A 69,839-nucleotide genomic window follows, 5' to 3' on the forward strand; every position below is an offset into this window, starting at 1 on the left:
TTCTTTACCTACCGAACATCAGGTGTGTAAATTCATCATCATTTACTTGTTGTTAGTTATATTATGATGTAACTCAGCAAATATCATTTGTACATGTATATTAGACCCCTCCACTACCTTGCTGACGCATGAACCAGAAGACATGTTAGACTTTGTCGAAACCCTCTTCGCTAGTGGAGGTATCGACCATCACTCGTCACAGTACCCCGATGGCGGTCGGCGATCGTGAGCTTCCATGTTATGTATTGTGATACTTGAGACTTTCATTATGACTATATATGAGATATTGTCTCTTATTAGTACTGGATGAGATGTGTCTTATTATGACTATGGATGAGACTTTTATGATGTAATTGATGAGACTATGGATTCAAATATTGTTATGTGATTGTGTGTGAGATGTTTTATGTGAAAATATGTTGTGCTATATAGTATTGATATATTTGTTATGTTGTGGAATGTGGTGTAAAATAAAAATAAACAACATTTGTAATGCTGGTCAAATTAACTTCCTAGATGCCAACTGGGTCGTAGGAAGTTAGCCAGCTAACTTCCTAGGGGCTACAGTCAGCCGTAGGAAGTTAGTCATAGGAAGTTAGTGAGCTGACGGCGCTGACAGCGTGAAGCTACTAACTTCCGAGAACCTACTAACTTCCGAGAGGCTCATTTGGCTGTAGGAAGTTAGCTAACTTCCTAGAGGGCTCTAGGAAGTTAAGCTAACTTCCGACAAAAAAAATTTCGAGAGCCAAACTTTCGACGGGATGGCTTTACTTCCGAGAGTTTAGCTAACTTCCTAGAGTTTAGGGCTAACTTCCTAGGGTTTAGGCTCTAGGAAGTTCACTATTTTGGTGTAGTGGGATAGATATCCCCTAGGTCCACTAAAGGAATAAAAGACCTCACGAAAGGCCCAAGGGCCCAATAACTCGTAAGGTCATTCTTTCGTGGGCCTGGGGTGGAACAACCAGCAAGGGGGAACGACATGAGGCCGATTGGTGCAAACCCGAGCGGCCCACATCGTCGAGCGAATGATCGCAACAGAGACCCGATTTTCCCGCGCGGGAGCCCCCATGCAGCGGAGCCGTGCGAGGATAAGTCGGCGAGGATCACGCAGGATAAACTCGAGAGGTTCACTATCTTTTAGTTACTTGTTGTTATCATACCCACATGTGTTGCCCCACGGTCGAATATATAAGGCCTAGGGGGCACCCCTTCAGAACGATCGACCCTATCTTACTTAGCCACCCACGTAAACTCTCTGTGCCTTCAATCCAGAGAGCCCTCTTGTAACCACGCTCGTATACTCACCAGGACGTAGGGTGTTACGCATCTCTAAGCGGCCCGAACCTGTAAATCTTGTCCACTGTCTCTCGTGCGATCGGCACGAACCATTTTGCTACAGTCGTTGACACCGTCCTACTCCTAAAAACACCTTGAGGGGCAACCCCGGGTGTGCGGTCGGACCCAAAACACCGACACCGGGCCCAAGGGCCGGACCGTCCGCTCATTTTGGTGTCCAACAGGTCGCCTTTTAATATATTGATCAGGTAGCTATGACCGAAGAAAATGCACGCCCTCTATATACTACCTACATTCACAAATATATGACACAATTGAACTTTTTCGAAAACTTTGACCACTCGTTTTATTCAAAATATTTACTCAATAATGTAAAACTTCAAGTAAGCACAAATTATCTTAAGTGATAAAACAAATCACAAAAAATGATAACTTATTATTTTTTGAATAAGATGAGTGATCAAAGTTTTTTTAAAAAGTCAACGACGTCATATTGAACAGAGGGAGTATTAGAGTTCTATTAAATATTTATATTATTTCATTATAAAAGTCGGTGGCTAAAGTTCGTATTTTGGGAACAAATCAAGTTAATTAATTTATTATTTTTCCGAAAGAAGCGGGTAGGACACGAACCAAAAGCAGGTAGCTACGGGACCCCGCGATTTTAGCAGATCGCAGCACCGGCCCGCGCACACCCACCAAACCCGGCCCGCTACTGAAGTGACGTCACTCAAGTGTCCACGGCCCGGCCCACCCAGTCATAGCTAACTACACGACACCCACCTGTCTTCCTCGGCTCCTCCACCCCGGTCCTCTCCTGCCGCGTCGCGTTCGCCCCTCGCAGCGGGCAACTCCCACCGCCGCCGCTTCGCATCCGCCCATCTGCTTCCATCGTCTCACGGAGGTCGCTCACTTCGCCGCCGCCCGCCCCGCCTCTCCCGGTGCCACGGGGCCCTCGGCCGCGCCGTGGCGCTTAAACCCTAGATCTGTGCCTCCGCGCTGGCCGCGGCCGCGTCCCGACGCCGGCACGCCGCCGATCGCCGCACGTCGCTCGATCCCAGGTGACGATCGATTGCTGATTGCTGCGGATCGCGTACCGTGGTCACGCTGCTTAGTTCAGCTCTAACAACTGATCGCTCCTCCTCCACTGTTACCGATTAATGGCTTGATCGGTGCCGAGTCTGTTTTAGGTCGTGCCCGGCTCTCTGCTCGGGCGGCACGTGTGGTCCGGTGTTGCAGCGGATGTAGAATTTTGACCTTGTTCTCTAGCTGTGAATGACAGTATTATAGGCACAGACTTATAGATTGATGTGCGTTTTGCGTTGAACTGCTCATCGAACAGATGCTCCCAATTCGGTAGTTTATGGCTTGTTTGGATACATGCGTGAAGTTTTCAGCTGATAAGATTTTAGGAAATGTTGTTTTTGGCATTAAGTGTTTTTATAATGTATGGGTCTAAGGGAGGCCCAGAGTGTCTACCTTCCGTTATTTTGATCTCTGAATTGCCGCCTTTCACACGAAGGGCGGTCACGCGTGTCACGTGAAGGGTGGTCACATGATCTGCAGCATAGCACTACTAGATGTTGGACCTTAGTGTATCTATGCACAAATTTTCTGATTAGATACTTGCTGAAAGCTATTTCTTCTTGCGCTATGATGGACCATACTAGCTATTTTGTGATTCTAGCGCCCTTACAAAATATTTATCACTGCTTTGCAGGTTTTGCCGCTCGAGTTTAGATAAGTTCCTTCAATGCATCGTGTTGGGAGTGCTGGTAACACAGCTGGCTCGACTCGACCGAGAAAAGAGAAGCGCTTCACATATGTACTCAATGATGCTGATGATAAAAAGGTATGTTTATATTAAATAAGCTAGCTCTTTCAGTTTTTCCCTTTAGATCTAGCTTTTCCTAGGTACTCTATATACATTCGAAACAATTCATATTCCACTCAATGGCGATGATAATGCATTCATTTCTGTTTGTTTTTCAGCATTGTGCGGGGATCAATTGCTTGGCTTATCTAGATGGTTCCATATTTAGTACAAGTGATCATCTTTTTAGCGGGAGCCGTGATGGTACCTTGAAAAGATGGGAATTAAATAATGGGGATGCAAGCTTCTCAGGAACTTTCGAGTCTCATGTTGATTGGGTATGCTTTTTTCTGTTTTTAATAATTAGGCTTACTGTTTCATCAATCAGTGCTTTAAATATCCATTATGTTTATAAATTAGTTATGTTTATGTTTAACATGGTGTCTGTGGTCTATTATTTGGATCCAAAGCTTAGCACATTTCTAGTGTCCATATATTTTAGCATCAACATTCTAATTGACATTTTGAGTTCATTATGTTAACAGACGTTTAGAATTTTAGATTGATATATTCAAGTTGGTTTCCATTATTTTCAGCCCCTTCTTTCTTTTTTCTTTTTCGTGTTCTTAGCTGCAATGTTTAAATCAGAGCACCACAGTTTCATATTCGACAAAAGTGGACAGAAGGGTAATGTTAAAGAAAGACTTCAGATTCTATTCTTCTTTGGCCTATTTGTTTGATGCTGTGTTATACTGTTATTTTTTTAGAAAAAAACAACGTGAGCTGGAAAGAATACTAATCACATGCTTTAGCATTAGTAGTTATCTGTGTCCTAATATGCCTTAGCAGTTATCTGTTTCCCAATATGCTTTGAAGTTTGGAAAGCTGGTGGCATTATATTTATTATTTGGAGATAACTTTTGTTTGAAACTAACATTTAGTTTCTGTCTGTAAGTGGAATACTGAATAGTAGTACCATTGATTGTTTTATGTTGTTTAAGCTTTTTCTTTATTGTGCAGGTTAATGATGCCATTATAGTTGGAGACAAGCTTGTTTCCTGCTCCTCAGACACTACAATAAAGGTTTGTTGTCTAACACTTTCTCTTCTTAAATATTATTTTGCTGAACATGCATGTGTTTCATTTCCCTAACTACACAGGTGTGGAATTGCTTCTCTGATGGTGCCTGTACCAGGACTCTCCGCCGGCATTCTGATTACGTGATTTGTCTTGCTGCTGCTGAGAATAATGTAATATTATCCACACTTGTGCTTTTCTGTGGTATTTTTAGCCTTTTCATTTTTTACAGTTTTTTTGCCTTTGAATTGTAGAGCAATATTGTAGCCTCTGGTGGTCTTGGTGGTGAGGTTTTCATTTGGGACCTTGATGCTGCTCTTGCTCCTGTAGCCAAATCTGTGGATGCAAAAGAGGATGAGGTTCCTAATGGAAACTCCGGGCCTGCTTTGACAACACTGTGCAGCATAAATTCTAGTAGCAATATTGCTTCCTCTAATGGTCAATCACATGGGTACAGTCCAATAGCTGCCAAAGGTCACAAAGATTCAGTTTACGCACTGGCGATGAATGATACAGGAACCCTTCTTCTCTCTGGTGGCACTGAGAAGGTATTGCACTCTTCACGTAACATAATAAGAATGACATTTTGTGATGATTACAAGACTAGTCAACAGCCAGTTTCAGTACACATTTTCCCCTAAAGACCTTTTTTGCTTTATTTGAAGGTTGTCCGAGTGTGGGATCCGAGGACAGGATCGAAAAACATGAAATTGAGAGGGCACACTGACAATATCAGAGCCTTGCTTGTTGATTCTACAGGGAGGTTGGTGTCTAGGCATTTTTCAAATGAGTTCTTGTAGATTCATCTAGGCTATGCTGCTCTAGTTCCTTGGCATTGCTTAAAAATTGATCTTCATCTTCCTTATTCTCGCTGCATGCATCACTTTCATTCTAAATGCTGCCATGATTATGTATCAGTAATGTTTGAGTTTACATATGTATGTATGAGTTTTCACATTGATTGCTGTAATACCAAGACATTTGTGTTTCCTCGTTCTTTACAATCTAGAGTTCTAGACCCCATTTGGATGCAAAGTATTTTTAGGGTTTTAGAAAAAAATGCAATGGTTTTTTGTGAAACACTTTAGTTTTGGAGCGCCCTGTAGCAACAAATTTATGGTTTTGAAAACCATATCATTTCTAAAACTGTAGTGTTTTTTGGAGTTTTGAGAACCCCACTCTTTACCTCTCTTTTCTGGGTTTCTTAATGCTACAGCACTCAAACAGGCACTTACTCTTCATTCATAAAGGTTTTAGACTTATATTATTTGTGCCTGAAAGAGAAGTTGTTTATGGATGGCTTTACATATGTTGGCTTCTGTAATACTAAGGCATCTGTGTTTTCTTGTTTACCATGCTAGTACTCAGCTGGAGTGTATTTGAAACTTTTAAATACTGTCTGTTTTCATCAAACCATTTGCTAATAGTTTTTTACAATGTTTTCAGGTATTGCCTATCGGGATCATCTGATTCAATGATAAGGTAAACACACAGCTCTAACATCTCAACCATCTCCCTCTCTCATGTTAGCATAAATGCTGTGGTAAGTTTGACATCATAGATACATATTTTTATTTACTTTGCAGACTATGGGATCTAGGACAGCAGCGTTGTGTTCATTCTTATGCTGTGCATACTGATTCTGTTTGGGCACTTGCAAGCACTCCTGCATTTGGTCATGTCTACAGTGGTGGAAGAGATCAATCTGTGAGTTAAATTATCTTGTGTATATTATTGAATAGTCACTGTACTTCGTCGTTTTGAACTTTTATGTATTCCCTGTGTTCCAGGTATACCTAACAGATTTGTCCACAAGAGAGAGTCTTTTACTCTGCACAAATGAATACCCTGTTCTACAGTTGTCTCTGCAAGATGACACAATATGGGTGGCAACAACTGATTCTTCTGTTTATGGATGGCCAGCTGAAGGGCGCACACCCCAAAAAGTCTTCGAAAAGGGTGCCTCATTCTTAGCTGGGAATTTGTCATTCTCAAGGGCAAGAGCATCTTTAGAAGGATCGGCACCTGTAAGCATGAGGGTTATCTTGTTTTGTTGAATTATATTTCTTTTTTGAAGACACTGCACCACATGCCATGATTTTGTGTTCCTGCAGAGACACCATAAAGTTAGTCTGTTTTACCAGTTATGAAATATACGGACCATAATATGGGTGTCTTTTGTGCTGCACAGCGGACACCTTACTTGCAGACATAGAAGTTAACTTTAACTTGTCTAAGTGCAATTTTTGGAAGTATTAATTGCATATGATCTAAAAAGTTCTGTAACAGAAATTAGCTGAAGCTTGATATCTTTCCCAAGTGTTCCCACTAGATCTTTCTTCTGAGTCTAGTATTCTGGTGATTAACTGTTTTAATTTTTAACCTAGCCTACTTGTATACCATTAGGTTGTTGTCCTCTAGTGTAATTTTAACTAATGGTATTTGATAAGGGCTTGTGATCTATTTCATTTTAGGTCCCTGTATACAAAGAGCCATCTTTTGTTATCCCAGGAGTTCCAGCAATAATTCAACATGAAATAATGAATAATAGAAGACATGTACTGACAAAGGTGGAATTTCTTTTATCTATCCTTTTATTACTAAACCACAAGGAGTGGCATCATGATTTGTGCACTCAACTCTTTTAATGCAGGATACCACTGGTTCAGTCAAATTGTGGGAGATCACTCGGGGTGCTGTTATTGAAGATTTTGGCAAGGTTCTTGTTTCTCTTCAATTTCTTGGATGTTTTTTCTTGTATATTTTCCGCATTGTTAAGAACTAAAATCTACTTATTTGTACCCATTTTGTACTCACCCCAGTTCTTACTTGATGGCCTTTTGAGCTAACAAGGATTTTGTAGAATGCTAAACTGTTTTTTTTTTGTTATGCAGGTTTCTTTCGAAGACAAGAAAAAAGAGTTGTTTGAGATGGTATTACTGAAATATGTCATGATTTCTATGTTTTATTAAAAAGTTTGGTACCTACTACTGTGTAATTTGTTAATTGATTATTAGGTAAGCATACCTGCTTGGTTCACCATGGATGCTCGATTAGGGTGCTTGTCTGTCCACCTGGATACTCCACAATGCTTTTCTGCAGAAATATATGCGGTTGACCTAAATGTTGCTGGAGCACAAGAAGATCTCAAGGTTTGTACAGCAACATATTATGTGTACTAGTCACATCTGTTTTTACACTTCAATCTTTAGAATTTTGTTGACCCTTTGAACTCTATTGTTAAGAGCTTAGGAATGATCCGTTTCTTCATTCATGGATTTTTAATTCTTAATTGCTGAAGAGTATTTATGATACATCAATAACATGCATTTTGGCAAAACTCTGATTGCTGCTAGCTACAGTTGAGTGAAATGAGATACTGAATCTATCCAATCTCATCTTCTGAATGGTTATACATATAATTGTGCAGATTAATTTGGCTCAAGAGACCCTTCGTGGTTTGCTAATTCATTGGAGTAAAAGAAAGCAGAAATCTAGTTCACACAGCTTGTGTAATGGTGATAGTTCAATAGGGAAAGATGTTCCGTCGAAAGACTCGCCCCGGTCAAGACCTGAGGTCGACGATGCCACTCAAAACCATGCAACTCATGTGCTTCCATCATTTGAGTTTTCTACAGTTTCACCTCCATCAATTATCACGGAAGGTTCTAGTGGAGGGCCATGGAGAAAGAGAATTACCGATTTGGATGTAACTGAGGGTGATCTTCCATGGTGGTGTGTGGACTGCATTACTCTCAATCGATATCCAAAGGAGAATACAAAGTAAACGCTCATTACAATTCCCTATTTTATCCTCAGAGATGCTATTTTCCCTTGATATATGATATATCTTATATTGTCTTGGTTTTTGATCAACTACCCCCCCCCCCCCACCCCCAAAAAAAAAATATTTTAAGCTAATGTGGTTGTTCATGGTGATTGATATGCCTTCAAAATAGTTCAGTTGGGGTAGTGGTTTCATAATATTTGTATCACCACGATGATGTGCTACTTAAAAGATGGTAACTCAAATACATTAAACTTCATTTTTCAATGAATTATTCATCCTTGAGTTCTGGTAAATATATATTACTTCATTCAGTCCTGTTAATTTTTTCCTGCGCTTTATATGAACAATCACATGCAGAATTGCAGATTGGCACTAGAGCTTTGTGTAGCTGATTGGCCCTAGAGCTTTGTGGGAATAACTTGTGTTCAAGTACATGCATCAGCATCCAATATTGTTCTTGTTTGTGTCCTACTGGAAAGGAGGAAGATTTGAGATACTGAAGATTAATGATGCCCCCTGCTATATAAATCTGACACAGGGTGCTTTGTAACCATTGCTTTCATAAGTTATTTTTTCTGATGCTTATTTTCTTTATATAATGCAGATGCGGGTTTTATTTACACCCTGCTGAAGGCTCGCCTGCACCAAACATAACTCAAGGGAAGCTTAGTGCTCCACGGATATTGCGAATTCACAAGGTAAGATGTTTTCAGAAATCAATGATACACAGCAATGCAAGATACCATCAAACGGTGAATCCTCTAGCACACAACCATCTCAGTGGGTGGGGATTTTGTGTGTTAGTAGTCCAGTAGTCAACTAGTTTCATGCGTGCATTTGCAACGTGAAAATAACTAACTGCCTACATGTTTGTGTTGAACTAGCGAAGCATATAATATTTTGCATGTAACCTTAAAATAGTGATGCTTCAGCCTCGAGCACCCTGGATTTGAATCATTCAGATATTTATCGGATGTCTGAATAGCATGGAGTAATTTATGATCATTATAAGGAACTTCTGTTATTGTACAAGCACCTTATTTATTCCCTGAAAGTTTACAGCTATTTCATTTCATTGTACAGGTAGCTAACTATGTGGTTGAGAAACTCGTTCTTGACAAACCATTGGATGGAGGCTCTGATGCGTTTGTTATGGGATTGAGTTCTGCTCAATCACAGCTCTCAGTTCTAGATAGTTCTTCGCGGCTTGGACTAAAGCCATGGCAAAAAACAAAGCCATGTATTGAGATATTGTGCAATAACCAGGTAAGTTCTCAAAATATAGCTGCATTCTATATTTAGACACATGCTTTCCTACATTACGAATAAATGTAAGAATACCATTGCAGGGGGGAAAAGTGTCTTAAGGCTCAATTGATGCCTTTTTCCATTTATTTTCCAGCTTCGTTAGGGGGTATTTTGTTTCTAGAGACTAATTTTTAGTTCCTCCATTTTATTCCATCTTAGTCCCCTAAATTACCAAATACGGAAACTAAAACTCTAATTTAATCTTATTCTTATTTCATGTTCTTCCCCCATTTTTCTCGATCTATTCATGTGGCCTGCATTATATTATAAAGCAATTCTCTGCATAGTCTGTCTTTTGCTGTTGCGCTCACGTGTTCTCTGTGGCTCAGGTTCTATCACCAGAGATGAGTTTGGCTACTGTGCGAACATATATATGGAAAAAGCCAGAAGATTTGATTCTTCATTACAGAGTGGTCCAACCGAGATGATCACGGCTTCAGATCACATGGTTCTCAGCATGCCTGCACCATAAACGGTGTGGTTGAAGACACCCTTGGCTTAGCGAGGAAACCGTCAGAAATATTTTGCTCTTGGGCTCCGGTAGCCTTTCTCCTAGAATCCCGACTTCGTTTGCTTCTTTGTAAAGTTCCTTCCTGATCTTGCCCTGGTAGTAAGATGTATCATAGCACAGGTATAAGGCCCTCTGCTTGTACATGTAGAAGATTTGGGTGCTTAATAAAGGTCAAATGGATTTTTTTCGTTTTTCTTTGATAAAGTTTGTAAGAAAACGGGCTGGTTCTCGGCTCAGACCGTGACGTTCCGACGTCGATTATTGGATTTAACCCTGTCGCATCCTCTTGGTTCTGTTAGCGTAAGAGGTGGACGGGATGTCGGGAGCAATAAAGCTGTTTTTTTATATATGTTGCTGTCTTTCGACTGTGCTGTTCAGCTGCGACGAATTACAAAGGCTGTAGACTCGGAGATCTTGTGAACATTTGCAATAAAGCTGTTCTTTTATATGTACTTTCTCCTCATAATAGTAAACTCAAGATCGTACACTGTACGGAACTACGGACCATGGGAGTTGCTGAATGTTTTATATCATACAACTTATCTGGAACCACTAATATTCGTGTTTTCTTCTATAGATATAATTAGATATACAAAAATACTCTTTCCGTTTCAATTTAGAATTCATGTGAATTTTTAACTCAAGTTTAATCGGCTTGTCTTATTTAAAAAAATTATAAATCGTTGTTAAATTTTACTATGATATCTTCAACTCTATAACATACTTTGAGTATAGCTTTAAATTTTTCATTTTTTCGAAAAAAGTTAAATAAAACGAGCCAGTTAAACTTGACAAAAAAAATATAAATTGGGAGATAGGTAGTAAATTACTGCTGGAGTATAAGTAATGAATTGACTATCTCTGCCCGTCAATTTGTTACCCACCGTGAATCCTGATCGGCTGTGTTTGCAGCGCCCGCAAGAGACAGCAGAAACGAGCGGATCTTGGACCTGCCGTGCCGGGCGCTGCAGCGTCAAACAGTCTCGGTCACGCGGACAGTACCGGCTGGGGGCTGGCATATTCCGGCCCGTGGCCTGGCTCCTGGAAGAAGGAAAAATGGAATGCAGAGCACACAGTCACTCTCACGGCCTCACCACGCGCGCCCCGCTGGCCGTGCCCGGAGCATGTGTCGCGTCATGTGCCTGGCCCCGAGGCGGTGTCCGGTAAAGCGCCGGCCGCCACCAACCGGACGCGATCATCACCGCGGCGGATCCATCCGACCGCCCGCGTCCGGATCCATCTCGGCTCCACCGGCGCGGCGCCTCCCGAGTCCCGAGTCCCGACACCAGGACCTCCTTTTCCATTGCATGCGTCGTCGCCTCGCAGCCGCGTGGGCCCAGCGTGCGGTGTCCTGGACCTGGAGGTACCGTACGTATAAGTAGGATTATTGAGGACACCGTACGGGTACTCTCCGGTGCGCCCTTCCCAGCCAGCAATCGGCTAGAACACAGGAACCGGGGGCCAGCCAGCCAGCTAGCCGGGACCGGCCAGCCAACCTAGGACGGCAAGTAGCCGGCCACGATCAACGGTAGGGCGTAGCCAGGCAGGGGCAGCCCAGGAGCGGCTAGCGGCCTGCTGTGGCTACACGCGGCCAACGATAATCAAGTTCCTTCTGTCCTTCCGCCGGTGGCTGAGGACATTCAGTCAAGCTGGTTCCAATGCACCATTCCCCTTTCGCCCCTGTAACCTTAGACTATAGTAGTGACATCATCTTTTCTATTTTAAAATCAAGTAATTTACCAACACTTATTTCGATATTTGCGCTGTGGTTTGAGATGAAATGGTGTAGTATGAAATAGTGCTCCATCTCGTAGGGGTATTTATAGTGGGATTGAGGATGACATTTATGATTTTAGTTTTTTTTTAAATTTTCTTGCAACGGCAATCATGATGGACCAATCAAAAGCCGTCACGTCGCCTCTCGTTCGTGTCAGCGCGTTGCCCGCTTCTCGTCTCTCTCTCACCCTTCTTTTCGCTTGAACGCGTGCTCCGTATTATACGGGCGAGAGCGAGAGATAGCCATGCTATCGTCGTCGCCCGCAGCTGACCTCAAGTCGTGCGCAAGTCTTTTTGAGCGTGTTGGGAGCAAGTTTTTTAAAGCGTCAAAAGATCATCAAAAGATTGGAAGGAGTCGTTATATAATGCTGCAGTTTTTTTTTTATTAAATACTAGCCGGTTGTCCTTGTTTTGCTACGTTTTTATATATCATATAAATATGTACTGAGATATTTATTTAAATACAAGTACTGTTTATTTCTAAACACTAATATACGTGCGGCCTGACGGTTAGCCACAAATTTATGGAGAGAGAGAGAGAGACGTGGATTCGAGTGCTTGCCCTGTAATATATTTTTTTATATAATTATTGTTTCTTTTTCAACACTAAGTTATGCGTGGCCTGATGGTAGCGCGGCGGGGTCGAGTGCTATACAAGCGCAATAACTAGCTATGGAGTCGCTAGGTCAATAGGGCAGTAGCTGAGAGACCGCTGGGCAAGTGGGGGCGTGGGGCGGGTCTAGAATGTCAACGTCGAGGATGAAGTTATGGTAGCACCAGATACCAAAATTAGGTTCTTAACAGATTACTAGACATGTACCCGTTGCCACGAGATGCGCGCGAGGGGGCGACACCTAGACGGGGAACAACACTAAGGCGGGGCGTGTGGAGCATGTCTAAAGTGTCAACACGGAGGGTGAAGCCGTTGTAGTGCCAGATGCTCATATTAGATTTTTAATAGAGCAGTATAGTACAGATTTAGATTAAAAAACATCAAGAATCGAGATAATATTATGGGAAGAGGTTTCAGTGGGTAGGGTCGCGCCCGCCGTCTCTGGGGCCACGGGCCCACGGACGGATACTGACCGTAGACCATCGACCATCACCGCCGCTCTCACTCCAGGGCCCGCCACCGGGCCTGAGCCCGGAAAGCGAAAGCGTCATCCTACGGAGCCCGCTTTCGGGTGAAGGATACCGTGACGACACGGAGCGGGTAGAGACATGAGCTTTCCAGGAATCCGGAGCGGTAGGTCTTGGGCTTTGGCTCCCGCTGACAGCTGGGCCCGCGCCCGCGGGACCCTGCCCCCGCCCTAATCCACCCACCTGTCCCTGTCCGTGTACAGCTGCGGCCATCATCGCGCTCGCGCCCCCTCATTAATGCCCGTCCACTCACGAGCCTTGCGACGACCTCACGTAGCTGACCGGTGGGTCCATGTCGCGCCGAAAGATTCTGCTCCCGGGCCCCGCGGCGCCACCTGGGAGTGAGGGCGACCCGGTCATTAAAATCCCCGCACCCACCTGTCGCCTTCCTCCTTTCTCTCCTCGCCTGCTCCACCACCACACCGCTTGCCCTCCCCGATCTCCGCACGCTCCGGCCAGCGGGACCCAACGGACAGCCAGCCGAACATATCCCCCCTACGCTGGCGCCGTCGCACGCGCCGCCACTAGGTGTCACCCGTCCTTGCGCCGCCGCCGCATCCTTCGACTTTCGATCTGCGAGCTAGCGATTCTCCGCTGAGGAGTGGGGCCCATCCCTCCGGAGCCCAACCCCAGGGCATCCGCCCGCCCCCGCCGCCGTGGCTCAGGCCCCACGCGTCATCCCCGCGACGGACAACGTAGTCACGCAGGTGGAGCGCGGTCCACTCCCCCCCCCCCCCCCCCCCCCCCCCCCCCCCCCCCCCCCCCCCGCGCTTCGCCTCCGCTGAGACCGCGCCCTGCTGGTGCGAGTACCCGGGAGCTTCCAAACCCTAGGGCCGGGCATCGAGCGAGCGAGGGGGTGAGCGCGGAGCCCAGGCATGCCTTGCCGCCCGCGGGGATCCAGGCAGTGATGCGCGGATCGGCGCGGCGGGGGCGGCCCGGAAGCTCGGCCGCATGAGGTGCCTCGTCGGCGGCGGCGTCCAGGACAGCCCGCGCGCAGCGGCCAAAAGAGTATCGCCGGCGTCGTGGCGGCTGGACGCCGCCACAGCGGAGGCGGACGCGGGGAGAGCTGAGGCCAAGGGGGTCAGGTTCTGCGTCAGGCCGCCGGACGTCATGGAGACGGTGCACGAGGTGGCCATTTACATCCACCGCTTCCACAACCTCGATCTGTTTCAGCAAGGGTGAGAATTGCTCGTTTTGTCCGCAATCCCGATCTTGTTTCAGCCACGGCGTGAATTTTTCGTTCTTCTCTATTTGTGCGTGTCTTATTTCTCGCAAAACGTTTTCTCGGGTTTACTTTCTTTACTGCCTTTTAGGGAGAACATGTTTTTAGATAGAACATATAAAGGTCCGAGCTATATGTTTGTATTTTCTCGAGGTGTTTCTGTCCTTGCCTTTCTCGTTCGGTCGGTTGTTTCCAGGCATTTCTTCTCGCAGCTGGGGAATTCCGATTTTCCTCATGATTATGTTCCCCTCAGGCCCTCACTGTAACTTATGTGCGACAGTTGTAATTGATGCCGCGTGTGGAACCTTTCTGGCACTTATCTGTCGAGTGTAAACATTTGCCATTTATTTTTGTTTCTTATGATATGTTTTTTTGGATTATGCGCAGATGGTATCAGATGAAGATTAGTGCAATGTGGGAGGAAGGTGGCAACAAAACACCGGCTTCACCTGCCAGGGTCGTGCAATATGAAGGTGTGCATCTCTATGGGCACTGAATAGCGTGATCCAGTCTTCTGGTCCCATATCCATCATTTCAAGATGTGCTTACATTGAAAGCGAATATTTAGTTTCGTACATGTGCTAGCATTCAGCTGGTAACTGCTTGATTGTTGTCTGCAGTAGTACCAGATCCTATCAGGACTATAGGATACTGAGAACAGAAACTTACATATTTATATGGGAGGAAACGTTATGATTTTTCACTTTTCAGGTTTCAGAAGTACCTTGTGTCCAGAGACTACTGTACCATCTTTGTTGTTTCCATCTAATTCTACTTTGGTAACATTAACATCAAGAAATTTGTTGCGTAGCTGGATATGGAACATAACTGTGCAAGCGTGTCATGAATAATATCTCCTTGTTCCTATACTTGCCATGTATTACTTAGAGCATATCTAACAATGTATGTATAATTGTCTGTATTCCTTTCAATGTTACCTCAATAGTAGTCAAAATGTGCAAGCCCAAGGATACATTTCCATTTTGTGATAAAGTGGTGATGATGAACTACGGAAAAGTGAAAACACAACTAAAGTATGATCATGAGGGAGCTCCTGTCAAACCTTTTGTAGTGCTTATGGTGAATGTGAACATATTTGCACTGGATCATCTCGTTAACTTCTATGACAGTGCTGTAGTGTTTATCTTTCAGCCCTCCCCATATGTGTTTATATATATTGCTTTGTTGTAAATTAAATAAGTATCTCAAGGAATTTTGGTTGCTGCTGATCATGGGATTCTTTTTTAAGTCCTCTGTAGCTGTCAATCTTTTAGCTAATAGATAATGACATGGTAGGTGGATTGTGCAGCTTCTGATGTTGGTGCGGATGATGCATTAGGCATTTGGAAAATAGATGACGTCGACAATAGCTTCCACACACAGCCGTTTCGGATCAAGTATGCCAGACAAGATATCTATCTGTCAGTTATGGTGTCGTTCAACATATTCAACATTGAAGAGGAGGTTGGCATTTTGACATATCACCTTTGATTTGAATTAACATTACTATAGCTTTATTAAAGCCTGCTATATTTGTTCAAGGGTCCAGCAGCCTCGGCGGTGATGTTGAAGTTTGAGCTGATGTATGCCCCAACACTAGAGAACGGGTGAGTAGACATTTTACCACATGTGCTGTCTTCTCCAAGACCTTTTGCGTGCTTCAGTGCATGTGTATGTACAAATTTCATTTTGCAATACTGACTACGCTTTTGCTTTTCTGAGTTCTAGGTCTGAGCTTCAAGCTTCTAGTGTCACATCTTCAGCAGCTGTGCATGAATTTAGGATCCCCCACAGAGCACTCCTGGGTCTACACTCCTACTGTCCAGTTCATTTTGATGCGTTCCACTCTGTGCTTGTTGATCTGACATTACACATAGTGTACCTGAAAGCTGGTGCAACTAAACCATCATTGAAGGTACACAGGTTTGTGAAGCTTTAGCTTTAATATTCTTTGAAAACGGCGGTCCAACGCATGCTTGTTTGATGTTTTAACTACTTACTAACAACTTGGATATTGTGAATAACTTGTCATGTCCGTATAAAACTGTACATTGGGATGCTTGCCTTGCCTAAAATCTAGTGCTATTCTACATCTAGGCACTTGGAGTTTGAATGCACAAATAAAAATATTAGTTTTTTAACACTCCCGGGACAACTCTTGTCGGCTGGTCTGGAAACATGTACTAACAGCAGAGATGGAACTCTGAACCTTTTTAAGAATCTTGCAATGCCCAGGAGTTGTTTGAATTAAATGTCTGAGATCATACTCTACAAGGTCAAATTTACCTAAGATGGGAGTCATCAGTCAGAAATTTTATTGGGTCATTCTCAATGGATAGTTTCATTGCACTGTTTCCAAGTCTACTATGTCAACATTTGTCTAGGAAATAGTGTATCTTGGTTTTCATCCCCATGAAACTCTCTCATGTCTTTCTAGACACATGGCATATACTCTAACACTTTCTTCATTAAATTGCATGTCATGTCATCCTGTTTGCTTAGGTGACATGTCATTTTATGAGAATGAAACTCCCACTGAAAATGGCCTTAGCATGTTTGCTAGTGTAGCTAATTTGTTGTGCATCAGCAATCATGTATTCTCTCCTTTTTCCATGTTGTAAATTGTTTTAGATTTTGTTCTAAGTGAAACTTGTCTAACTTTGACCACGTTTATAGAAAAATCTATTAACATATACAATATCAAGTAAATGCACTATCAAAATATATTTTGCGGCGTATCTAAAATCTCATGAATCTAGTGTTATGTTGTAGATGCTTGTGCTTTTATGTATACACTTGGTCAAAGTTAGAGAAGTTTGACTTAGACAAAGCAAAAATGACTTAGAGTTTAGAATGTAGGGACATTGATTCCCCAATAATTAGATCATATAGTGGTTGATTGTTATGTTTTTATTCTCTTTTGTTGAACGTTTGAGTAAAGCACATTTTATTTGCAGGTACCGGACCAAGGTTTAGGTCCTACATCATATCATATTGTCAAGGCATTATTAACTTCTAGAAAGTTGTTGCTGGAAGAACTGAAGAAAATCAGTGGTGCTATTGGTAAGACAGTAGAGGAATTAGATGTTGCTGACTTGAATCTTGGTAGATATGAGTCATTTAATCCATCAAAATCTGGATTACCAAATTCTAGTAAAGTGTTCCCTGCAACTGGCAAGGGTGTGGGACAGTTGACTGGAGTTTTACATGATTTCTTGGAGGTATGCTTCATTTTATGCTTATGATCATCTTGGAATGTATTGGCGATTGTGGATTTAAACTCTGTTATGTTTGGCTTTTGCAGAAAAACAACGATATGGTTAATGGTACAGATGATTCTATGCTGTATACTCTTCCCCAGGAAGAGTTGTTTGAACTATTTCTAACTCTGAGCGGACAACTTTCACTTCTATGGAATGCATTTTTGAAATTTCATAGGCAAGTGTTCTATTGATTTTATCATGTACTTACAGTGACCATACATGCTATGTTTGCTATGTCCAACAATGTTCTCTTGATCTATTTAGGGTAAATAAAACAAAGATATTGGAGTACTTGCACGATGCTTGGGCTATTGACAGGAAGGCAGAATGGTCAATATGGACTGTTCACTCAAAAATTGAGATCCCTCATCGCTATTTGCGGAGTATGAATGATGAATCATCTCACCGTCATTCACTTCTTAGAGTTTCTGGATCAAGGAAGTTCCATGACGATGTAATTGCCCTCGCCAAGTTCTATTCATAACTAGTGTTATCACTCCTATTTCTATTTAACAATCACTATATGTGTGCAGCCTGCACAGAACTCTGCTTCACGGGCTGAACTACACCGGAAAAGCATAGCACAAATGAAGGTTTGACACTGCTCTGTTCTGTAAGCATAGTTGAGTGCAAAGCTTGCCTCTGAAACATTTACTGATTTGAAGCATTTTGCAGATCAATACACAATCTGTTCAAGATATGCATATATATGCTGATCCTTCACATGTTCCTGTTGTTCTTATAGAACAACATGTCATGGTTGTTCCACAGCATAGTTCCAGCAAGGATTTGGCTTCGAATGCTTCTGAACAAAAGGATACTATTGTGCTACCTAAACTACAAGGAGAGCCTCTGGTACCCAAAAGTAGTGTTGGTAAAAAAAGTGGGCGCATCTTGCGAGCTGTCATTTTTGTGCATGGTTTTCAGGCAAGTTACATTCGTCTCTTTTATGTTTGACCTGATTTAAACGTAATACTTATCTGAACCTTACTCTGATTTAAATAAACAGGGCCACCATTTGGATTTACGTCTTGTTAGAAACCAATGGCTTCTATTGGACCCTGGAGCTGATTGCCTAATGTCTGAGGCTAATGAAGATAAAACATCTGGAGACTTCAAAGAAATGGGTAGCAGGTTGGCCGGGGAGGTAATTGCCTTCCTGAAGAAGAAAATGGATAAGCTTTCTAGATATGGAGGCTGCAAAGAGCTGAAGTTAAGTTTTGTCGGCCATTCCATCGGGAACATCATCATTAGAAGTGCCCTGGCAGGTCTCTTCCAACTTTCCTAACAAATCTTTTCAGGAATCTGATAGATATTTTGCTGATTTTTCTCCCCGTCTTAACAGAACCTGCATTGCAGCCATACTTGAAGAACCTCTACACTTACATGTCAATATCAGGGCCTCACTTGGGTTACTGGTACAGTTCAAATTCTTTGTTCAATTCTGGACTCTGGCTGCTGAAAAAGCTCAAGAATGCTCAATGCATCCATCAACTCACTTTCAGTGATGATCAAGACCCCCACAATACATACTTCTATAAGCTTTGCAAGGTACCAAGTCTCTCTGGAGTAACTCAGACCGTTCAACTCGTTGCTGATTTTGCCATATTCTATTTACATCAAGATGAATTTACATTTAACTATTGCACTTTTTGTTCATACAGTTGAAAACATTGGAGAACTTCAAAAATATCATATTGTTATCATCACCACAGGTTATTCCCTTTTCTCATCTCAAATAGTAATTTACTTGTGTACACGGAATTTGTTTTGCTGCACTAAATGATTTGGCCCCAATCCCTATATAGTCCTTATTGCATGTCATGACTTGCGAGCAATGCACATGTTTTTCTTTCTTTCAAGGATGGCTATGTACCATATCACTCAGCGAGAATGGAGCTCTGCCCAGCCGCATCATCGGACACCTCAAAGAAGGGTCAAGTCTTCACAGAAATGCTCAACAATTGCTTGGATCAGATCCGTGCGCCCTCATCTGACACCCGGACGTTCATGCGCTGCGATGTGAATTTTGACCAGTCCAACCACGGACGGAGCCTGAACACCATGATTGGCAGGGCAGCCCACATCGAGTTCCTTGAGACCGACATCTACGCCAAGTTCATCATGTGGTCCTTCCCTGACCTGTTCCGATGACAGACAACGCCGCTCGTCTCTGTAATGTCTCTGTAATACTGCTGCATACCAAACCTACAAACCGATAGCGCACACTACTGAGTACTGACCAGGCAAGGAAAAGTAAGCTTGCATAAAGGCTCCCCCAGAATCCAACACCGCCACAGGCAGAGTAGCGCTGTAAAGATCCTAGAAGCAACGGTTTTTCCAGCTTGCTAGATCTGATTCTGTATAAATAGTTGATTCTTTCGTCATTCCATTCATAGTGCTGTAGATGTGCACCTTTGCTGTGAATTTATAATCCTTTGTCGGCTTGTGTATCTAACGCTTCGGTTTAGGATGTGCTGACAATCAGTGAGCTTATGTCCAAATAAGCCCCCTTTCTTAATGTTTGGTTTTAGTCACCTTGGTCTTTGTGCTGCTGTAAATCCAGGGTGTTGTTTCTGTTTGGTGAAATGACTGCTACATGAATATCTGGTTCTGGCATCTTGCCATAGCCGGATCTTGCTTCTGCTAAGGTTATTCCTATCAGGGATATATAGGATTGGAAAAAAATATGAAAGATTTTGATTTATTTGGGATTTAAACTCATGGATTGGGTGGTGTTGAGAGATTTTTAAATCCATAGCAAATTAAAATATATTCCAATTCATTCTAATCTAGATGGAATTGAAATAACTGAACAATCCTACCTAATACACGTCCACGTGGATTGAGAGCACAACACGAACAAGTCCTTGTCAGTTACGCTCGCGTCAGTGCTCCGTATGTGCGTGACATGCTGGCTTTTCCGGTGGCAGCCGAGACCAGAACGGCCTGGAGTCTGGTGCTGATGTAGGCTGCACGTCTGAACCCTTGTCCAGAAGAGAACAACAGCGATTCTGGTATGCAGAGTTGACTGTTGAAAAAGCAGAGGCGGTTGGTCCTCTCAGCACCGGGTCACGGCGGGAGACTCCGCATGCGCATCCGAACCCGGTCGTCGTGCCGACCTCCGGTGACTGGTGCTGTGAGAGTGAGTTGTGCTGTGCTGGGCGGAGGGCCCCTGCTCTGCCCTGTCTGTCGCCGCCGACGGAAACGTGACGCGAGGGGACCAGACCGACGGTAGCAGCCGGCCTGCCGACGGGTCCGTCCGGGGACGGGGAGAGCGACGGCATGTTGCTGTTGCTGCAGCACCAGCTGGGCGAGAGAGCCTACCGCTGCTGAACAGAGCTCTGACCGAGAACGGTTCTGCAAGGGTCGCCGGAGGACAGACAGCTCACGGCCGCGACGGGGCGTCACAGGTTCGCAGACTGGTGGGTGCTGAATTGGCTGATGCCCAAACGAAACAGAAGCTTCTCCCATGCCATTCTTGATCACCCGTTGTGCTTGTGCATGCATGGCCCACGACGCTGCTGCCGGGTAAACAGTAATAAATAAAAGCATAAAAAATGTGAGATTCCAGCAGATGATGACGGTGGTGGATTCCGGCTGCATTTCCTAGGTTTCTGCTAACTACATGTGTCAAATCTTAGCAGAAACAAGATTACCAGCCCACAAAACGCCACGATTAGCGAACGTGATCGGAGTGCCCAAAGAAAGGAAAATGACGGCTGCATCTGCATTTAAAAGTTCAGCGAGAAATGGCGGGCGCTGTGCTGGTTCACCGCTTATTCTTGAGGACATATTCAATCAAAGATAATTTTTCCAAGTGTACGTTCACCGCAACCTTTTTCGAATTCAAATCACTCAGGACGTGTGTGACAGCGTGTAATTCAAATCACAAGCTCGATCCCCCCCCCCCACCCCCACATTTCCATAACTCCTGGAGCATACCGAAGATCACATGTCTCGAAGTGATCACGGACAAATGTCGCATTTGCCATTTCCGTAACTCCTGGAGTATATTCTATTATCGTCTCCATCTCAACTGTATCAAATGTCACATTTCTGAACGATCTTGCAGAACTATAGAACACAAAAATGTGATGACAAAATGCAGCATCAAAAACATGGGAGCTAAGCAGCCATCTTACATCGCGATGGCCACATCCAAATCCCTTCTTTACAAGAAGATACCTACGGTCGCCGCATCGCGCAATTGAAGGCAGAACTCGGATCGGCGAGTCAGTCGGCATTGTGCATGGATGAATCTAGGCCATCGACGCGGCTGCGCACGATGCGGTGGAACACCTCGCGCACCATCCTTTCCAGCGGCTCCAGGCCGTCCCTCATGGCTTCACACACGGCGGCAAGCTCCGCGGCAGCATCCCGCACGTCGGCCTCCCGGTCGCCGAAGAGCGGGATGGGGGCCGCGTCGATCGCCTCGGCGAGCTTCTGCGTGGACTTCTCGAGCGAGTGGATCTCCTTGAGCAGGCCGCACGAGTGGCGCCTGTCCTTGCGCTTGCCCTCCTCGGCGAGGCGTTCTTGTAAGGCGAGGAGGGGCGGCGCCCACGGGAACGCGGCGCGCGGCGGCGCGGCCGGCAGGTGGTGCGCCTGCAGCGCGTTGCCGCGGTCCGGGCACGGGACGGCGGCCACGAGCGCCCACGCGGTGAGGTGGAGCACGCAGCCCATGGCGTAGACGGGGGCGGCGAGGCCCGCCTCGTGGGCGCGCGGCGCCGCGAGGCCGGCCCCGATGGCCAGCAGCTGCCGCGAGGCGGACCAGGTGCGGGACACGCTCCAGGAGAGGGAGCGGAAGTGGGACGCGGAGGCGGAGGCGAGGGTGCCGGCGCCGGCGCCGGCCGTGCGCGACGGGGAGGCGCGCGCGCGGCCGAAGGAGCGGTTGCGGTGGGAGGAGAGGAAGGAGGCGACGCCGCCGGCGCCGGACGCGGCGGCGGCGGCGGCGGCGTCGTCGTCGACGAGGAGCGCGGAGAGGTCGGTGAGCGCCCGGCGCGCGCGGCGGAGCTGGCCCTCGTGGACCTCCCCGGGCGCGCGCAGCGCGGACGCGGCGACGTCGGCGAGACGCTCCCAGCGGCGCACCTGGTCCACGCCGTCGCGCGCCGCGTTGCAGACGTCGAGGACCTTGACGGCGCGCTCGTGGAACTCGGCGACCAGCCTCTCGGCGGCGGGCGGCAGGGCCCCGGCGCGGCGCCGCGCCTGGGCGACCACGACGCGGAACTCCTCCTGGCACAGCACGAACGCCTCGAGCAGGCGGCGGGTCCACGCGGCGCAGAGGAACTCCTCGCCCGCCCCCTCCGCCGCGGCGTCGCCACCGGCCCCGGCCTCAGCCGCGGGCAGCAGCTCCGCGAGAGCCGACGCCACGTGGCGTTGGAACGCCTCGAGGTCGGCCTCCTCGCCTGACGGCATGGCGGCGGGGTGCCTACGCAGCGAGAGCAGCGAGCGGCCGAAGGAGAAGGGCGAGGAGGATGGTCCCTGGTAGTCCGTCAGACCGTCACCGATCCCTCTCTCTCTCGCCGCCGGCCCGGGGCCGGATCTCGCCTCTCTCTCGTTTGCGCGAGCGGGCGGGCGGGCGGGCGGGCTTCGCGGACTCTGTCGGGTGCGCGAGGGCGATGCGAGGGGTTCGTGATGGGCCGATTTTATACGAGCCCGCGAGATCAGGGGAGGTGATTAGTTAAATTAAGCGAGATTATTAGTTGATTTTAGGAGAATAGAGAGGCCTGGTGCTTGCGAATGGAAGGGGACTGCTGCTGCTTGTTTATTTATAGCCTGGTTTACTGCTGAAAATTCTTCGATCTGGGCTTGAGAGGAATGTTTACGTTCATGGGGGCACACGTGGCTTATCCTTCACGTTTCGTGTGTTAGTTTTGCTATTCGGTCCTTGCAAAAGGTTTCTAATTGAAAATAGCTCCTTTGACAACGCGCAGCACTCCTGTGGCATGTAGTTTAGAGCATCTCCAAGAGTTTCTTAGGGCTAGTTTGGGAGTCCAAATACCGAAGGGGATTGGAGGGGCTAAAATCCCCTCCTTATTCAAAATTGAATAACGAGGGGATTTTAGTCCCTCAAATCCCCTCCGGTTTTGTGGCTCCCAAACTAGCCCTTAGGCCGTCTCCAGCAACGTCCCCTAAATTTCATCTCCTAAAAAAATATTCTATGTCCTTTACAACACTCTCTAAAAGATTCTGTACTTTATATCTTCTTCATCTCCAGCAATATCCCCTAAATTTCATCCTCTATATCAACAGTGTTACCATATTTGACATTTTATATTATTTTTTACCGCTTGTCAGCACGTGCACATAAATTAGTACAGTGTATAGAGCAGCACCGTAAATCCTCTATACATAGCGCATGCATGTCATCCTCTAAATTTTAGAGGACCTTTTAGAGTCTCTTGTTGGAGGGATAAAGGATCTGACAAACCTCTATTTAGAGGACAGGAGCTTTTACAGGATCCTGCTGGAGCCAGCCTTAGAAAATAACTCCTGAAAATCAGTTTTAAGTGACATCTAAAAAAATAGTAGAAGTAGATTTTAATTCTTTCTCCAACAGATCTCTTAAAGCGACAGATTGTTTCTAGAGCCTAAAACCCTCCTCATTTATAGCTACAATGAGATAGTTTTATCTCCTATAAAAAATTAGGAACATTTTAGGAGAACTGTTGGAGACACTTTTGTGTTTTTTTTTCTAAAAAACTTGATTTAGGAGCTCTTGGAAATGTTCTTATTTGGTTTCATTATTATAGCTGTATATCTTTGTGAGAGCACCTAGAGGGGGGTGAATAGGTGATCCTGTAAAACTTGAACTTAATGCCACAAAAACTTGGTTAAGCGTTAGCACAGTATTGCCAAGTGGCTAGAGAAGAGTCTTAGCGAAACACAATAACCATAAGAGAATCAACACAGGTAGACACAGTGGTTTATCCCGTGGTTCGGCCAAGTACAACACTTGCCTACTTCCACGTTGTGGCGTCCCAGCGGACGAGGGTTACAATCAACCCCTCTCAAGCGGTCCAAAGACCCACTTGAATACCACGGTGTTTGCTTTTCTTTTCTATATCCCGTTCGCGAGGAATCTCCACAACTTGGAGTCTCTCGCCCTTACAAAGATGTTCACAAAGAAGCACGGAGTAAGAGAGGGATTAGCAACTCACACAAGACACAAAGATCACAGCAAATACGCACACACAAGACCCAGACTTAAGCTCAAAAGACTAGCACACTAGAACAGAGCTCAAATCACTAGAATGTCGAACAAGTGCGCAAGAATGGAGTGTGAGTGATCAAGAGTGCTCAAGGAATGCTTGGTGTACTCCTCCATGCGCCTGGGGGTCCCTTTTATAGCCCCAAGGCAGCTAGGAGCCGTTGAGAGCAATCAGGGAAGGCAATTCTTGCCTTCTGTCGCCTGGTGCACCGGACAGTACGGTGCACCACTGGACACTGTCCGGTGCGGATTTCTTTCCTTCTCTGGCGAAGCCGACCGTTGGCGCCTTGGAGCCATTGGCGCACCGGACACTGTCCGGTGCACACCGGACACTGTCCGGTGCACACCGGACAGTCCAGTGCCCCCTCCCGACCGTTGGCTTGGCCACGTGTCTCGCGCGCAGCCGACCATTGGCCCGGCTGACCGTTGGTTCACCGGACAGTCCGGTGTACACCGGACAGTCCGGTGTACACCGGACAGTCCGGTGAATTATAGTCGTACGCCGTTAATTCCTTCCCGAGAGCGGCAAGTTCGCCTGAGCCAGCCTGGCACACCGGACACTGTCCGGTGCACCCAGACCGAGCTGACTTTGGCTGAACAGAGCCATCTCATTTCCAATTCAATCTTTCATGTTTCCAGTACTTAGACACAATACATTAGTCCATAAAACAATGTACTAAGTCTGGAAACATACCTTTTGACATGATTTGCACTTTGTCCACCATATTGCATAGATCAACACAAAAGCACTTGCGTTGGCATTCAATCACCAAAATACTTAGAAATGGCCCAAGGGCACATTTCCCTTTCAATCTCCCCCTTTTTGGTGATTTATGCCAACACAACATAAAGCAAGTAGAACAAGTACAAAATCAATTCAAATAAGAACTCAAATTTGTTTTGAATCAAATTTGGCATATATGGATCATTCTTTGCCACCACTTGGTTTGTTTTTGCAAATCAACCTCAAATTCCTATCTCTAACTCAAAAACACTTGTTGAGACATAACAAGAGTTGTTTTAAGAGAATTGATCAAGGATTTCAAAAACTCCCCCTTTTTCCCACAATTAAGCCTTCTCCCCACAAGAGACTAACTTATGACAATAAGAGGCAAACAAGAGTATTTTGTCAAACAAAAACTCTAACTCTACTTTTTCAAAATTCTCAAGTGGTAGCTGATCCATTATTGCTTTGGCCTTATTTTCTCCCCCTTTGGCATTAAGCACCAAAACGGGATCAATTTTGGCCCTTTAACACCATTGCCTCACCAAAATCTTCAACTAAGAGTAAAAAGGCAATAAGAGTACATAGATGGACTTGGAGTGGGTTACTCTCTCATCGGAGTGCAGTGGAAGTCTTGCATGGTCCAAGTCCACCTTTTCCCTTTCAATCCACCTTCGAGACTAAATCAAGCAAACTCAAGCACATGGTTAGTCTCAAAGGGTCAAGTTGTAGCACATCTCCCCCTAAATGTGTGCATCACTTGCAAAAGGACTTGTAAGGTCCGGGGAGTGCTTGTACAACTTGAGCACCATAAATAAACAACAAAATGCATAAGGAACATGATCAAAGGCATAAATACATGTATGTTATAAATCAATCCAGGTTCCGCGAATCTAAGACATTTAGCTCACTACGCAACTTGCAAAAGTGAAAGTCGCCTAGAGGGGGGGTGAATAGGGCGAAACTGAAATTCTCAAAAATAATCACAACTACAAGCCGGGTTAGCGTTAGAAATATAAACGAGTCCGCGAGAGAGGGAGCAAAACAAATCGCAAGCAAATGAAGAGTGTGACACGCGGATTTGTTTTACCGAGGTTCGGTTCTTGCAAACCTACTCCCCGTTGAGGAGGCCACAAAGGCCGGGTCTCTTTCAACCCTTCCCTCTCTCAAACGATCCCTCGGACCGAGTGAGCTTCTCTTCTCAAATCACTTGGGAATCAAACTTCCCGCAAGGGCCACCACACAATTGGTGCCTCTTGCCTCAATTACAAGTGAGTGTTTGATCACAAGAAAGAATCAAGAAAGAAGGAAGCAATCCAAGCGCAAGAGCTCGAAAGAACACAAGCAAATCACTCTCTCTAGTCACTATGGCGTTGTGTGGAATTTGGAGAGGATTTGATCTCTTTGGTGTGTCTAGAATTGAATACTAGAGCTCTTGTAGTAGTTGGGAAGTAGAGAACTTGGATGCCATGAATGGTGGGGTGGTTGGGGTATTTATAGCCCCAACCACCAAACATGACCGTTGGCTGGGCTGTCTGTTCGATGGCGCACCGGACAGTCCGGTGCACACCGGACAGTCCGGTGCCCCCGCCACGTCACCAGTGCCGTTGGAAATCGACCGTTGGAGCTCTGTCTTCGGGGCCCGCCTTGATGTCCGGTGGCGCACCGGACATGTACTGTAGAGTGTCCGGTGCGCCAGCAAGGGCGTGCCTGACCTCTGCGCGCGCTGGCGCGCAATAAATGCGCTGCAGGTAGCCGTTGGCGCCTGAAGTAGCCGTTGCTCCGCAGATGCATCGGACAGTCCGGTGCACACCGGACAGTCCGGTGCACACCGGACAGTCCGGTGAATTATAGCGGAGCGGCTGGAATGAAAACCCGAGGCTGGCGAGTTCCTGAGGCCGCCCTTCCTTGGAGCACCGGACATGTCCGGTGCACACCGGACAGTCCGGTGAATTATAGCGCGAGTGCCTCTGGAAATTCCCGAAGGTGGCGAGTTCGAGTTGGAGTCCTCTGGTGCACCGGACATGTCCGGTGGTGCACCGGACACTGTCCGGTGGCACACCGGACAGTCCGGTGTGCCAGACCAGAGGTGCCTTCGGTTGCCCCTTTGCTCTTTTGTTGAACCCAACTCTTGGTCTTTTTATTGGCTAAGTGTGAACCTTTAGCACCTGCATAACTTATACACTAGAGCAAACTAGTTAGTCCAAAGATTTGTGTTGGGCAATTCAACCACCAAAAATATTTAGGAACTAGGTGTAAGCCTAATTCCCTTTCAATCTCCCCCTTTTTGGTGATTGATGCCAACACAAACCAAAGCAAATATAGAAGTGCATAATTGAACTAGTTTGCATAATGTAAGTGTAAAGGTTGCTTGGAATTGAGCCAATATAACTACTTACAAGATATGCAAGGATTGTTTCTTTCTTATTTAACATTTTGGACCACGCTTGCACCACATGTTTTGTTTTTGCAAACTCTTTTGTAAATCCTTTTAAAAGTTCTTTTGCAAATGGTCAAAGGTAAATGAATAGGATTTTGCAAAGCATTTTCAAGATTTGAAATTTTCTCCCCCTGTTTCAAATGCTCTTCCTTTGACTAAACAAAACTCCCCCTAAAGGAGATCCTCCTCTTAGTGTTCAAGAGGGTTTTGATATATCATTTTTGAAATACTACTTTCTCCCCCTTTTGAACACAATAGGATACCAATTGATAAATACTCTTGGAAAACACTAAGTTTTTGAAATTGGTGGTGGTGCGAAATTGGTGGTGGTGCGGTCCTTTTGCTTTGGGCTCATACTCTCTCCCCCTTTGGCATGAATCGCCAAAAACGGAATTATTAGAGCCCTCGAAGTAATGTCTTCCTCTTTGGTCATAAACAAGTGAGTTAAGATTATACCAAAGATGAAGTCCTTTTGTTCTCTCCCCCAAAGATGGAGAGTGGCTTGGAGTGACGGCGAAGGATGGGTTGCGGAGTGGAAGCCTTTGTCTTTGCCGAAAACTCCAATTCCCTTTCAATATACCTATGACTTGATTTGAAATAGACTTGGAAACACATTAGTCATAGCATATAAAAGAGATATGATCAAAAGTATATAAATGAGCTATGTGTGCAATCTAACAAAAGAAGTTGCGGGAATCAAGAATATTGAGCTCATGCCTAAGTTTGGTAAAAGTTTGTTCATCAAGTGGTTTGGTAAAGATATCGGCTAATTGATCTTTAGTATTAATGTAAGCAATCTCGATATCTCCCTTTTGTTGGTGATCCCTAAGAAAATGATACCGAATGGCTATGTGCTTAGTGCGGCTATGCTCGACGGGATTGTCGGCCATTTTGATTGCACTCTCATTATCACATAGCAAAGGAACTTTGGTTAATTTGTAACCGTAGTCCCGCAGGGTTTGCCTCATCCAAAGTAATTGCGCGCAACAATGACCTGCGGCAATGTACTCGGCTTCGGCGGTTGAAAGAGCGACCGAATTTTGCTTCTTTGAAGCCCAAGACACCAAGGATCTTCCCAAGAACTGGCAAGTCCCTGATGTGCTCTTCCTGTTAATCTTACACCCCGCCCAATCGGCATCCGAATAACCAATCAAACCAAATGTGGATCCCCGAGGGTACCAAAGCCCAAACTTAGGAGTATAAGCCAAATATCTCAAGATTCGTTTTACGGCCGTAAGGTGGGATTCCTTAGGGTCGGATTGGAATCTTGCACACATGCAAACGGAAAGCATAATGTCCGGTCGAGAAGCACATAAATAGAGTAAGGAACCTATCATCGACCGGTATACCTTTTGATCCACGGACTTACCTCCTGTGTCGAGGTCGAGATGCCCATTGGTTCCCATGGGTGTCTTGATGGGCTTGGCATCCTTCATCCCAAACTTGCTTAGAATATCTTGAGTATACTTCGTTTGGCTAAGGAAGGTGCCCTCTTGGAGTTGCTTTACTTGAAATCCTAAGAAATACTTCAACTCCCCCATCATAGACATCTCGAATTTCTGTGTCATGATCCTACTAAATTCCTCACAAGTAGATTTGTTAGTAGACCCAAATATGATATCATCAACATAAATTTGGCATACAAACAAATCATTGTCAAGAGTTTTAGTGAATAGAGTAGGATCGGCCTTGCCGACTTTGAAGCCATTAGCGATAAGGAAATCTCTAAGGCATTCATACCATGCTCTTGGGGCTTGCTTGAGCCCATAAAGCGCCTTAGAGAGCTTATAGACATGGTTAGGGTACTTACTATCTTCAAAGCCGAGAGGTTGCTCAACATAGACCTCTTCCTTGATTGGTCCATTGAGGAAAGCACTTTTCACGTCCATTTGATAAAGCTTAAAGCCATGGTAAGTAGCATAGGCTAATAATATGCGAATTGACTCAAGCCTAGCTACGGGTGCATAGGTTTCACCGAAATCCAAACCTTCGACTTGGGAGTATCCTTTGGCCACAAGTCGAGCTTTGTTCCTTGTCACCACACCATGCTCATCTTGCTTGTTGCGGAAGACCCATTTGGTTCCTACAACATTTTGGTTAGGACGTGGAACTAAGTGCCATACCTCGTTCCTTGTGAAATTGTTGAGCTCCTCTTGCATCGCCACCACCCAATCCGAATCTTGTAGTGCTTCCTCTACCCTGTGTGGCTCAATAGAGGAAACAAACGAGTAATGCTCACAAAAATGTGCAACACGAGATCTAGTAGTTACCCCCTTATGAATGTCGCCGAGGATAGTGTCGACGGGGTGATCTCGTTGTATTGCTTGGTGGACTCTTGGGTGTGGCGGCCTTTGCTCTTCATCCTCCTTGTCTTGATCATTTGCATCTCCCCCTTGATCATTCCTGTCATCTTGAGGTGGCTCATTTGCTTGATCTTGTACTTCATCAACTTAAGCTTCATCCTCATTTTGAGTTGATGGAGATGCTTGAGTGGAGGAGGATGGTTGATCTTGTGCATTTGGAGGCTCCTTGGATTCCTTAGGACACACATCCCCAATGGACATGTTCCTTAGCGTGACGCACGGAGCCTCTTCAATACCTATCTCATCAAGATCAACTTGCTCTACTTGAGAGCCGTTAGTTTCATCAAACACAACGTCACATGAGACTTCAACTAGTCCAGTGGACTTGTTAAAGACCCTATATGCCCTTGTGTTTGAGTCATAACCAAGTAAAAAGCCTTCTACAGTTTTAGGAGCAAATTTAGATTTTCTACCTCTTTTAACAAGAATAAAGCATTTGCTACCAAAAACTCTAAAATATGAAATGTTGGGCTTTTTACCGGTTAGGAGTTCATAGGATGTCTTCTTGAGGATTCGGTGAAGATATAACCGGTTGATGGCGTAGCAAGCGGTGTTGACTGCCTCGGCCCAAAACCGATCCGAAGTCTTGTACTCATCAAGCATGGTCCTTGCCATGTCCAATAGAGTTCGATTCTTCCTCTCCACTATACCATTTTGTTGAGGGGTGTAGGGAGAAGAGAACTCATGCTTGATGCCCTCCTCCTCAAGAAAGCCTTCAATTTGAGAGTTCTTGAACTCCGTCCCGTTGTCGCTTCTTATTTTCTTGATCCTTAAGCCGAACTCATTTTGAGCCCGTCTCAAGAATCCCTTTAAGGTCTCTTGGGTTTGAGATTTTTCCTGTAAAAAGAATACCCAAGTGAAGCGAGAATAATCATCCACAATAACTAGACAGTACTTACTCCCGCCGATGCTTATGTAGGCAATCATGATGTTCTTGTGTGGATGATGAGCTCCAACTTGTTTCCCTGCCTGGCATGCGCTACAAATCCTGTCTTTCTCAAAATGAACATTTGTTAATCCTAAAATGTGTTCTCCCTTTAGAAGCTTATGAAGATTCTTCATTCCAACATGGGCTAGTCGGCGATGCCAGAGCCAACCCATGTTAGTCTTAGCAATTAAGCAAGTGTCGAGTTCAGCTCTATCAAAATCTACTAAGTATAGCTGACCCTCTAACACTCCCTTGAATGCTATTGAATCATCACTTCTTCTAAAGACAGTGACACCTACATCAGTGAATAGACAGTTGTAGCCCATTTGACATAATTGTGAAACGGAAAGCAAATTGTAATCTAAAGAATCTACAAGAAAAACATTGGAAATAGAATGGTCAGGAGATATAGCTATTTTACCAAGACCTTTGACCAAACCTTGATTTCCATCCCCGAATGTGATCGCTCGTTGGGGATCTTGGTTTTTCTCATATGAGGAGAACATCTTCTTCTCCCCTGTCATGTGGTTTGTGCACCCGCTGTCGAGTATCCAGCTTGAGCCCCCGGATGCATAAACCTGCAAAACAATTTTAGTTCTTGATTTTAGGTACCCAAACGGTTTTGGGTCCTTTGGCATTAGAAACAAGAACTTTGGGTACCCAAACACAAGTCTTGGAACCCTTGTGTTTGCCCCCAACAAACTTGGCAACTACCTTGCCGGATTTGTTAGTAAGCACATAAGAAGCATCAAAAGTTTTAAAAGAAATGGTATGATCATTTGATGCATTAGGAGTTTTCTTTTTAGGCGACTTGGCACGGGTTGGTTGCCTAGAGCTAGATGTCTCACCCTTATACATAAAAGCATGATTAGGGCCAGAGTGAGACTTCCTAGAATGAATTTTCCTAATTTTGCTCTCAGGATAGCCGGCAGGGTACAAAATGTAGCCCTCGTTATCCTGAGGCATGGGAGCCTTGCCCTTAACAAAGTTAGACAAGTTCTTAGGAGGGGCATTAAGTTTGTCATTGTCTCCCCTTTGGAAGCCAATGCCATCCTTAATGCCAGGGCGTCTCCCATTATAAAGCATGCTACGAGCAAATTTAAATTTCTCATTTTCTAAGTTGTGCTCGGCAATTTTAGCATCTAGTTTTGCTATATGATCATTTTGTTGTTTAATTAAAGACATGTGATCATGAATAGCATTAACATCAATATCTCTACATCTATCACAAATAGACACATGCTCAATAGTAGATGTAGACGGTTTGCAAGAATTAAGTTCAACAATCTTAGCATGTAATATATTATTTTTATCTCTAAGATCGGAAATAGTGACATTGCAAACATCAAAATCTTTAGCCTTAGCAATCAAATTATCATTTTCTACTCTAAGGCTAGCAAGAGAAGTGTTTAATTCTTCAATCCTAGCAAGCAAATCATCATTATTATCTCTAGGATTGGGAATTGAAATATTACAAACATGTGAATCAACCTTAGCATTTAAACTAGCATTTTCATTCCTAAGGTTGTCAATCATCTCACGACAAGTGCTTAGCTCACTAGATAATTTTTCACATTTCTCAATTTCTAGAGCATAAGCATTTTTAACCTTAACATGCTTTTTATTTTCCTTGATTAGGAAGTCCTCTTGGGAGTCCAAGAGATCATCCTTCTCATGGATGGCACTAATTAATTCATTTAATTTTTCCTTTTGTTGCATGTTAAGGTTGGCAAAAAGAGAGCACAAGTTATCTTCCTCATCACTAGCATTATCATCACTAGAGGATTCATATTTAGTGGAGGATTTAGATTTAACCTTCTTTTTGCCGTCCTTTGCCATGAGGCACTTGTGGCCGACGTTGGGGAAGAGGAGCCCCTTGGTGACGGCGATGTTGGCGGCGTCCTCGTCGTCGGAGGAGTCGCTAGAGCTTTCGTCGGAGTCCCACTCCCGACAAACATGGGCATCGCCGCCCTTCTTCTTGTAGTACCTCTTCTTCTCCTTTCTTCTCCCCTTCTTGTCGTCGCCCCTGTCACTATCACTTGATAATGGACATTTAGCAATAAAGTGACCGGGCTTACCACACTTGTAGCAAACCTTCTTGGAGCGGGACATGTAGTCTTTCCCTCTCCTTTGCTTGAGGATTTGGCGGAAGCTCTTGATGACGAGCGCCATTTCCTCATTGTCGAGCTTGGAGGCGTCTATAGGTTGTCGACTTGGTGTAGCCTCCTCCTTCTTTTCCTCCGTCGCCTTGAATGCGACGGGTTGAGCTTCGGATGTGGATGGATCATCAAGCTCGTTGATCTTCCTCGAGCCTTCGATCATGCACTCAAAACTTACAAAATTCCCGATAACTTCCTCGGGGGTCATTTTAGTATATCTAGGATTACCACGAATTAATTGAACTTGAGTGGGGTTAAGGAAAATGAGAGATCTTAGAATAATCTTAACCATTTCGTGGTCGTCCCACTTCGTGCTCCCGAGGTTGCGCACTTGGTTCACCAAAGTCTTGAGCCGGTTGTACATGTGTTGTGGCTCCTCCCCTTTGCGAAGCCGGAACCGACCGAGCTCCCCCTCGATCGTTTCCCGCTTGGTGATCTTTGTGAGCTCATCTCCCTCGTGCGCGGTTTTGAGCACATCCCAAACCTCCTTGGCGCTCTTCAACCCTTGAACTTTGTTATACTCCTCTCTACTTAAAGATGCGAGGAGTATTGTTGTCGCTTGAGAGTTGAAGTGCTCGATTTGGGCCACCTCATCCTCATCATAGTCTTTATCCCCTACGGATGGTACCTGTGCACTAAACTCAACAACATCCCATATACTTTTGTGGAGTGAGGTTAGATGAAATCGCATTAAATCACTCCACCTAGCATAATCTTCACCATCAAAAGTTGGTGGTTTGCCTAATGGGACGGAAAGTAAAGGTGCATTTTTAGAAATGCGAGGGTAATGTAGGGGGATCTTACTAAACTTCTTACGCTCTTGGCGTTTAGAAGTTACGGAGGGCGCATCGGAGCCGGAGGTCGATGTTGATGAAGTGTCGGTCTCGTAGTAGACCACTTTCCTCATCCTTTTGTGCTTGTCCCCTCTCCGATGTGGCTTGTGGGAGGAAGATCTCTCCTTCTTCTCTTTGTGGTGCGAAGAAGATTTCTTCTCCTTCCCTTTGTTGGAGGAGCTCTTCTTCTTCTCCTTCCTCTTGGTGCGAGACTCTTCCGATGAAGTTGTAACACCCGGTTTTAAAGGACAAAGCCGGGTGCATCTCATACATGCGCCAAGAAGACAACATATATAATAACAGAGTGTATAGAGATAAATGTCATAAAACATCAGAGTATTTATTACATAGCGGAAGACTTATTACAAAATAAAGGAATAACCATAAAACGAACTAAGGATCGTCGGCGCCAATGTCGACTGAGAAACGCCACCTAGATCAGATCGAACTCCTCAGTGTTAGGCGGCTCCTCTTCGACCACCTGCTCTTCTCCTGTGGGGGGGGTGTGAGACAGCAAGAGTGAGCTCACATACGTTCATAGCTCAACAAGTCGTGGGGAATAATGTGGCATGAACTCACCAAAGGTGGGAGTTCATGAAGTGTAAGGCTGATCAATGAAATAAAGGCTGAGGCTGAGCATCGCTTTTATAAGTTGGTCAAAATTTTATTAGCAATTACTAAGTGTAAGTAAATACCAAACCTTAATAATAATAAAGAACAGTAATAGTAAAATAATCCCAAATGCGATGCAAATGTCAAATTAAATTTAAGTTCCATAGTTAATCATGTGAGGGTCCGAGCCGCTCTTGACCGTGAGCACGGCTAGTATACTAGTTTTACACTCTGCAGAGGTTGCGCATCTTTACCCACAAGCCGTGTTACCCATCTGCCAAGGGGTCATGAATTCCATACACCTCTACCAAGGAAGCGAGGCAGGGTAACACTACGAGGCCTTTACAAAGTTCCACTAGCTTCAGACTACCCGCTACAGTTTATAGGAAGCTCCAGTGCAGGGTTCTTGCCGACCGCCATCGCAGCAAAATCAAACAAGGACCTCCCTACACTGACCACTCCCCTACTGCCCTTGCCCCTTTCGGGTAAGGTAGCCCTCCACTAGCTTTCCTAGTTAATCAGCCAAGGGCGTCCCATTAAACCCTTGTGGTAGCACTGTTTTCCCGGGTGGTCGCTCCATGTTCCCATTAATTTAATGATCTTAACATGAACAGTAATAATAACAAGATAATAACAGAATAATCATAAATGGTGTATCTCCATACCCAATCCACATAAAGCAATAGCAAGTACTACCCAAAAATATTTCAGGGGTGAACAAGGTATAGAGGTAATCAAAACTGGGGTAACATAAAGGCTCCCATCAAAATTAACCTATGCAGATCATTAAAATTAATAAGAACATGGCTGGGAAAAGCAAGTGATCAAGGGCACAACTTGCCTTCAATGAGCTCCTGCTCAGCTACTTCTACTTGTTGAACCTCAGATTCCACAGTGGCTTGCTCGTCTACTCGCATCAACACAATACATACATAGTATAGCCAAAATCAACATCACACCAAACAGATGAATAAAATATACAGTAAAAATCTACACATTAAAATGAGAGCATAGGAACTGGAATCACTAAATTTGGAGTTATAGATTTCAAGTTATGAATTTCCTAAGGTTTAATGTGATTAAAATAGGATTAAATGATAAATAATTTTTCTTACTGTTTTCATGCCAAAACAGAGCCACTATATGATAGAGAACATTATTACAAAATTTTAGAAACTGGAATGGAGTGATTTGGACTAAAAATGAATTTTCTATGGATTAAATAAGTTCTAGGAATTGTTTTTATATTAAAAATCTATTTCTGAATTTATTTATTTGATTTTCATGAGCTCAGGACTGGGCGCATAATAAACAAAAGGTCAGGGGCCCTGGCGCAATAAATCCCAAGACTCAGGCTAACCCCGCAGAGGACGGCGGGTTATTTTCCATAAAACGCAGGGGCTCTTTTGTAAAACGGACGAGTGAAGGGGTATCGTGATATATCCACCATCCGATCGAACTCTGGCGGCCCAGATTAGATCGGCGCCTTCGCGAACCGGTACTGGATCGCAGCCGCTGGATCACCCATCGGCGGCCCGGATTCTATAGGCTGAAGGGATATCCCATGGACTATTCTCGACCGTCGACCCCTAGATCTACGGTTACCACCCAACCCCGGCCAAATCGATTCACTAGGTTCAATCACCACCGCTCATTCCTGATCCGACAGTGCACCTACATCGCCCCTGATGACCAAATCCCGACCGCTCCCTGCAGTATCAACGGCCCACGCCAGCACTGCTTTCCCCACCAGACACAGCAGGCAACATTCCCCACGGCGGCAGCGCCATGAACGGCGCGGTGAATCTGGCCCGACCACGTCTTCCAGCTCGATTGACGGTCGCTACGCAAAGAGAGAACGGAGGTGGACACGAGGAGCAAGTACTCACCGACGCTAGCGGCACAGAAGTCGCTGCCCACGCGCGCAGCGGAAGTCAGCGGGTCTACGACGACGGCGAGCAATTCGCGAGCAATCCAGGCCCCATCATGGAAGAACACGTCCCGTTAGCGACCGCACTATCCTTCCCAACTTCTTCCCGGCTCTAATCGACGGTAGGATTCAATAATCCGCGGCGAACCAAGCACGGTCGCGTGCTCCTCTCTCTCTCCCACGATTCTCTGTGTCTCGAGTGCTCTGATCCCCGCGGCGAGGCGAGGAGGAAAGAGGTGGTGTCATGTACTAGCGAGGTTTGAGCGCTCCGGTTGATGCGCCCAGGGTTATGGAGATCGAGGTCCGCCGATTCCGGGCGAATTGGTTGCAGGCGTCAGCGCGGAGGTCGGCGAAGTTGTTGACGAGCTAACCGACAGACCGGTCCCACACGTCAGCGGTATATGAGGCTTGCGCGCGCTGCACCAGTCACTAGCGATCGGGCCCAATCGCAAGACACACAAGAGCACACCCATGCACGGCGAGCGGCTGACTCGTGGGCCCCAGCCATAAGGGTGATGCGGCGCGGTAGAGCGCGCCCCCGATGGGCTAGTGCGGTGTGTTGTTCTGCTGGGCCAAAACGAGTAGAGGCCGGCCCATGAGGCTTTTTATCCTTTTCCTTTTATCTTTTCTTTCTATTTCCTTCATTTCTAAGGTTTAGTTTGAATTTGGATTTTGAATTTGAACATTGTGCAGATTTTTTTTATCCTCCAATCATATTGTGAAATGAAAATACAAATTTCTGGAAATAATAGTATATCATTTATATTTTATACCCATTCTCTTCTCCCATTTTCGAAAACCCTAGTTTTAATTTAGGGTTTGATTTAACTTCTAGTATTTATTCTCTTATTATCCTTATTATTATTATTATTTTATTTAATGCACAAACATAAAAACTCCACATGATGCATTTTTTATCATTTGTTTGAATTAAACTCTAAATTTTGTGTATGCTCTTTTTATGATGCAAATGAGGCACATAAACTTGAGAAGATCTCTATATATTCCTTTTATACAATTTTGAGTATTACAGAAGTGCTCCCGTGGCTTGTAGTGGGCTTTTCGCCGGTCTCCATCTCCTTCTTGGCGTGATCTCCCGACATTACTTCGAGCGGTTAGGCTCTAATTAAGCACCGGGCTCTGATACCAATTGAAAGTCGCCTAGAGGGGGGGTGAATAGGGCGAAACTGAAATTCTCAAAAATAATCACAACTACAAGCCAGGTTAGCGTTAGAAATATAAACGAGTCCGCGAGAGAGGGAGCAAAACAAATCGCAAGCAAATGAAGAGTGTGACACGCGGATTTGTTTTACCGAGGTTCGGTTCTTGCAAACCTACTCCCCGTTGAGGAGGCCACAAAGGCTGGGTCTCTTTCAACCCTTCCCTCTCTCAAACGATCCCTCGGACCGAGTGAGCTTCTCTTCTCAAATCACTTGGGAATCAAACTTCCCGCAAGGGCCACCACACAATTGGTGCCTCTTGCCTCAATTACAAGTGAGTGTTTGATCACAAGAAAGAATCAAGAAAGAAGGAAGCAATCCAAGCGCAAGAGCTCGAAAGAACACAAGCAAATCACTCTCTCTAGTCACTATGGCGTTGTGTGGAATTTGGAGAGGATTTGATCTCTTTGGTGTGTCTAGAATTGAATACTAGAGCTCTTGTAGTAGTTGGGAAGTAGAGAACTTGGATGCCATGAATGGTGGAGTGGTTGGGGTATTTATAGCCCCAACCACCAAACATGACCGTTGGCTGGGCTGTCTGTTCGATGGCGCACCGGACAGTCCGGTGCACACCGGACAGTCCGGTGCCCCCGCCACGTCACCAGTGCCGTTGGAAATCGACCGTTGGAGCTCTGTCTTCGGGGCCCGCCTTGATGTCCGGTGGCGCACCGGACATGTACTGTAGAGTGTCCGGTGCGCCAGCAAGGGCGTGCCTGACCTCTGCGCGCGCTGGCGCGCAATAAATGCGCTGCAGGTAGCCGTTGGCGCCTGAAGTAGCCGTTGCTCCGCAGATGCACCGGACAGTCCGGTGCACACCGGACAGTCCGGTGAATTATAGCGGAGCGGCTGGAATGAAAACCCGAGGCTGGCGAGTTCCTGAGGCCGCCCTTCCTTGGAGCACCGGACATGTCCGGTGCACACCGGACAGTCCGGTGAATTATAGCGCGAGTGCCTCTGGAAATTCCCGAAGGTGGCGAGTTCGAGTTGGAGTCCTCTGGTGCACCGGACATGTCCGGTGGTGCACCGGACACTGTCCGGTGGCACACCGGACAGTCCGGTGTGCCAGACCAGAGGTGCCTTCGGTTGCCCCTTTGCTCTTTTGTTGAACCCAACTCTTGGTCTTTTTATTGGCTAAGTGTGAACCTTTAGCACCTGCATAACTTATACACTAGAGCAAACTAGTTAGTCCAAAGATTTGTGTTGGGCAATTCAACCACCAAAAATATTTAGGAACTAGGTGTAAGCCTAATTCCCTTTCAAAAAGGTCTCCTCATCTAAAGGCTTGGTAAAGATATCGGCTAGCTGGTTCTCGGAGCTAACATGAAACACTTCGATATCTCCCTTTTGCTGGTGGTCTCTCAAAAAGTGATGCCGGATGTCTATGTGCTTTGTGCGACTGTGTTTAACAGGATTATCCGCCATGCGGATAGCACTCTCATTATCACATAGGAGTGGGACTTTGCTCAGATTGTAGCCAAAGTCCCTGAGGATTTGCCTCATCCAAAGTAGTTGATAGTCGCCTAGAGGGGGGGGGGTGAATAGGGCGAAACTGAAATTCTCAAAAATAATCACAACTACAAGCCGGGTTAGCGTTAGAAATATAATCGAGTCCGCGAGAGAGGGTGCAAAACAAATCGCAAGCAAATAAGAGGTGTGACACGCGGATTTGTTTTACCGAGGTTCGGTTCTTGCAAACCTACTCCCCGTTGAGGTGGTCACAAAGACCGGGTCTCTTTCAACCCTTTCCCTCTCTCAAACGGTCCCACGGACCGAGTGAGCTTCTTCTTCTCAATCAAACGGGAACAAAGCTTCCCCGCAAGGGCCACCACACAATTGGTGCCTCTTGCCTTGGTTACAATTGAGTTTTGATCACAAGAACAAGTGAGAAAGAAAAGAAGCAATCCAAGCGCAAGAGCTCAAAAGAACACGACAAATTTCTCTCGCTAATCACTAAAGCCTTGTGTGGAATTGGAGAGGATTTGATCACTTGGGTGTGTCTAGAATTGAATGCCTAGCTCTTGTAAGTGGTTGAGAAGTGGAAAACTTGGATGCCATGAATGTGGGGTGGTTGGGGGTATTTATAGCCCCAACCACCAAACTAGCCGTTTGGTGGGGCTGACTGTCGTATGGTGCACCGGACAGTCCGGTGCACACCAGACATGTCCGGTGCGCCAGCCACGTCACCAAAGCCGTTGGGTTCCGATCGTTGGAGGTCTGTCTTCTGGGCCCGCCTGGATGTCCGGTGGCGCACCGGACAAGTACTGTAGAGTGTCCGGTGCGCCAGTATGGGCGTGCCTGACTTCTGCGCGCGCTGACGCGCATTTAATGCGTTGCAGGTAGCCGTTGGCGCCGAAATATCCGTTGCTCCAATGTCACACCGGACAGTCCGGTGCACACCGGACATGTCCGGTGAATTATAGCGGACTAGCCGTTGCGAATTCCCGAAGCTGGCGAGTTCCTGAGGCGCTGTTCCTTGGAGCACCGGACAGTCCGGTGAATTATAGTGGAGCGCCTCTGGATTTTCCCGAAGGTGACGAGTTTGAGTTGGAGTCCTCTGGTGCACCGGACACTGTCCGGTGGTGCACCGGACAGTCCGGTGCGCCAGACCAGAGGTGCCTTCGGTTGCTCCTTTGCTCTTTTGTTGAACCCAATACTTGGTCTTTTTATTGGCTAAGTATGAACCTTTGGCACCTGTATAACTTATACACTAGGGCAAACTGGTTAGTCCAATTATTTGTGTTGGGCAATTCAACCACCAAAATTATTTAGGAACTAGGTGTAAGCCTAATTCCCTTTCAATCTCCCCCTTTTTGGTGATTGATGCCAACACAAACCAAAGCAAATATGGAAGTACATAATTGAACTTGCTTGCATAATGTAAGTGCAAAGGTTGCTTGGAATTGAGCCAATATAAATACTTATAAGATATGCATGGATTGTTTCTTTGTTTTTAACATTTTGGACCACGCTAGCACCACATGTTTTGTTTTTGCAAATTCTTTTGTAAATCCTTTTTAAAGTTCTTTTGCAAATAGTCAAGGGTAAATGAATAAGATTTTGCGAAGCATTTTCAAGATTTGAAATTTTCTCCCCCTGTTTCAAATGTGTTTCTTTTGACTAAACAAAACTTCCCCTAGATGAAATCCTCCTCTTAGTGTTCAAGAGGGTTTTGATATATATTTTGAAAATACTACTTTTCTCCCCCTTTTGAACACACTAAGATACCAATTTGAAATTTTTCAATTTGAGAATCATACCAATTGAAAACTCTTTTTTTAAAAAATTAGGTGGTGGTGCGGTCCTTTTGCTTTGGGCTCTTACTCTCTCCCCCTTTGGCATGAATCGCCAAAAACGGAATCATTAGAGCCCTTCGAAGAACTCTCTCCCCCTTTGGTCATAAATAGAAGAGTGAAGATTATACCAAAGATGAAGTCCTTTTGCTTTGAACTCTCCCCCAAAAGATGGAGAGATGCGTGGAGCGACGACGAAGGATGAGTTGCGGAGTGGAAGCCTTTGTCTTCGTCGAAGACTCCAAATTCCTTTCAATACACCTATGACTTGGTTTGAAATATACTTGAAAACACATTAGTCATAGCATATGGAAGAGACATGATCAAAGGTATATAAATTAGCTATGTGTGCAAATTAGCAAAAGAAGTTCCTAGAATCAAGAATATTTAGCTCATGCCTAAGTTTGTTAAAAGTTTGTTCATCAAGTGGCTTGGTAAAGATATCGGCTAATTGATCTTTAGTATTAATGTAAGAAATCTCGATATCTCCCTTTTGTTGGTGATCCCTTAAAAAGTGATACCGAATGGCTATGTGTTTAGTGCGGCTATGCTCGACGGGATTATCCGCCATTTTGATTGCACTCTCATTATCACATAGAAGAGGAACTTTGGTTAATTTGTAACCATAGTCCCTAAGGGTTTGCCTCATCCAAAGTAGTTGCGCGCAACAATGACCTGCGGCAATGTACTCGGCTTCGGCGGTAGAAAGAGCAACGGAATTTTGCTTCTTTGAAGCCCAAGACACCAAAGATCTTCCCAAGAACTGGCAAGTCCCTGATGTGCTCTTTCTATTGATTTTACACCCCGCCCAATCGGCATCCGAATAACCAATCAAATCAAATGTGGATCCCCTAGGATACCAAAGCCCAAACTTAGGAGTATAAACTAAATATCTCAAGATTCGTTTTACGGCCGTAAGGTGAGCTTCCTTAGGGTCGGCTTGGAATCTTGCACACATGCATACGGAAAGCATAATATCCGGTCGAGATGCACATAAATATAGCAAAGAACCTATCATCGACCGGTATACCTTTTGATCGACGGATTTACCTCCTTCATCGAGGTCGAGATGCCCATTGGTTCCCATGGGTGTCTTGATGGGTTTGGCATTCTTCATCCCAAACTTGCTTAGAATATCTTGAGTATACTTCGTTTGGCTTAGGAAGGTGCCCTCTTGGAGTCGCTTCACTTGAAATCCTAAGAAATACTTCAACTCCCCCATCATAGACATCTCGAACTTTTGTGTCATGATCCTACTAAATTCTTCACATGTAGACTCGTTAGTAGACCCAAATATAATATCATCGACATAAATTTGGCATACAAACAAGTCATTTTCAAGAGTTTTAGTGAATAGAGTAGGATCAGCCTTTCCGACTTTGAATCCATTAGTGATGAGGAAATCCCTAAGGCATTCATACCATGCTCTTGGGGCTTGCTTAAGCCCATAAAGCGCCTTAGAGAGTTTATAGACATGGTTAGGGTACTCACTATCTTCAAAGCCGGGAGGTTGCTCAACATAGACCTCTTCCTTGATTGGTCCATTGAGGAAGGCACTTTTCACGTCCATTTGATAAAGCTTAAAGCCATGGTAAGTAGCATAGGCCAATAATATGCGAATTGACTCAAGCCTAGCTACGGGTGCATAGGTTTCACCGAAATCCAAACCTTCGACTTGGGAGTATCCCTTGGCCACAAGTCGAGCTTTGTTTCTTGTCACCACACCATGCTCATCTTGCTTGTTGCGGAAAACCCATTTGGTTCCTACAACATTTTGGTTAGGACGTGAAACTAAATGCCATACCTCATTCCTAGTGAAGTTGTTGAGCTCCTCTTGCATCGCCACCACCCAATCCGAATCTTGTAGTGCTTCCTCTACCCTGTGTGGCTCAATAGAGGAAACAAAAGAGTAATGCTCACAAAAATGTGCAACACGAGATCTAGTGGTTACCCCCTTATGAATGTCGCCGAGGATGGTGTCGACGGGGTGATCTCGTTGGATTGCTTGGTGGACTCTTGGGTGCGGCGGTGTTTGCTCTTCATCCTCCTTGTCTTGATCATTCGCATCTCCCCCTAGATCATTGTCGTCATCTTGAGGTGGCTCATTTGCTTGATCTTCTACTTCATAAACTTGAGCTTCATCCTCATTTTGAGTCGGTGGAGATGCTTGCGTGGAGGAGGATGGTTGATCTTGTGCATTTGGAGGCTCTTCGGATTCCTTAGGACACACCTCCCCAATGGACATGTTCCTTAGCGCGGTGCACGGAGCCTCTTCAATACCTATCTCATCAAGATCAACTTGCTCTACTTGAGAGCCGTTAGTCTCATCAAACACAACGTCACAAGAAACTTCAACTTGTCCAGAGGACTTGTTAAAGACTCTATATGCCCTTGTGTTTGAATCATATCCTAGTAAAAAGCCTTCTACAGTCTTAGGAGCGAATTTAGATTTTCTACCTCTTTTAACAAGAATAAAGCATTTGCTACCAAAGACTCTAAAATATGAAATGTTGGGCTTTTTACCAGTAAGGAGTTCATAAGATGTCTTCTTGAGGATTCGGTGAAGATATAACCGGTTGATGGCGTAACAGGCGGTATTGACCGCCTCGGCCCAAAACCGATCCGAAGTCCTGTACTCATCAAGCATGGTTCTTGCCATGTCTAATAGAGTTCTATTCTTCCTCTCCACTATACCATTTTGTTGTGGCGTGTAGGGAGAAGAGAACTCATGCTTGATGCCTTCCTCCTCAAGGAAGCCTTCAATTTGAGAGTTCTTGAACTCCGTTCCGTTGTCGCTTCTAATTTTCTTGATCCTTAAGCTGAACTCATTTTGAGCCCGTCTCAAGAATCCCTTTAAGGTTTCTTGGGTTTAAGATTTTTCCTGCAAAAAGAATACCCAAGTGAAGCGAGAATAATCATCCACTATTACAAGACAATACTTACTCCCGCCGATGCTTATGTAAGCAATCGGGCCGAATAGATCCATGTGGAGTAGCTCAAGCGGCCTGTCGGTCGTCATGATGTTCTTGTGTGGATGATGGGCACCAACTTGCTTTCCTGCTTGGCAAGCGCTACAAATCCTGTCTTTCTCAAAATGAACGTTGGTTAGTCCTAAAATGTGCTCTCCCTTTAGAAGCTTATGAAGATTCTTCATCCCAACATGGGCTAGTCGGCGGTGCCAGAGCCAACCCATGTTAGTCTTAGCAATTAAGCAAGTGTCGAGTTCAGCTTTATCAAAATCTACCAGGTATAGCTGATCCTCCAACACTCCCTTAAATGCTATTGAATCATCACTTCTTCTAAAGACTGTGACACCAATATCAGTGAATAGACAGTTGTAGCCCATTTTGCATAATTGAGATACAGAAAGCAAATTGTAATCTAATGAATCTACAAGAAAAACATTGGAAATAGAATGGTCAGGAGATATAGCAATTTTACCCAATCCTTTGACCAAACCTTGGTTTCCATCCCCGAATGTGATCGCTCGTTGGGGATCTTGGTTTTTCTCGTAGGAGGAGAACATTTTCTTCTCCCCAGTCATGTGGTTTGTGTACCCGCTATCGATGATCCAACTTGAGCCCCCGGATGCATAAACCTACAAAACAATTTTAGTTCTTGACTTTAGGTACCCAAACGGTTTTGGGTCCTTTGGCATTAGAAACAAGAACTTTGGGTACCCAAACACAAGTCTTGGAGCCCTTGTGTTTGCCCCCAACAAACTTGGCAACTACCTTGCCGGATTTGTTAGTTAGAACATATGATGCATCAAACGTTTTAAATGAAAAGTTATGTTCATTTGATGCACTAGGAGTTTTCTTCTTAGGCAACTTAGCACGGGTTGGTTGCCTAGAGCTAGATGTCTCACCCTTATACATAAAAGCATGATTAGGGCCAGAGTGAGACTTCCTAGAATGAATTCTCCTAATTTTGTCCTCGGGATAACCGGCAGGGTATAAAATGTAACCCTCGTTATCCTGAGGCATGGGAGCCTTGCCCTTAACAAAGTTGGACAATTTCTTAGGAGGAGCACTAAGTTTGACATTGCCTCCCTGTTGGAAGCCAATGCCATCCTTGATGCCAGGGCGTCTCCCACTATAGAGCATACTTCTAGCAAATTTAAAATTTTCATTTTCTAAGTTATGCTCGGCTATTTTTGCATCTAGTTTTGCTATATGATCATTTTGTTGTTTAATTAAAGCCATGTGATCATGAATAGCATTAACATCAACATCTCTACATCTAATACAAATAGAAGTGTGCTCAATGGTAGATGTAGAGGGTTTGCAAGATTTTAATTCTACAACCTTAGCATGCAAAATATCATTCTTAGTTCTAAGGTCGGAAATAGTAGTATTGCAAACATCAAAATTGTCGGCGTCTCGAGACCGGGGGGGTCCCTAAGCCGACGAGTGAGTGTGCCGCGTGCCCCAGCCCAGATGGGTCGAGCGCGTGGGCGAGCGCGAAGGGGGGAAGCGAGGTGGCCAGAGACGGGCGTGAGAGAGGTGGAAATCCCGCGGCCTTCGTGTTCGTCCCGCGCCCAGGTCGGGTGCGCTTGCAGTAGGGGGTTACAAGCGTCCACGCGGGTGAGGGAAGCGAGCGGCCCCAAGAGAGCGCCTGTCCCGTCCTCGTCCCCGCGCGGCCAACCTTCTCTAAGAAGGCCCTGGTCCTTCCTTTTATAGGCGTAAGGAGAGGATCCAGGTGTACAATGGGGGTGTAGCAGAGTGCTACGTGTCTAGTGAGGGAGAGCTAGCGCCCTAAGTACATGCCGATGTGGCAGCCGGAGAGATCTTGGCACCCAGTCGGTGTGATGTCGTGGCCGTCGGAGGGGCAACGGAGCCTGGCGGAGGGACAGCTGTCGGAGCGGTCGAGTCCTTGCTGACGTCCTCCTGCTTCCGTAAGAGAGCTGAGAGCCGCCGTCGTCACAGGGCACGTGGGGCGCCATCATTGCCTATCTGGCGGAGCTAGCCAGATGGGACACCGGTCTTGTTCTCTGCGGCCCGAGTCGGCTCGGGGTAGGGTGATGATGGCGCTTCCTGTTGACGTGGCGGGCCTGCGCCCGAGGTCGGGCGACGTGGGGGCTCCTCCGAAGCCGGGGTTGAGTCTGTCTTCCGTGGCCGAGGCCGAGGCCGAGCCCCTGGGTCGGGCGAGGCGGAGGTCGTTCGGCAGAGGCCGGGGCGGAGTCTGAGCCCTGGGGTCGGGCGGAGCGGAGTTCGTCGTCTTCTGGGGCTGAGCCCGAGTCCGAGCCCTGGGTCGGGCGGAGCGGAGTTCGTCGTCTTCCGGGGCTTAGCCCGAGTCCGAGCCCTAGGTCGGGCGGAGCGGAGTTCGCCGTCTTCCGGGGCTTAGCCCGAGTCCGAGCCCTGGGTCGGGCGGAGCGGAGTTCGCCGTCTTCCGGGGCTGAGCCCGAGTCCGAGCCCTGGGTCGGGCGGAGCGGAGTTCGTCGTCTTCCGGGGCTTAGCTCGAGTCCGAGCCCTGGGTCGGGCGGAGCGGAGTTCGTCGTCTTCCGGGGCTTAGCCCGAGTCCGAGCCCTGGGTCGGGCGGAGCGGAGTTCGCCGTCTTCCGGGGCTTAGCCCGAGTCCGAGCCCTGGGTCGGGCGGACGGAGTTTCCTATGGCGCCTTTGGCAAGGCCTGACGGCCTGTCAGTCTCACTCTGTCAAGTGGCACTGCAGTCGGAGTGGCGCAGGCGGCGCTGTCCTTCTGTCAGACCGGTCAGTGGAGCGGCGAAGTGACGGCGGTCACTTCGGCTCTGCCGGGGGGCGCGCGTCAGGATAAAGGTGTCAGGCTACCTTTGCGTTAAATGCTCGACTCGGTCGGTCGGCGCGGCGATTTAGTCAGGGTTGCTTCTTAGCGAAGGCAAGGCCTCGGGCGAGCCGGAGATGTGTCCACCGTTAAAAGGGGGGCCTCAGGCGAGACAGAAACCCCTCGGGGTCGGCTGCCCTCGCCCGAGGCTAGGCTCGGGCGAGGCGTGATCGAGTCGCTCGTATGGACTGATCCCTGACTTAATCGCACCCATCAGGCCTCTGCAGCTTTATGCTGATGGGGGTTACCAGCTGAGAATTAGGCGTCTTGAGGGTACCCCTAATTATGGTCCCCGACAGTAGCCCCCGAGCCTCGAAGGGAGTGTTAGCACTCGCTTGGAGGCTTTCGTCGCACTTTTTTGCAAGGGGACCAGCCTTTCTCGGTTGCATTTTGTTCCGGTGGGTGCGCGCGAGCGCACCCGCCGGGTGTAGCCCCCGAGGCCTCGGAGGAGTGGTTTCACTCCCCCGAGGTCTTAATGCCTTGCGTAATGCTTCGGCTGGTCTGGTTGTTCCCTCATGCGAACTGGCCGTAGCCCGGGTGCACGGTCGGGGCCCAAGTTCTCGGGCCGGTATGTTGACGCTGTCAACGGTTCGGCCGGAGCCGGGTTTGCGAGAGCAGCCCCCGAGCCTCCGCACAGGGCGAGAGGGCGATCAGGGTCAGACTCGGCTTTTTTACATACGCCCCTACGTCGCCTTTCCGCAAGGAGGAGGGGGGGGAGAGCGCCATGTTACCCTCGATGGGCACCGAACATGGTGTCTCCGGTGAGCTGCAAGCGGGTAATCTGAGTGGACGTCCGTGCCCCGTTCGTTGGGGGTCGGCTAGGGGCCCAGAGGCACGCCCAAAAGTACCTGCGGGTGATCTGCCGGACCCGGTCCCCTAGCGACGGGGTCCGAGGGCTCGATGCCTCCCTCCGATGGGATTCCGTTACAAGATCGCTCCCGCTGGTCTCGGAAATGTCCTAGGGTACCTCGGGAGCGCAGCCCGAGCCTTGGTTATGTATCGAACGTACCCCTGGTCATCCCTCGCTCGGCGTCTGAGGCGACTGTGAACCCTTCGGGGGCCAGCCTTCGAACCCCTGATCAGTAATGGGCGCGGAGCCCGAGTAGCCTGAGGCGGCCGTGGAGCCCTTCGGGGGGCCGACCTTCGAACCTCTGACCAGTAGTGGGTGTAGGGCCCACGTGATCTGAGGCGACTGTTGAACCCCTCGGAGGGCCAGCCTTCGAACCTCTGATCAGTAGGGGGGGCTCGGAGCCGGGTTCCTTCACAGGGAAGGATCCTTTTCGGGGTATCCCCCTTTCCCGGTCCCTGTTGCAAGAGATAGAGAAAGAGGAAAAAAGGAAAAGGATACGAAATCAAACGACGTGGCGTACCTTTTTTGGCGCGGTTATTACGGCGAAGGCGAAGCGTCGCCCGCTTCTCCTGCCAGAAGCGCCGCCTGTCCCGCCGCGGAGTTAATGCGATGGGGTGAGTTGTTGGTGGGGCGGTCGTTGCGCGTGCGCGAGCCGTTCGAGGAACGGATCACGGGCGCCCTGTCTTCACGCCGTGAGAGGGGGTTCTCTCGCTGCCCCCGGATGGGACGTGAGTCTGGCCGACGACGTGACCGCTGCTCCCGCCCGCCTGCCACCGTCATTACTGCCGGCCCACTTTCGGCCGTATTGACCGTCGCGCCAGGCTGGCGCTGCTGGGTCGCGTGCTGGGCCGCCTCGAGTCGCGGTATTGGTTCTGCAACCGAAGAGGCGCGGTGGTGGCGCAAGTGGCGGTGCAGTTGCTTGCATGCAGCATCTGGCACGCCGGTTGCGTGACGCGTGGGCCTGGGCCTCCATGCTGGCGCGTTGGGAGTCGGAGAAGCGCGTCCACCTGGCGCGGTTGCATGCCGCCTGCATGACTGCCCGCCCCTTCCGCCCGTTGGTCTGGGCAAAAGTGGGGGGTCGCTTGTAACCGCTAGGCGGTTGTGTGCACCACGCGCGGCGGTTTGGCTTCTTCTGCTCTGAGCCAGTTTGCATGACACGCGGGACCCAGCCCCCGCGCCGCAGGGAGGGGCCTTGGAGTGTGTTGGAGAAGACTCAGCCCGTGACGTTTGGGGGCGCACGTAGGGAGAGTTGCCTTTAAAAGGAGGGCGACCCCTTTCGGAAGGCGACCATGTCTTCTTCCTCCCTTATGCGTCGCGTCTTTCCGCCTTCCAAGCCCCCGGATGGGGGGAACCCGCCGTCTTTTCGCCTCATCGTTGGAGGAACGCAACTCCGTGGGAGTTGGTACCTTTCAGCCATCGTTCGGCTTCAAGGATTTTCATCATGCAGCCCGGCTGCACCCCTCCACCGGCGGTCACCCAAGATGGTGACCTCCGGCTTGACGGTGGGGGAAAGCGAGCCGGGCTGCGGCCTCTGCCCCTCCCTCGGCCTCGAGGATTTTCGTCATCCAGGCCAAGATGGAGGATGAGGCGAGTCGGGGGGGCTGCCCCCGCGTGGGTCGGCTGCCCTTTTCTTCCCCTGGCGTCTGGGGAAGAATGGCATCCTCCAGTTTCGCGGAGACTTCCTCCAGCCATGCCGGGGAAGGCGAACTGTTGCTGCCCAGCTAGGATGCAACATTCCGCCCCCTCCCTCGCATTCGCGGCGAGGACGGCAGTGAGGACCTGCCGGTGCGCTTAGGAGCGGCCCGCTCTTTGGCTTTAATAGCTGGTTCGCGTCCCTTGAGCGGGAACGCGAACGAGAGCCCTCCGGTGGCCGCGTCCACCCGGGACCATGGCTGCTGCTGCAGAGGTCGCTGGCAGGTCTCCCGACGCTCGTCGCCCCGCAGGCTCGAGGTTGCTCATACCCGCAGGGACGGAACCAGAGTTCCGTTTGTAATGGCACTTTGAATGCCAGTGTTTTTGTTCATTATGGCTGTCGAGGCCTGAACATGTGTGTAATTTTGGCACAGAGCCGTGTTTTTTCCTCGTTTTCGAGCACTAAGACTCGCCTGTTGATTATCTGAACCGCTTCACCAAGCATGAGTCGCCCTGTGTCAAGGTGACGAGTGAGGTATCCGTATCCCGGAGGCGTAGGAGTCCCTCGGCTCGATCGGCCTTGTTGTCTGAGGCTCCTCTAGCTTAGTTAAAGAGACCCCTTGGCTGCTCTTCGACGAGCCGAAGCCAGGGGTAGCGATATCAGCACGAACAGAGGCGGAGTTGGCTTGAAAAATGAAAACCTGGTTGGCCGGAGCCTAGCCGGGTTGTCCGTCAGCGGGACCGATGCCGGAGTTGATCAGCCGAGGCCTCGGACCGGGCTGGCGCCCTTGGAAGATGGTTGGCCGAGGCCCCTGGGGTAACCGGCCGAGCCGCCTGCTCGGGCCGGATTCCCGGAGAAGTCCCTGGACCGCGTCGCCGTCCGAGGCTGGGTCGGACCTTGCTGAAGGTATCGTCGATGCCGAGGGTGCTACAGCTCCCTTCCAGCGTGAAGACCCGAGCCTGCAGGATCAGATTGTCTTGTAGCGTGTGCCTTCTGCGGCCGCTGAGGCCAGAAAACACACCCTCGCTGCGTTGTAAAGCTGCGTTTCTTTTCCTCTTGTTTTGAGTATCTGGACTTTTTGTTGGTAACAGGGATGTTTGTGCGGGCGAGAGTTGCTTCTCGCGGAAGGTGATGAGTGAGGTATCCGTATCCCGGAGGCGTGGGAGTCCCTCGGCTCGGTCGGCCTTGCCGCTTACGCGTACTTTCACCCGTCCATGGGACCCTGTCACCGACTCAGTCGAGAAGGCTCGAAGGATTGCTTCGGCAGAAGGGCTTCCGAACGTAAAGACTTGTTCGGTCCACGGAATCACTTCATCCGAACGCGAGTTACTTATCGCAGAAGGTGATGAGTGAGGTATCCGTATCCCGGAGGCGTAGGAGTCCCTCGGCTTGGTCAGCCTTGGCTGCTTACGTGTACTCCGTCGTTTCCAGGACCCACTTTTCGAAGTAGTCAAAAAGCACGAAAGATATTCTGGCAGAAGAGATCTTTTTTCGAGGAAAATTTCGACGCAGAGGGGGTTCCCCCCCTTTTAGCCCCCGAGGGAGGGTCGGGCTTTGCCGAGGCGAGGCCGACCCTTCCTTGATGACTAAACTCTGCGTGGGTGCGAGGTATATGAACAACTTGAAAACATCTTAAGGGTAGAAGCGACGTAGTTGTTTGATGTTCCAAGCGTTGCCGTAGACCTCGCCTTGACTGTTGGCCAGCTTGTACGTTCCGGGCTTCAGAACTTTGGCGATGACGAATGGCCCCTCCCAGAGGGGCGTGAGCTTGTGCCTCCCTCGGGCGTCTTGCCGCAGCCGAAGCACCAGGTCGCCCACCTGGAGGTCCCGGGGCCGGACCCCTCGGGCGTGGTAGCGCCGCAGGGACTGCTGATACCGCGCCGAGTGTAGTAAGGCCTTGTCCCGAGCCTCTTCCAGCTGGTCCAGCGAGTCTTCTCGGCTAGCTTGGTTGCTTTGATCGTCGTAGGCCCTCGTCCTCGGGGAGCCGTATTCCAGGTCAGTGGGCAAGACGGCCTCGGCCCCGTAGACCAGGAAGAACGGCGTGAAACCCGTGGCCCGGCTTGGCGTCGTCCTCAGGCTCCAGACCACCGAGGGGAGTTCCTTCATCCATCGCTTGCCGAACTTGTTGAGGTCGTTGTAAATCCGAGGCTTGAGCCCTTGTAGGATCATGCCGTTGGCACGCTCTACTTGCCCATTCGTCATGGGATGAGCCACGGCGGCCCAGTCCACCCGGATGTGGTGATCCTCGCAGAAGTCCAAGAATTTTCTGCCGGTGAACTGGGTGCCGTTGTCGGTGATGATGGAGTTTGGGACTCCGAAGCGATGGATGATGTTGGTGAAGAACGCCACCGCCTGCTCGGACCTGATGCTGTTCAGGGGTCGGACCTCGATCCACTTGGAGAATTTGTCGACGGCGACCAGCAGGTGTGTGTAGCCCCCGGGCGCCTTCTGCAAGGGACCGACGAGGTCCAGGCTCCACACAGCAAAGGGCTAGGTGATGGGTATCGTCTGCAGAGCTTGAGCGGGCAGGTGGGTCTGCTTCGCATAGAATTGGCACCCTTCGCAGGTGCGGACAATTCTAGTGGCGTCAGCCACCGTCGTTGGCCAGTAGAAGCCTTGCCGGAAAGCATTCCCGACGAGGGCTCGAGGCGCTGCATGATGGCCGCAAGCCCCCGAGTGTATTTCTCGCAGGAGTTCCTGACCTTCGGCGATGGAGATGCATCGCTGGAGGATGCCCGAGGGGCTGCGGTGGTAGAGCTCCTTCTCATCGCCCAGCAAGACGAACGACTTGGCGCGTCGCGCTACCCGCCGAGCCTCGGCTTGGTCGAGGGGTAGCTCTCCTTGGCGGAGATATTGCAGGTACGGGGTCTGCCAATCTCGATCAGGCGTGGCCCCGGTCCGCTCCTCCTCGACGTGCAGTGCCTCGCCCTCGGGGGCCGAGGGTACCTCAGGCTGGGCCGAGGGTACCTTGGGCTCGGGCGTGTCGTTGATCTTGACGGAGGGTTGATGCAAATCCTGGGAGAAGACGTCCGGGGGAACCGTTGTTCGCCCCGAGGCTATTTTTGCCAGCTCGTCCGCAGTCTCGTTGTAGCGCCGAGCGATGTGGTTAAGCTCGAGCCCGTAGAACTTGTCTTCCAGGCGCCGAACCTCATCGCAGTAGGCCTCCATCTTCGGGTCGCGGCAGTGGGAGTTCTTCATGACTTGGTCGATGACGAGCTGTGAGTCACCGCGGGCGTCGAGGCGTCTGACCCCTAGCTCAAGGGCGATCCGCAACCCGTTGACCAGAGCCTCGTACTCAGCCACATTGTTGGACGCCAGGAAATGGAGGCGTAGCACGTAGCGTAGGTGTTTCCCGAGGGGCGAGATGAAGAGCAGGCCCGCGCCGGCTCCCGTCTTCGTCAGCGACCCGTCGAAAAACATGGTCCAGAGCTTCGGTTGGATCGGAGCCGTCGGCAGCTGGGTGTCGACCCATTCGGCTACGAAGTCCGCCAATACCTGGGACTTGATGGCCTTCCGAGGGGCGAATGAGATTGTCTCGCCCATGATTTTCACCGCCCACTTTGCGATCCTGCCCGAGGCCTCTCGGCACTGGATGATCTCCCCCAGGGGGAAGGATGACACCACAGTTACCGGATGAGACTCGAAGTAATGTCGCAACTCTCGCCTCGTCAGGATCACTGCATACAGCAGCTTCTGAACTTGTGGGTAGCGGATCTTGGTTTCGGACAGTATCTCGCTGATAAAGTAAACTGGCCTCTGAACGGGCAATGCATGCCCCTCTTCTTGCCTCTCGACCACAATCGCGGCGCTAACCACCTGAGTGGTCGCGGCGACGTAGACCAAGAGGGCTTCTCCATCAGCTGGGGGTACCAAGATAGGCGCCTTTGTGAGGAGCGCCTTCAGGTTCCTGAGAGCTTCCTCGGCCTCAGGGGTCCAAGCGAAACACTCGGCCTTCCTTAACAGGCGGTACAGAGGCAGACCCCTTTCGCCGAGGCATGAGATGAAGCGGCTCAGGGCCGCGAGACATCCCATGACCCTCTGTACGCCTTTTAAGTCCTTGATGGGCCCCATGCTGGTGATAGCCGCGATCTTCTCTGGGTTGGCTTCGATGCCTCGCTCGGAGACAATGAACCCCCAAGAGCATGCCCCGGGGCACCCTGAAGACACACTTCTCGGGATTGAGCTTGACGCCTTTCGCTTTGAGACATCGGAATGTCACTTCAAGGTCGGAGAGGAGGTCGGAAGCCTTCCTTGTCTTGACTACGATGTCATCGACGTAGGCCTCGACTGTGCGACCGATGTGTTCGCCGAACACATGGTTCATGCACCGCTGGTACGTCGCGCCCGCATTCCTCAAACCGAACGGCATGGTGACATAGCAGTACATGCCGAAGGGCGTGATGAAAGAAGTCACGAGCTGGTCGGACTCTTTCATCCGGATTTGGTGATACCCTGAGTAGGCATCGAGGAAGGACAGGGTTTCGCACCCAGCAGTGGAATCCACGATTTGATCGATGCGAGGTAGAGGGTAGGGAACCTTCGGACATGCTTTGTTGAGACCAGTGTAGTCTACACACATCCGCCATTTCCCCCCTTTCTTTCTCACAAGCACAGGGTTGGCAAGCCATTCGGTATGGAGTACCTCTTTGATGAACCCTGCTGCCATTAGCTTGTGGATCTCCTCGCCTATCACTCTGCGCTTCTCCTCGTCGAATCAGCGCAGAGGCTGCCTGACGGGTCGGGCTCCGGCCCGAATATCCAGCGAGTGCTCGGCGACATCCCTCGGTATGCCGGGCATGTCCGAGGGACTCCACGCAAAGACGTCGGCGTTTGCGCGGAGAAAGTCGACGAGCACTGCTTCCTATTTGGGGTCGAGCCCGGAACCGATCCGGATCTACTTGGAGGTGTCGCCACTGGGGTCGAGAGGGACGACCTTAACCGTCTCCGCTGGCTCGAAGTTGCCGGCATGACGCTTCACGTCTGGCACCTCTTTGGAGAGGTTCTCCAGGTCGGCGATGAGGGCCTCGGACTCGGCGAGGGCCTCGACGTACTCCACGCACTCCACGTCGCATTCGAACGCGTGTTTGTACATGGGGCCGACGCTGATGACCCCGTTGGGGCCCGGCATCTTGAGCTTCAGGTAGGTGTAGTTGGGGACGGCCATGAACTTCGCGTAGCATGGCCTCCCCAGTACCGCGTGGTAGGTTCCTCGGAACCCGACCACCTCGAACGTCAAAGTCTCCCTTCGGAAGTTGGAGGGCATTCTGAAGCAGACGGGAAGGTCGAGTCGTCCGAGGGGCTGGACGCGCTTCCCAGGAATGATCCCGTGGAAGGGCGCAACGCCTGCTCGGACGGAGGACAGATCGACGCGCAGGAGCCTGAGGGTTTCGGCGTAGATGATGTTGAGGCAGCTGCCCCCGTCCATCAGGACCTTGGTGAGCCTGACGTCGCCGACGATGGGGTCGACGACGAGCGGGTATTTCCCTGGGCTCGGCACGTGGTCGGGGTGGTCAGCTTGGTCGAAGGTGATGGGCTTGTCGGACCAGTCTAGGTAGACTGGCGCCGCCACCTTCACCGAGCAGACCTCCCGGCGCTCTTGCTTGCGATGCCGAGCCGAGGCATTCGCCGCATGCCCACCGTAGATCATGAAGCAGTCGCGGACCTCGGGGAACTCTCCTGCTTGGTGATCTTCCTTTTTGTCGTCGTCGCGGGCCCTGCCACCCTCTGCGGGTGGCCCGGCCCTGTGGAAGTGGCGCCGAAGCATGACACACTCCTCAAGGGTGTGCTTGACGGGCCCCTGATGGTAGGGGCACGGCTCCTTGAGCATCTTGTCGAAGAGGTTAGCACCTCCGGCGGGCTTCCGAGGGTTCTTGTACTCGGCGGCGGCGACAAGGTCCGCGTCGGCGGCACCGCGTTTCGCTTGCGACTTCTTCTTCCCTTTCTTCTTGGCGCCACGCGGAGTAGACGCCTCGGGAGCCTCTTCCGATGGGCGGCCTTGGGGCTGCTTGTCCTTTCAGAAGATAGCCTCGACCGCCTCCTGGCCAGAGGCGAACTTGGTGGCGATGTCCATCAGCTCGCTCGCCCTGGTGGGGGTCTTGCGACCCAACTTACTCACCAGGTCACGGCAGGTGGTGCCGGCAAGGAACGCGCCGATGACATCCGAGTCGGTGATGTTGGACAGCTCGGTGCGCTGCTTCGAGAATCGCCGGATGTAGTCCCGAAGAGACTCTCCCGGCTGTTGCCGGCAGCTTCGGAGGTCCCAGGAATTCCCGGGGCACACGTACGTGCCCTGGAAATTGCCGGTGAAGGCTTGGACCAAATCATCCCAGCTGGAGATCTGCCCCGGAGGCAGGTGCTCCAACCAGGCGCGAGCAGTGTCGGAGAGGAATAGGGGGAGGTTGCGGATGATGAGGTTGTCGTCGTCCGTTCCACCCAGTTGGCAGGCCAGGCGGTAGTCTGCGAGCCACAGTTCCGGTCTCGTTTCCCCCGAGTACTTTGTGATAGTGGTCGGGGGTCGGAACCGGGCCGGGAACGGCGCCCGTCGGATGGCCCGACTGAAGGCCTGCGGACCGGGTGGTTCGGGTGAGGGACTCCGATCCTCCCCGCTGTCGTAGCGTCCCCCACGCCTGGGGTGGTAGCCTCGGCGCACCCTTTCGTCGAGGTGGGCCCGACGGTCGCGACGATGGTGCTCGTTGCCGAGGTGGCCCGGGGCCGCAGGCGCGGTGTTGCGCGTGCGCCCGGTGTAAACCGAGGCTTCCCGCATGAATCGGGAAGTCGCGGCATGAGGTTCCGAGGGGTATCCCTGCCTTCGGGAGGCAGAGCTCTCGGCCCATCGGGCCGCAGCGCCTTCCAGGAGATTCTTGAGCTCTCCCTGGATTCGCCGACCCTCGGTGGTTGATGGCTCCGGCATCGCGCGGAGGAGCATCGCTGCGGCTGCCAGGTTCTGACCGACCCCGCTGGATGCGGGTGGCGGCCTGACCCTGACGTCGTTGGCGACGCGGTGCTGGAAACCCTGGGGCAGGTGACGTATTTCTCCGGCCGGGGTTTGGCCCGCCCATACCTGCCCGACGTCCCGGCGGATCGACTCAAGCGCTCCTGCTCCCTCGTCGAGCCTGGCCTGCGCCCCGCGGACTTGCTCGAGCTGTGGGTCGTGACCCCCCACCGGAACGGGGACCACAGCTAGCTCCCGTGGGATGTCAGCGCGAGGCACCGGCCTAGGGAGATCACCGTCCTCCGGCATGCCGAGATGGTTGCCTTCGGAGGGATCCCCTAGCTCGACATGGAAACATTCGCGGCTTGGGCCGCAGTCCTCGTCGTCAAGGCTGCGGCTACCGTCGGAACAGTCGGAGAGGCAGTAGTCACATGCGGTCATAAAGTCCCGCATGGCACTGGGGTTGCCAAATCCAGAGAAATCCCAACAGATGTTGGGATCGTCATCTTCCTCGGACCCAGAGGGCCCGTAGGTCGAGACGTCCGTCAACCGGTCCCAAGGCGACCGCATACGAAACCCCAGAGGGGTTGCACTCGCCTCAACGAGAGCGCCCGCCAAAGCGAGGTCGCTAGGCGGGTTGAGGCCGAGTCGAAATAACGTAGGATGGGAATCAGCCAGTACCTTTTGGTCGACGAGGAGCGACGTAGTCACGTCGGGGACTGATTGCACCGTCGTCTTAGGTACGAGGGTGACACCCTGCAAGCCCTCCGCGAGCGCGCTGGCGTCGTCCACTTGCTCGGGCTTGGTGCATCGCGGGGGGACGGCGCTCGCCTTCGTCTCAAACGCGAGACCGACGCCCGACGCGCCCCCCGTTGGGGCGCTGGGGACGTCGATTCGCTCGAGAGCCGACGAAGCGCGGCCTCCCGCTTGGCCTTGGTTGCCCCGCCTCCTCCTCCGTTGGCGGGGGAGAGGACGGGGCGAGCTCGAATGCTGTTCTTCCACCACGCGGGGAAGATGTCGTCGAATCCGCCGCCAGCGGGCGGGTTGTCGGCCGCCATTGTCATTGTCGCGCGGCGGTGGAAGGAGTATCATGTCGTAGCTGCCGTCGAAGGACATGAACTCAAGACTCCCGAAACGGAGCACCGTCCCGGGCCGGAGAGGTTGCTGGAGACTGCCCATCTAGAGCTTGACGGGAAGCTGTTCGTCAGCACGTAGCAGGCCCCTACGTGGCGCGCCAACTGTCGGCGTCTCGAGACCGGGGGGTCCCTAAGCCGACGAGTGAGTGTGCTGCGTGCCCCAGCCCAGATGGGTCGAGCGCGTGGGCGAGCGCGAAGGGGGGAAGCGAGGTGGCCAGAGACGGGCGTGAGAGAGGTGGAAATCCCGCGGCCTTCGTGTTCGTCCCGCGCCCAGGTCGGGTGCGCTTGCAGTAGGGGGTTACAAGCGTCCACGCGGGTGAGGGAAGCGAGCGGCCCCAAGAGAGCGTCTGTCCCATCCTCGTCCCCGCGCGACCAACCTTCTCTAAGAAGGCCCTGGTCCTTCCTTTTATAGGCGTAAGGAGAGGATCCAGGTGTACAATGGGGGTGTAGCAGAGTGCTACGTGTCTAGCGAGGGAGAGCTAGCGCCCTAAGTACATGCCGATGTGGCAGCCGGAGAGATCTTGGCACCCAGTCGGTGTGATGTCGTGGCCGTCGGAGGGGCAACGGAGCCTGGCGGAGGGACAGCTGTCGGAGCGGTCGAGTCCTTGCTGACGTCCTCCTGCTTCCGTAAGAGAGCTGAGAGCCACCGTCGTCACAGGGCACGTGGGGCGCCATCATTGCCTATCTGGCGGAGCTAGCCAGATGGGACACCGGTCTTGTTCTCTGCGGCCCGAGTCGGCTCGGGGTAGGGTGATGATGGCGCTTCCTGTTGACGTGGCGGGCCTGCGCCCGAGGTCGGGCGACGTGGGGGCTCCTCCGAAGCCGGGGTTGAGTCTGTCTTCCGTGGCCGAGGCCGAGCCCGAGCCCCTGGGTCGGGCGAGGCGGAGGTCATTCGGCAGAGGCCGGGGCGGAGTCCGAGCCCTGGGGTCGGGCGGAGCGGAGTTCGTCGTCTTCTGGGGCTGAGCCCGAGTCCGAGCCCTGGGTCGGGCGGAGCGGAGTTCGTCGTCTTCCGGGGCTTAGCCCGAGTCCGAGCCCTGGGCCGGGCGGAGCGGAGTTCGCCGTCTTCCGGGGCTTAGCCCGAGTCCGAGCCCTGGGTCGGGCGGAGCGGAGTTCGCCGTCTTCCGGGGCTGAGCCCGAGTCCGAGCCCTGGGTCGGGCGGAGCGGAGTTCGCCGTCTTCCGGGGCTTAGCCCGAGTCCGAGCCCTGGGTCGGGCGGAGCGGAGTTCGCCGTCTTCCGGGGCTTAGCCCGAGTCCGAGCCCTGGGTCGGGCGGAGCGGAGTTTCCTATGGCGCCTTTGGCAAGGCCTGACGGCCTGTCAGTCTCACTCTGTCAAGTGGCACTGCAGTCGGAGTGGCGCAGGCGGCGCTGTCCTTCTGTCAGACCGGTCAGTGGAGCGGCGAAGTGACGGCGGTCACTTCGGCTCTGCCGTGGGGCGCGCGTCAGGATAAAGGTGTCAGGCTACCTTTGCGTTAAATGCTCCTGCGACTCGGTCGGTCGGCGCGGCGATTTAGTCAGGGTTGCTTCTTAGCGAAGGCAAGGCCTCGGGCGAGCCGGAGATGTGTCCGCCGTTAAAAGGGGGGCCTCGGGCGAGACGGAAACCCCTCGGGGTCGGCTGCCCTTGCCCGAGGCTAGGCTCGGGCGAGGCGTGATCGAGTCGCTCGTATGGACTGATCCCTGACTTAATCGCACCCATCAGGCCTCTGCAGCTTTATGCTGATGGGGGTTACCAGCTGAGAATTAGGCGTCTTGAGGGTACCCCTAATTATGGTCCCCGACAGTAATCTTTAGCCTTAGCAATTAATTTCTCATTTTCAATCCTAAGGCTAGCAAGAGAAATGTTTAGTTCTTCAATCCTAGCAATCAAATCATCATTATTATCTCTAGGATTGGGAATTGAAACATCACAAACATGAGAATTAACCTTAGCATTTAAACTAGCATTTTCATTTCTAAGGTTATCTATTGTCTCATGGCAAGTGCTTAGCTCACTAGATAATTTTTCACATTTCTCAACTTCTAGAGCATAAGCATTTTTAATTTTAACGTGCTTCTTATTTTCTTTAATAAGGAAGTCCTCTTGAGAGTCCAAGAGATCATCCTTTTCATGGATAGCACTAATTAATTCATTTAATTTCTCTTTTTGTTGCATGTTTAAGTTGGCAAAAGGAGTGCGCAAGTTATCTTCCTCATCACTAGCATTTTCATCACTAGAGGATTTAGATTTAACCTTCTTTTTGCCGTCCTTTGCCATGAGGCACTTGTGGCCGACGTTGGGGAAGAGAAGGCCCTTGGTGACGGCGATGTTGGCGGCGTCCTCGTCGTCGGAGGAGTCGCTAGAGCTTTCGTCGGAGTCCCATTCCCGACAAACATGGGCATCGCCGCCCCTCTTCTTGTAGTATCTCTTCTTCTCCTTTCTTCTCCCTTTCTTGTCATCACCCCTGTCACTGTCACTAGAAATAGGACATTTAGCTATAAAGTGACCGGGCTTACCACACTTGTAGCAAACCTTCTTGGAGCGGGGCTTGTAATCTTTCCCCCTCCTTTGCTTGAGGATTTGGCGAAAGCTTTTGATAACAAGCGCCATCTCCTCATTGTCGAGCTTGGAGGCGTCGATTGGTTGTCTACTTAGTGTAGACTCCTCCTTCTTCTCCTCCGTCGCATTGAATGCAACCGGTTGAGCTTCGGACGTGGAGGGGCCGTCAAGCTCGTTGATCTTCCGTGAGCCCTTGATCATAAATTCAAAGCTCACAAAATTCCCGATTACTTCCTCGGGAGTCATTAATGTATATCTTGGGTTGCCACGAATTAATTGAACTTGAGTAGGGTTAAGAAAAATAAGAGATCTTAGAATAACCTTAACCACCTCGTGGTCATCCCACTTTTTGCTCCCAAGGTTGCGCACTTGGTTCACCAAGGTTTTGAGCCGGTTGTACATGTCTTGTGGCTCCTCCCCTTGGCGAAGACGGAAGCGACCGAGCTCCCCCTCGATCGTTTCCCGCTTGGTGATCTTGGTGAGTTCATCACCCTCGTGCGCGGTCTTGAGTAAGTCCCAAATCTCCTTCGCACTCTTCAACCCTTGCACCTTGTTATATTCCTCTCTACTTAGAGAGGCTAGAAGTATGGTTGTGGCTTGGGAGTTGAAGTGCTCGATTTGGGCCACTTCATCCTCATCATAATCTTCATCCCCTATGGATGGTACCTGTGCACCAAACTCAACAACATCCCATATACTTTTGTGGAGCGAGGTTAGATGAAATCGCATTAAATCACTCCACCTAGCGTAATCTTCACCATCAAAAGTTGGTGGTTTGCCTAATGGGACGGAAAGTAAAGGTGTATGTTTAGAAATGCGAGGGTAGCGTAGGGGGATCTTACTATACTTCTAGCGCTCTTGGCGCTTAGAAGTGACGGATGCCGCGTCGGAGCCGAAGGTGGATGTCGATGAAGAATCGGTCTCGTAGTAGACCACCTTCCTCATTCTCTTTTTCTTGTCCCCACTCCGATGCGGCTTGTGGGAAGAGGATTTCTCCTTCTTCTCTTTGTGGTGTGAAGAAGACTTCTTCTCCTTCCCTTTGGAGGAGTCTTTCTTCTCCTTCCTCTTGTTGCGAGACTCTTTCGATGAAGTCTTCCCGTGGCTTGTAGTGGGCTTTTCGCCGGTCTCCATCTCCTTCTTGGCGTGATCTCCCGACATTACTTCGAGCGGTTAGGCTCTAATGAAGCACCGGGCTCTGATACCAATTGATAGTCGCCTAGAGGGGGGGTGAATAGGGCGAAACTGAAATTCTCAAAAATAATCACAACTACAAGCCGGGTTAGCGTTAGAAATATAATCGAGTCCGCGAGAGAGGGCGCAAAACAAATCGCAAGCAAATAAGAGGTGTGACACGCGGATTTGTTTTACCGAGGTTCGGTTCTTGCAAACCTACTCCCCGTTGAGGTGGTCACAAAGACCGGGTCTCTTTCAACCCTTTCCCTCTCTCAAACGGTCCCACGAACCGAGTGAGCTTCTTCTTCTCAATCAAACGGGAACAAAGCTTCCCCGCAAGGGCCACCACACAATTGGTGCCTCTTGCCTTGGTTACAATTGAGTTTTGATCACAAGAACAAGTGAGAAAGAAAAGAAGCAATCCAAGCGCAAGAGCTCAAAAGAACACGACAAATTTCTCTCGCTAATCACTAAAGCCTTGTGTGGAATTGGAGAGGATTTGATCACTTGGGTGTGTCTAGAATTGAATGCCTAGCTCTTGTAAGTGGTTGAGAAGTGGAAAACTTGGATGCCATGAATGTGGGGTGGTTGGGGGTATTTATAGCCCCAACCACCAAACTAGCCGTTTGGTGGGGCTGACTGTCGTATGGTGCACCGGACAGTCCGGTGCACACCGGACATGTCCGGTGCACCAGCCACGTCACCAAAGCCGTTGGGTTCCGACCGTTGGAGGTCTGTCTTCTGGGCCCGCCTGGATGTCCGGTGGCGCACCGGACAAGTACTGTAGAGTGTCCGGTGCGCCAGTATGGGCGTGCCTGACTTCTGCGCGCGCTGGCGCGCATTTAATGCGCTGCAGGTAGCCGTTGGCGCCGAAATATCCGTTGCTCCGATGTCACACCGGACAGTCCGGTGCACACCGGACATGTCCGGTGAATTATAGCGGACTAGCCGTTGCGAATTCCCGAAGCTGGCGAGTTCCTGAGGCGCTGTTCCTTGGAGCACCGGACAGTCCGGTGAATTATAGTGGAGCGCCTCTGGATTTTCCCGAAGGTGACGAGTTTGAGTTGGAGTCCTCTGGTGCACCGGACACTGTCCGGTGGTGCACCGGACACTGTCCGGTGGTGCACCGGACAGTCCGGTGCGCCAGACCAGAGGTGCCTTCGGTTGCTCCTTTGCTCTTTTGTTGAACCCAATACTTGGTCTTTTTATTGGCTAAGTATGAACCTTTGGCACCTGTATAACTTATACACTAGAGCAAACTGGTTAGTCCAATTATTTGTGTTGGGCAATTCAACCACCAAAATTATTTAGGAACTAGGTGTAAGCCTAATTCCCTTTCAGTAGTTGCGCGCAACACTGTCCTGCGGCAACGTACTCGGCCTCAGCGGTGGATAGGGCAACGGAAGTTTGTTTCTTAGAACTCCATGACACCAGGGACCTTCCTAAGAATTGGCACGTCCCCGATGTACTCTTCCTATCGACCTTACATCTAGCATAGTCGGAGTCTGAATATCCAATCAAGTCAAAGGTAGACCCCTTTGGATACCAGATCCCGAAACAAGGCGTAGCGACTAAATATCTAAGAATTCGCTTCACGGCCACTAAGTGACACTCCCTTGGATCAGATTGAAATCTAGCACACATGCATACACTAAGCATGATATCCGGTCTACTAGCACATAAATAAAGTAAAGACCCTATCATAGACCGGTATGCTTTTTGATCAACGGACTTACCTCCTTTGTTGAGGTCGGTGTGTCCGTCGGTTCCCATCGGAGTCTTTGCGGGCTTGGCGTCCTTCATCCCAAACCTCTTGATCAAATCTTGTGTGTACTTCGTTTGGGAGATGAAGGTTCCATCCTTGAGTTGCCTCACTTGGAACCCAAGTAAGTAGCTTAACTCGCCCATCATCGACATCTCGAATTTCTGAGTCATCACCCTGCTAAAATCTTCACAAGACTTTTGATTAGTAGAACCAAATATTATGTCATCGACATAAATTTGGCACACAAAAAGATCACCATCACAAGTCTTAGTGAAAAGAGTTGGATCGGCTTTCCCAACCTTGAAAGCATTAGCAATTAAAAAGTCTCTAAGGCATTCATACCATGCTCTTGGGGCTTGCTTAAGTCCATAGAGCGCCTTAGAGAGCTTACACACGTGGTTGGGGTACCGTTCATCCTCGAAGCCAGGGGGTTGCTCCACGTACACCTCCTCCTTAATTGGCCCGTTGAGGAAAGCGCTCTTCACATCCATTTGGAACAACCTGAAAGAATGGTGAGCGGCATATGCTAGCAAAATACGAATGGACTCTAGCCTAGCCACAGGAGCAAAAGTCTCCTCAAAGTCCAAACCTGCGACTTGGGCATAACCTTTTGCCACAAGTCGTGCCTTGTTCCTTGTCACCACCCCGTGCTCGTCTTGTTTGTTGCGGAACACCCACTTGGTTCCCACAACATTTTGCTTGGGACGAGGCACCAGTGTCCAGACTTCATTTCTTTTGAAGTTGTTGAGCTCCTCCTGCATGGCCAACACCCAGTCCGGATCTAGCAAGGCCTCTTCTACCCTGAAAGGCTCAATAGAAGAGACAAAGGAGTAATGCTCACAAAAATTAACTAATCGAGATTGAGTAGTTACTCCCTTGCTAATATCACCCAAAATTTGGTCGACGGGATGATCCCTTTGAATCATTGCTCGAACTTGGGTTGGAGGTGCCGGTTGTGCTTCTTCCTCCATTACATGATCATCTTGTGCTCCCCCTTGATCACATGCCTCTTGTTCATCATCTTGAGTTGGGGGTTGCACCATTGTTGAGGAAGAAGGTTGATCTTGCTCATTTTGTTCCTGTGGCCGCACATCTCCAATCGCCATGGTGCGTATTGCAGTCGTTGGAACTTCTTCTTCATCTATATCATCAAAATCAACAACTTGCTCTCTTGGAGAGCCATTAGTCTCATCAAATACAACGTCGCTAGAGACTTCAACCAAACCCGATGATTTGTTGAAGACTCTATACGCCTTTGTATTTGAGTCATAACCTAACAAAAACCCTTCTACGGCTTTGGGAGCAAATTTGGAATTCCTACCCTTCTTCACTAGAATGTAGCATTTACTCCCAAAAACTCGAAAATATGAAACATTGGGTTTGTTACCGGTTAGTAGCTCATACGACGTCTTCTTGAGGAGGCGGTGAAGGTAGACCCGGTTGATGGCGTGGCAAGCCGTGTTCCCGGCTTCCGACCAAAAGCGCTCGGGGGTCTTGAACTCTCCAAGCATCGTCCTCGCCATATCAATTAGCGTCCTGTTCTTCCTCTCTACCACACCATTTTGCTGTGGTGTGTAGGGAGCGGAGAACTCATGCTTGATCCCTTCCTCCTCAAGATACTCCTCCACTTGAAGGTTCTTGAATTCGGACCCATTGTCGCTCCTTATCTTCTTCACCTTGAGCTCAAACTCGTTTTGAGCTCTCCTTAGGAAGCGCTTGAGGGTCCCTTGGGTTTCAGATTTATCCTGCAAAAAGAATACCCAAGTGAAGCGGGAAAAGTCATCAACTATAACAAGACCATACTTACTTCCTCCTATACTTAGATAGGCGACGGGTCCGAATAGGTCCATGTGAAGCATCTCCAAAGGTCTTGATGTGGTCATCACATTTTTGATGTGATGAGAGCTTCCCACCTGTTTGCCTGCTTGACAAGCTGCACAAGGTCTATCTTTTTCGAATTGCACATTAGTTAAACCTATCACATGTTCTCCCTTTAGAAGCTTGTGAAGGTTCTTCATCAACACATGTGCTAAGCGGCGATGCCACAGCCAGCTCATGGTAGTCTTAGCAATTAAGCATGCATCTAGACCGGCCTCCTCTTTTGCAAAATCAACTAAGTAAAGTTTGTCATCTAATACACCCTTAAAAGCTAGTGAACCATCACTTCTTCTAAAGACATACACATCTACATTTGTGAATAAACAATTATATCCCATATTGCATAATTGACTAACAGATAACAAATTATATCCAAGAGACTCAACTAAAAACACATTAGATATAGAGTGCTCGGATGAAATAGCAATTTTACCTAACCCTTTTACCTTGCCTTGATTCCCATCACCGAATATTATTGAATCTTGGGAATCCTTGTTTTTGACGTAGGAGGTGAACATCTTCTTCTCCCCCGTCATATGGTTTGTGCATCCGCTGTCGATAATCCAGCTTGAACCCCCGGATGCATAAACCTACAAGGCAAATTTAGGCTTGGGTTTTAGGTACCCAACTCTTGTTGGGTCCTACAAGGTTAGTCACAATGGTTTTAGGGACCCAAATGCAAGTTTTATCTCCCTTGCATCTTGCCCCTAATTTCCTAGCAATTACCTTCCTATCCTTTCTACAAATGGCAAATGAAGCATTGCAAGCATGATATATTGTAGAATGTTCATTAATTTTCCTAGGAACATTAACACCATTTCTCCTAGGCATGTGATTAATAGCATTTCTCCTAGCTACATTTCTACCATGCATATAGGAAGAACTAGAAGCAAACATAGCATATGAATCATAAACATGTGAATCAAAAGCATCATAACTTCTATTTGCATTTCTAGCATGTCTCCTATCATGATACATAAAAGCATGGTTCTTTTTAGCACTACTAGCCATAGGGGCCTTCCCTTTCTCCTTGGCGGGGATGGGAGCCTTATGGCTTGTTAAGTTCTTGGCTTCTCTCTTGAAACCAAGTCCATCCTTAATTGAGGGGTGTCTACCAATCGTGTAGGCATCCCTTGCAAATTTTAACTTATTAAATTCATTCTTGCTAGTCTTAAGTTGAGCATTAAGACTAGCCAATTCATCATTCAATTTGGAGATTGAAGCTAGGTGTTCACTACAAGCATCAATGTCAAAATCTTTACACCTCTTGCAAATCATAACATGTTCTACACAAGAGTTAGATTTACTAGCTATTTCTAACTTAGCATTCAAGCCATCATTCATGCTCCTTAAGCTAGAAATTGTCTCATGGCAAGAAGATAGTTCACAAGAAAGCATTTCATTTCTTTTAACTTCTAAAGCATAAGATTTTTGTGCCTCTACAAATTTGTCATGCTCTTCATATAAAAGGTCCTCTTGTTTTTCTAAGAGTCTATCCTTTTCATTCAAGGCATCAATCAATTCATTAATCTTACCTACTTTAGTTCTATCCAATCCCTTGAACAAACTAGAGTAATCTATTTCTTCATCACTAGACTCATCATCACTAGAAGAATCATAAGTGGCATTGTTTTGATTATATACCTTCTTCTCCTTCACCATGAGGCACGTGTGACGCTCGTTGGGGAAGAGGGATGATTTGTTGAAGGCGGTGGCAGCGAGTCCTTCATTATCGGAGTCGGATGACGAACAATCCGAGTCCCATTCCTTGCCAAGGTGTGCCTCGCCCTTAGCCTTCTTGTATGCCTTCTTCTTTTCCCTCTTGTTCCCCTGTTCCTGGTCACTATCATTATCGGGGCAGTTAGCGATAAAATGACCAACCTTACCACATTTGAAGCATGAGCGCTTCCCCTTTGTCTTGGTCTTGCTTGGCTGCCCCTTGCGACCCTTTAGCGCCGTCTTGAAGCGCTTGATGATGAGGGCCATTTCTTCATCATTGAGCCCAGCCGCCTCAACTTGTGCCACCTTGCTAGGTAGCGCCTCCTTGCTTCTCGTTGCCTTGAGAGCAATGGGTTGAGGCTCATGGATTGGACCGTTCAACGCGTCGTCGACATATCTTGCCTCCTTGATCATCATTCGCCCGCTTACAAATTTCCCAAGAACTTCTTCGGGCAACATCTTGGTGTACCTAGGATTTTCACGGATATTGTTCACCAAATGTGGATCAAGTATAGTAAAGGACCTTAGCATTAGACGAACGATGTCGTGGTCCATCCATCGTGTGCTTCCGTAGCTCCTTATCTTGTTGATGAGGGTCTTGAGCCGGTTGTATGTTTGGGTTGGCTCCTCTCCCCTGATCATTGTGAATCTTCCAAGCTCGCCCTCCACCAACTCCATTTTGGTGAGTAAGGTGACGTCGTTCCCCTCATGTGAGATCCTGAGGGTGTCCCAGATCTGCTTGGCATTGTCCAAGCCGCTCACCTTATGATACTTGTCCCTGCACAAAGAGGCTAATAACACAGTAGTAGCTTGTGCATTTCTATGAATTTGTTCATTGATAAACATAGGACTATCCGAGCTATCAAATTTCATTCCACTTTCCACAATCTCCCATATGCTCGGATGGAGAGAGAACAGGTGACTACGCATTTTGTGGCTCCAAAATCCGTAGTCCTCTCCATCAAAGTGAGGAGGTTTGCCAAGTGGAATGGAGAGCAAATGAGCATTTGTACTTTGCGGGATACGAGAGTAGTCAAAAGAAAAATTCGAATTAACCGGTTTCCTTCTCTCGTAGTCGTTGTCGTCGTTGTCCTTTTGGGAAGAAGTGGACTCATCGCTGTCGTTGTAGTAGACGATCTCCTTGATGCGTCTTGTCTTATTCTTCTTCCCATCTTTGCGTTTGTGGCCCAAGCCCGAGTCGGTAGGCTTGTCATCCTTGGGCTCGTTGACGAATGACTCCTTCTCCTTGTCATTGATCACAATCCCCTTGCCCTTAGGATCCATCTCTTCGGGTGGTTAGTCCCTTTCTTGAAGAGAACGGCTCCGATACCAATTGAGAGCACCTAGAGGGGGGTGAATAGGTGATCCTGTAAAACTTGAACTTAATGCCATAAAAACTTGGTTAAGCGTTAGCACAGTATTGCCAAGTGGCTAGAGAAGAGTCTTAGCGAAACACAATAACCACAAGAGAATCAACACAGGTAGACACAGTGGTTTATCTCGTGGTTCGGCCAAGTACAACACTTGCCTACTTCCACGTTGTGGCGTCCCAACGGACGAGGGTTGCAATCAACCCCTCTCAAGCGGTCCAAAGACCCACTTGAATACCACGGTGTTTGCTTTTCTTCTCTATATCCCGTTCGCGAGGAATCTCCACAACTTGGAGTCTCTCGCCCTTACAAAGATGTTCACAAAGAAGCACGGAGTAAGGGAGGGATTAGCAACTCACACAAGACACAAAGATCACAGCAAATACGCACACACAAGACCCAGACTTAAGCTCAAAAGACTAGCACACTAGAACAGAGCTCAAATCACTAGAATGTCGAACAAGTGCGCAAGAATGGAGTGTGAGTGATCAAGAGTGCTCAAGGAATGCTTGGTGTACTCCTCCATGAGTGTTAGGCAGCTAGGAGCCGTTGAGAGCAATCAGGGAAGGCAATTCTTGCCTTCTGTCGCCTGGCGCACCGGACAGTCCGGTGCACCACCGTACACTGTCCGGTGCGGGTTTCTTTCCTTATCTGGCGAAGCCGACCGTTGGCGCCTTGGAGCCGTTGGCGCACCGGACACTGTCCGGTGCACATCGGACAGTCCGGTGTCCCCTCCCGACCGTTGGCTTGGCCACGTGTCTCGCGCGGATCGCGCAGCCGACCGTTGGCTCGGCTGACCGTTGGTTCACCGGACAGTCCGGTGTACACCGGACAGTCCGATGAATTATAGCCGTACGCCGTTAATTCCTTCCCAAGAGCGACAAGTTCGCCTGAGCCAGCCTGGCACACCGGACACTGTCCGGTGCACCACCGGACACTGTCCGTTGCACCCAGACCGAGCTGACTTTGGCTGAACAGAGCCATCTCATTTCCAATTCTATCTTTCCTGTTTCCGGTACTTAGACACAATACATTAGTCCATAAAACAATGTACTAAATCTAGAAACATACCTTTTGACATGATTTGCACTTTGTCCACCACATTGCATAAATCAACACAAAAGCACTTGCGTTGGCATTCAATTACCAAAATACTTAGAAATGGCCAAAGGACACATTTCCCTTTCACTTTGGTTTACTGATGTACCATGTATTTATCTCCTGCGACGTTGTGTTGTTGCTGGCTGCATGTGTTTGTGCTCTCTTAGCTTCCAACTATGGCAGACACTAGCGTTGGTCACCTGTCAGGGCCTAGGAAAAAAACATGACAACACAAATTAAATCGACTTTCTCCCCTTGTCGTCATGAAAAAAGAAGACAAAAGAGGGAGGAATAAAAACAACAGGAATAAAAAAAAAGTGAAAAGACGATATTTTCACATAATAGTTAATGATAAAAATAAATAATTACATTATCGAAAGATCACCTGTTGTACAAATATATTTATTTTGATGTACATATAATAACTTTTACATCTAACAATGTGTATAAGTGACAATGTTTTATATCAATAACAATAAAGTACAATATAATTATAATTTAAGCAGGAAAGGTGTATCCGACGAGGATTTATCCCCGCGGAGAACGGGGATGGAGAAAAAAAATGTCCCCAACAAGTGTTTATGGAAATCCCTGCAGGAATTTTTTTTTTCATCACGTGGATCAAGATAGGGAGCTAAAACCTGATGGGGAATTCCTCGTTATCATCCCTACTGTGACCTAATGCTTAGAAATTGACTTACTCGATTTATGGTAATTGAAGCTGAAAGGTGTTTGATTGTTGGTGCCGATAAAACATAATTTCAAATATCATGATCTACCTTTTAACTACTAACCGAGATGACACAATTTCTCATGGAAAGCACGCGCGAACAACATACAGAGCCTCAGCGTCTGAAAGAAACGTAATGATCGAATGCGGTTAGAAAATGTTGAGAGATCCAGAACAACGCGTTCGATGGTATCTACTCTTTCCGTTTTTTTTATTAGTCGTGTTTTGATTAAAATTAAACTGTAAAATGATAAATATTCGAGAACGGATATATAATTTATCTCTGAACGTCCATGTCGTACTGGCCTCTTGTTTGC

General features: G+C 48.7%; 3 protein-coding genes across 8 annotated transcripts; 2 read left to right on the forward strand and 1 right to left on the reverse strand.

The window, feature by feature from the left end:
• The first annotated feature begins 2,051 nt into the window (after positions 1 to 2,051).
• Positions 2,052 to 10,144, forward strand: LOC103640814 (WD repeat-containing protein 48). Of its 3 annotated transcripts, none has more exons than XR_004853109.1 (18): positions 2,052 to 2,357; positions 3,017 to 3,148; positions 3,289 to 3,447; positions 4,130 to 4,192; positions 4,270 to 4,359; positions 4,441 to 4,734; positions 4,852 to 4,949; positions 5,633 to 5,668; positions 5,773 to 5,893; positions 5,977 to 6,213; positions 6,661 to 6,756; positions 6,840 to 6,905; positions 7,081 to 7,119; positions 7,204 to 7,338; positions 7,617 to 7,969; positions 8,334 to 8,674; positions 9,060 to 9,242; positions 9,614 to 10,144. XR_004853109.1 is itself a non-coding variant. In XM_008664281.3 (18 exons), the coding sequence occupies exons 2-18, from the start codon at positions 3,050 to 3,052 to the stop codon at positions 9,710 to 9,712; spliced, it is 2,262 nt and encodes a 753-aa protein (XP_008662503.1). In that variant the 5' UTR covers positions 2,052 to 2,357; positions 3,017 to 3,049; the 3' UTR covers positions 9,713 to 10,144. The 3 variants fall into 3 exon arrangements, 2 of the variants coding, with proteins under 2 accessions (XP_008662503.1, XP_035819226.1); XM_008664281.3 differs by having other exon boundaries at positions 8,581 to 8,674; XM_035963333.1 differs by having other exon boundaries at positions 2,099 to 2,200; positions 8,581 to 8,674.
• A 2,961-nt stretch (positions 10,145 to 13,105) lies between these two features.
• On the forward strand, positions 13,106 to 19,840 carry LOC100384591 (uncharacterized). 4 transcript variants are annotated; one of them, XM_020545203.3, is made up of 15 exons: positions 13,226 to 13,889; positions 14,321 to 14,406; positions 15,243 to 15,397; positions 15,476 to 15,540; positions 15,662 to 15,848; positions 16,891 to 17,154; positions 17,238 to 17,371; positions 17,461 to 17,650; positions 17,730 to 17,789; positions 17,872 to 18,123; positions 18,206 to 18,464; positions 18,542 to 18,614; positions 18,702 to 18,747; positions 18,861 to 18,911; positions 19,060 to 19,840. In XM_020545203.3, exons 1-15 carry the CDS (start codon positions 13,663 to 13,665, stop codon positions 19,348 to 19,350), a joined length of 2,340 nt encoding a protein of 779 aa, XP_020400792.1. In that variant the 5' UTR covers positions 13,226 to 13,662; the 3' UTR covers positions 19,351 to 19,840. The 4 variants fall into 4 exon arrangements, 3 of the variants coding, with proteins under 3 accessions (XP_020400791.1, XP_035819227.1, XP_020400792.1); XM_020545202.3 differs by having other exon boundaries at positions 13,106 to 13,889; positions 18,542 to 18,747; XM_035963334.1 differs by having other exon boundaries at positions 13,107 to 13,889; positions 15,230 to 15,397; positions 18,542 to 18,747.
• A 1,343-nt stretch (positions 19,841 to 21,183) lies between these two features.
• Positions 21,184 to 22,917, reverse strand: LOC103640815 (uncharacterized). The gene has a single exon (XM_023301211.1). The coding sequence runs from the start codon at positions 22,609 to 22,611 to the stop codon at positions 21,433 to 21,435; it is 1,179 nt and encodes a 392-aa protein (XP_023156979.1). The 5' UTR covers positions 22,612 to 22,917; the 3' UTR covers positions 21,184 to 21,432.
• Positions 22,918 to 69,839: the final 46,922 nt, after the last annotated feature.

This window comes from Zea mays, chromosome 10 (assembly GCF_902167145.1).
Source record: "Zea mays cultivar B73 chromosome 10, Zm-B73-REFERENCE-NAM-5.0, whole genome shotgun sequence".
Taxonomy (NCBI): domain Eukaryota; kingdom Viridiplantae; phylum Streptophyta; class Magnoliopsida; order Poales; family Poaceae; genus Zea; species Zea mays.

What these genes read in the sequence shown, in the direction of transcription:
- LOC100384591 (XM_020545202.3), top strand. Translation starts at nt 13,663, where the DNA reads ATGAGGTGCCTCGTCGGCGGCGGCGTCCAGGACAGCCCGCGCGCAGCG. An exon ending in AAAGCATAGCACAAATGAAG is followed by an intron (nt 17,790 to 17,871) that starts GTTTGACACTGC and finishes AGCATTTTGCAG; the next exon opens with ATCAATACACAATCTGTTCA. An exon ending in TATTGTTATCATCACCACAG is followed by an intron (nt 18,912 to 19,059) that starts GTTATTCCCTTT and finishes CTTTCTTTCAAG; the next exon opens with GATGGCTATGTACCATATCA.
- LOC103640815 (XM_023301211.1), bottom strand. Translation starts at nt 22,611, where the DNA reads ATGCCGTCAGGCGAGGAGGCCGACCTCGAGGCGTTCCAACGCCACGTG.
- LOC103640814 (XM_008664281.3), top strand. Translation starts at nt 3,050, where the DNA reads ATGCATCGTGTTGGGAGTGCTGGTAACACAGCTGGCTCGACTCGACCG. An exon ending in TCGAGTCTCATGTTGATTGG is followed by an intron (nt 3,448 to 4,129) that starts GTATGCTTTTTT and finishes TTTATTGTGCAG; the next exon opens with GTTAATGATGCCATTATAGT. An exon ending in GAGCACAAGAAGATCTCAAG is followed by an intron (nt 7,339 to 7,616) that starts GTTTGTACAGCA and finishes ATAATTGTGCAG; the next exon opens with ATTAATTTGGCTCAAGAGAC.